Genomic DNA, 72,089 nt, shown 5'->3' with positions numbered 1-72,089 from the left:
ATTGAATAAGATCTATTCGTTTTATGTCAGGAGCTGATCAAAACTAAAAGACAACCAATAGCTTGTAGTGGGGAAAGTCGGCTTCATTGTTTTTTATTGAATTGGTTCGATGCTTCATTTTGTAGCCCCAAATGTCAACCAATCATCATTCTGCCCAATTAATAGCCAATGGGATGATAGGCAGATTGCTATGTTTGAGGCTCCACTTTCTGTAATATTATAATTATTGGGAATTCAATAAACCACAATGTTCTGTCAGAATATCGCATGCTAATACAATGCAGGTTACCCCACAGAGGTGTGACCAAAAATAATTAAAGTTTTCCCTCTCGTAAATGCCCACATAAATGCCTTTGAGTTTAAATTAATATCCCCTCACAATCAAATGCTAATGTTGAAATGCATTTGAATATTTGAGTCGGGCATTCTAGAGAAGAAAAATACTATTTAAATTAACTAAAAGGAGGCGCTCGTCTGAATTTGTCCCCCTGTCATCCAGTCTCATATTATTGTCCCACAATCTCAAATATTTAATGGTTAAAATTCATCTGACCGTCGTAGAGTAACAGCACGAGATTGCAGGAAAGTTAAGAAAATCATTAAGGGGCTAATTCAGAGTCACACACAAAGAGTTTGAGGGAATATGTTGTGTTGCCACAAAAGATATTGGGATCACATAAATGGGACTAAATTGCCAATATGGGGTCAGATCATGGAAGATGTTGTATTTTATCATAGAACTTTGATATAACATTTATTTAATTATTTTATTGGCTATATATAACCACATCCACATTAGACAAGCCACATCCGCATGGTTTATATAATGCCCATTTGTCTATAATTTGTCCACATTATAATATTGTCAACATGATTAGAATGTTGACAAAAAGTTCCTGTGATTTAGCGGTGACTAACCTGTTTTGTAGGGTCCAGGGGTGTCCTCCGGCGGTCAGCTGATGTTGACTTCTGGCTGATCCTGCAATGGTTGCAGCGGTGAGGATTGTTAGCATCATAGCCTTCCGATGCCACAGCCTAACTCTAACTCACCGCTACCGCAGCCTAACCCTAGCCCTCTGCTGCCGAAGCCTAACTCTAACCCTCTGCTGCTGCAGCCTAACCCTAACGCTTCGCTGCGATGCCCTAACCCTAACCCACCACTACCGCAGCCTAACCCTAGCCCTCCACTACCAAAGCCTAACCTTAACCCTGCCCTGATGCAACCTAACCCTAATCCTCCAGTCCATGCAGAATGTCGATATTTCATGTCAACATTGTGAACATGGCAACACTCTGCAGATGTTGACATGTTCAATGCCAACATGTCAACAATGTCGACAACATAAATGGCAACATTGTGTTGTCGCATTATGATTGTCGACATTGTAAATGTCGATATAATGACTGCAACCCCCCCATGGACATATTGTTACATATCTTTTGATGTGTTCAAGACCTTCTAAAAACTAATGTAACACAGACAGGACTGCTGATACATACTGGTGGTGTGGCTATTCACCTCCGCTAATCCCAGAACCCCAGTTGCCTAAGGACACCGGCACCTGGATGGCACCGCTTAGTCTAATGAAGAATGAGGTCTCTGAAAATACATATTTGTTTACAGTGAGCTGGCAGCAGGTCTGATCAGCTGCAGCTATCTGACATTGTGACCATCACTCCATTAGTGCCAGCAGGCCTCTGCGTGTGTGGCTGGCTGGGCTGTCAATAGTGGCGCCAAGAGAAGGGGAGGGGGCCCGGGCTTGTTGGAGGGGCCCAGGTCAGATGTTGAGGTGGACGTTGTCCCCCTTTGCAGCTCCTCTTTATAGCTAAAGCCTCATGCCTGACATTGTAATTATTGGATCACCTGATTAGCCAGTAAGAATGCAGTATACAAAGTCAACAATATTACAAATAATAGAAATTGTGAACAAGCACTGTTCCACTAGGATTCAAGCAGTCACAGCATCAAACTATGGGTTTCCACCAAGTCCCAAATAAGCATCAATAATCAAAAACAAAGTTCGTATGACACTTGCGGCACTACTAGTCTGTCATTTGTCCTTCTTTCATATAATTCATCCGATGCATCGATGTACACCCATTCCTACATGAGAGATGAGGGGTCGTATATTAAATGATATTCTGGGTTTTCCACCAAGAAATATACCAATGTGCATCCAAATTCTCATAAAACGATAAATAACAAGAGAACGACCATAATGTAATAGGTCAAGAAATCCTAACAATAAAGTGTACAGTAATAAATAAAAATTCCAATCGACTATTTCATAAAACTTTTATCATATAGTTGATTGGAATTTTTATTATTTATTTATTACTCTGCACTTTATTGTTTGGTCTTTTGTGTACCTAAAAATGACACTTTGAATTTTTGTTCATGAATAAATATGTATTTGTTATAAGGTATTGTAACTAAACTGTTGTGTGTCCCTGTGGTAGGCTACTTTGATAGTAAGCTTTACTATAGTAAAGAATAACGTGTCTGAATCACATTCTCTTATTGCATAGCATTGTGGAAAATGTCTGTATATAAGAGGTAATAATATTACATGGGAATGGGTATGAAGTCCCGGCGGCTAAATAGCTGCCGGTTCATATCCCAACGACTGCAGCCCGAAGAGAGAAGATCCTGAAAGGGTAGGTAAGTACCCTATCTCTACCCATCCCCCCTAAACCTCCCTTAGTGGTGCCTAACCCTAACCTCCGACTCACCGCACCCTATCCCTCCCGAGGGGGGAGGGGGAGGGGTGGTGCCTAACCCTAACCTCACCCCCAAAACCTAACCCTGCTATGCTCCATAAACCTAATCCTCCTCCCCCCTATGGCTAACGCTAAGGACGCCCCGGACTTACCTCATTCGGGCTGGCGTCTTTCGGCTTTCCGGCGATGGGATTAAGATAGTTGCTATTTCGACATATATCTTTAGTATCTTGTTGGGATTTCGATGTAAGTATTGAGACCGGCGGCATCGCGGCCGCCGATCGTATAACTACATCCCATTACATGATTATAGAAATATGCACACTATGCTATTACATATTACATAGCAAAGGTTCTATTTACTTTGCATTGGAACCATAGATGCATCTCTTACCTACAGAATACCTTAAGCTTTTATCTGTAACCTGCAGCCTGACGTATGTATACTATTTCCATTCTGTTGTAGTGTCGTTCTTCATTGGTACAATGTGTTTGATGGTTATTGGAATCCTAGAAACCATCTTTATCATTTACATTGGTGGTAAAGTCCATAAGCCACATGTGGCATGCAACGGGATATTCTCTTTATACCAAGGTAATGTAGCTGTATATTGTATGGAAATCCTGGCACTTGTACCAAAAGCAGTGTTAATGTACAAATAGTCTGCTTGAAATTGTGGGCAAATTTTATCAAGATATAAGATTATGGACCTCATTCAGAGCCACTCGCTGCTGGCGGGCGCTCGCTCTGAATGAGGGCGTTTTTTTTTTTTTTTCTCTGGCCGCTTGCAAAGCTGTGGGAGACCACCCACAGGATGTGCGAGCGGCCCAGAGACCGTCGCGATAGTCGCGACCATCGGGCTTGCAGTGAGACCCTGGGGTAGGGTCTAGCTGCCGCAAGCCCGAGTGAACTTCCTGCTCCAATAGAACAGGAAGTCCACTACTGACATCACTAGTGATGTCAGTAACCCCTCCTACGAATGCCTGCGTTTGTCTGGACACCCCCCCTCCTGCCCACAAAACAGGGCGAGCTGTCAATCAACATCGACAGCCGCCCCGTCTTATTGTGAGCCCTGTAGCGACTGAACTTCAGTGCGCAGTGGGCAACCATTGAGCCGCTTGCGAGCGGCTCTGAATCGGGCCCTATAACTGATGTTGATGAAAAATTGTACACTAAGCGTATAGAAAAAATGGGCAGAATCCGATACATATCCGTTGCAGTGTATTAATTTATTCTCCTGGTGGCGAGAGCTGGAGAAATTAGCATTCCTGGCAAAGGGTCAAATGAAATAATATGGGGCGGATTCTGAGTTGTGAGCAAACCCAACACAGACCCATCGCAGAGTGATTGACAGGAAGTGCCATTTGTGGGAGGTGGGCGTCCCTGTGTAGTGCTGCGGTGGCATAGCGATCGCAATGGGTTAGCATACTATCGCAGCTGAATTGGGTGCATAATCGCCATTGCATTCAAAGTTGCGATCTGCAGTGAATCAGGCCATACGGGCACGCCCCTAAGTATCATCATCTAGGGAGCGTGGTCTATGATAATCAGGCACTCCCCCTTTTCAGGCGCACAAGAGAGACGATTTCAATTATGACGGTTGCGGCAGCAGGTTAAAAACAATTGGAGGCACGGCTTTCCGCCTGCAGGCGCATGGATCCCCGCATTAGCCCTATGGATTCTCACATTATCATAAGGTAGTAAATATGGCTTCCACTGCTGCCCACAACTTCAACCATTCTGCCAATAAGATCTTAAATTTAGAGAATATTATGGGCTCGATCCAGTTAGGTGTGAAAGGGGCGAATTACCATTGCAACAGCATAAAAATGCCAGCCACGGCAATTTGCCCACCCTCGCAGCCCAATCTCACCCTGGACTCGCACATATTTTTTTAGCAGCCCTATGGAGCTGCAAGTCCAGGGGTACCATAAGTGCAGCAGTCAGCCGCACTTACTCTCAGATGTGAGTAATTCGCACCTAATTGGATCGAGCCCTATGAATAGACGTTTGTGAATTCCGCTCACAACATATTTTGCGTTCATCTCCTTTAAGAGCAGAGAGAGGAACAGTGAGTCGAGAGCTATATCACCAGGCTCCTAACCAAGTTTAGCTATAGGGCCTGTGATTCACTGCTCTGTCCCTGATAGTGGAATAGAATTGCACATAGTAAGAGTATGGCATGTGCGCAGACAGCCGCACCGGGCGTGGGTGAAGGGGGCATGGCCTAATCGCGGGAGGCGTGGCCACGCCCCCTTAGGGAAGGAACTTTTTTGCAGCGGCTGGGGAGGGGGGGTCTGTGAGCGTATAGCCAGTGGGGGGGCGCGATCAGTGTGATCGCTCCCCCACAGGTATAGGAGACCTGCTTAACAGCCGTGAACAGTCTCCCAGTGCAGCCCAGCACACAGCAGCGTGTGCCGGGCTGCTGTGATGCAAGAGGGAGGGGGGGCGGCGCCTGCCCAGGCCCAGGGAATTAGTACCCTTTCCAACCCACCTCTCGGCGCTCCTGGGCATGTGGTCTTAAAAGTATGGAAATTAACCAATTGTTCTGCATTTATTTTAGGACTTTTTCTAAAGTCTGGCTCCAAGGAAGTACAGTCAGTGGCTGAGCATCTGGTAACAGAGGACGGTTTAGCCTCCATGCTGGAAAAGATATGTAGAGACATGCAGCTGGTGAGAGAGCAGATATTATCACTACAGGACACTGAGACGTTGGAGAAAGAACGATCAGATGTGCAGGAGAGGGTGGAGAGGCTGCTGTTTTACAGCCATATTGTGCTTGTTACTGTTTTTTATACAACAATTTGCATCAATTGGATTTTGTAGCAATTCTACGGGATTAGCAATGGTTATTTCCACACATTTTCTTTTTCTTAATAATTTGTCTGTAAAGTGTGTCAGGTGGGAAATCCGTGGTTCACTATAGGTTATATTAATTAAAAGCAATACAGAAATAAACAAGCAAACAAACCTCAATGTCACTTGCATGCAAAGGAAGCTATTTTTGTTTACGTTTTGGGAAAGGCAAAAAGCACCCAATAAATTGTCTGGAATTAAGAAATAAGCTGCTCCCTGTGTCCTCACATAACTAATTTTAAGATGTGCTGTATAACAAAAAGCCCCAACAAACAAAAACACACAGCTAAATACCATATAATAACATTACTCATCCAAAAATGATTATGTCCAAAAACTATTGCCATTTTAGAAACAGTTCTGGCATTGTTGTTGAAGAACAAGATGTAATTGGCTGCCTCTCCGGGAGGGGACAGCCAGGTCGGGTTCCTCGTCACAGCAGAGGGGCATGACTTGGCAATAGGGGTGGGCATAGTGGCACGATCACATTATCGAAGTCCCGCCCCCCAATATATGGCATGCCAATATTACAGGCATTGTAAAGCGGGGGGCAGGCTACGATGCTTTGATTCAGCGCTAATCACGTAATCCCCCTGCCACCCTGTGGACTGCCCACTTTTGCTCAGTAAGTGGGCAGCCACTGGGAGTGCGGGCAGCCACTGGGGGGAAGAGGGTGTGGGAACATGCCAACCAGCTCCGGGAGACTTGCCTACTCATCCGGACGGCAAGCAGCGCCACCCAATTTTTAGGTGCCTCACACCATGAAAACTTGCACCAGCCCTATGGCAGGTGCAGTTTCTCCATCTAGCTATGGCCTTATATTGCTGCGGCTGTGCATCTGTCAATATTGACATGTCCGTGCCACCTCCATAACACTACCACTGAATGGACCATTTTTGCGAACATTTGTAACTACTTCCCAGATACCTCCTATCACTTTTCCACAATATTTCTGATGCCATCCGTCTCGATCGCCACAGCGTCTTTGTGCATACACCCTGTGTAATGCATGCGCCATATGAGTTTTTAGAAATTTTCACACAAACAGTTGCAGAAAATCACTCAACTACGTGAACATCAACATTGTGTGCAGATTGTGGGCCTGATTCAGTTATTTATGTAAATCCTATATTTACGTAAATCTCAGGATGTTTTAATGATCTGTGCATGTGCAGATCAGGCCCTGCGACACTGGTAGCAGTGCCCTAAAAGCAGCAGAAGGATTGACATGCTGTTGGCATTTAGGGGCGGCGACTGGGAGCGTTCCAGAAACGGGGGGGAGTCAGTTCTGTTTTCTGGGAGTGCCAAAGTCAGTGGCTGCGTCCTTGGATGCAGCTTTACTGGCACCGGCAGAGTAATTTTGCTGGACATCCTGAGTAACCAAAGGGTTACACAGATGTCCGATGTTCACGCAGTTGATTTGATGCTGCGTCATCGTTTGCAGCAGTGGACCACTGTAGCTGGCAGGATGCGTCTTTTTACTTAAGACGAGTACATAATTTCCCATAGCATCAATCAGTCTCTGTGTGCGGCTCTGAATAAGATCCTGAGGGTCTTATTTTATAGCCTGCCATCTGCAGGCACAGGCAAGATTCTGGCGAGCTAATCCGTATTTTTTATACCAACCTGGTTTTGCCTTTTAAATTATTGCTTCTTTAAAAAAATACAGGCTAACTCTCAGGAATCGTGCCCATGCCTGCAAATCACAAGCTAATACATAAAGGACCTAAGGACCTGATTCACTACCGATCACAATTGTGATTATCCACGCAATCGGCCGATTGTTGCATTCTGCACATGCATCGCAGTGCACGCGCACAAACTGGCCACTGTGATCAGGATTGCGATCGCAGTGACTATGCAGACCCATCACAGAGTGATTGACAGGAAGTGCCATCTGTGGGTGGTGACAGGGGGGGGGTGTTGGAGGATTGTAGTCGGAGAATCGCAGGCGTGCCAATACGTTTGAACACCATTGCATCGGCATGCATAATTATCCACTGCGATGCCTTAAGCAGCCTAAGTGCTCATAGCGTGCGATCAGGTTAGCAATTCCTGAGTAAGGTCAGACCTTGTGCAAGTGTGCGTGAGGCTGCGATGGTACTCGATTTTATCGATGGTTTCGCAGTCTTGCAAAACATTACAGATGTGTGTAAGGTAAAGTGGGCGTCCTTATGTTGTGCTGTGACGGCATAATGATCGCAATGGAGTAGCATACTATTGCAGTGAGACTGCATGTGTAATCGCTATTGCAATCGCTGTTGCGATCAGCAGTGAATCAGGCCCTAAGTTTTCCATCCTATTCATTATACAGCGATATGTAAATAGGGTGCGTGTTATAAAGAAAAAATGTGAGTTTAGCGTTAAACTCGCACATGTAATCGGGTACAAGAACATGCAAACTCACATGTTTCTCGCTTTCTCACAATGGCCAAACTCACATCCAGATGATTTCCCATGGAAAACATACAACTCAGCCAATGTAATAGAGTGCGAAATTTAAACTAGAAAAATAATAGACCTCCTTCAGGCTAGTGAGTTTAGCAACAGCAAGTTAGACAGAAGCCTTCATAGATCAGTGAAATCCATGAAGGCTTCTGTATGAAAAAGCTATTAAAGTGTTAAAATAAAAAAAAATGATGTGTTAAAGCACAACCAACACCGGGCTGTGAGCCAGTCCTGGTTGTGAAAATACGAGGGAAAAAATTACTTAGGGGTCCCCTGTATTTTCAACAACCAGCACCAGGCTCAGTGAGTCAAAGATGGTTGCGGAAATATGGGGGACAAAATGAGTAGGGATCCCCAGTATTGTTCACAACCAGCGCCTTTTTCTAGCGAGGGTGTAATATTACAGTCGTGGGACCTGCTTCACATGGTACCCTGGCCAAAACATTCCTCGCCTCACGCTAGTCAGCCCAATATCCCTGGGAAGGTGGGGACCCCCCAATAAATGAGTCCCCCCTCTCCAGATCAGCCCAGGCCTGGGCTGATGTGCCAGGGCTATCTCTGGCACCCCTGGGCAGTGTTTACAGAGTTGATAGTGTAAACAAAGTTAAAACAATATTTACAGGAGGTATATCTAGGAGGTACCAACAACCCTTCCCCGCAATGCTGGTACATAAAGAAGCAACAAGTACCAGCATGCAGGGCATTAAGGGCCCGCTGGTAACTCTAGTTCACCTGCTAAAGAAATAATAAATAGAGACAAGACACACACTGAAGGTTGTAATATTTTATTACACATACACTCACCTGCACTCACACTACATACTTACCTTGTTCCTTGTGCTGGTCTGTCCTTCTCCAGTAGAATCAATTGGTACCTATAAAAAAAAACAAAAAAACAAAACAAACAAACACTCTCCCTCCCTCCCCTCCCCCTCCTTGGTTCCGCTCCTCTTCGTTCCCTGTAGGCATCCCCAAGGAGCGCGGACCCATCGGACATAGAAGTAGTACTTCACGAATGACACTCCAGCAGCTGCATTTCCCATAAAAATGCATTGGCTGAACGATCATTGGCTGAGAAAGGTGAGCCTCCGCCTCGCGAGGTTACTAAAGAGCATTCTCACCATTGAAGTCAATGTGGGGAATAGCTCATTGGCTGAGAGGCGGAGGCTTGTCTCTCTCAGTCAATGAACGTTCAGCCAATGTATTTCTATGGGAAACTGCACCAGCTGTATGGCATTTTCAATGGTGCTACCGATGGTGGCGTATAAAGACGTTTAAGAGTAAGGAATTTGTATGCAATTTGCAAAAATTTGCAAATGGGCAACCGCCAATAGATGCTGCTTTGTGCACTTTTGTGTGCAACTCAGAATCAGCACCTATAGGTCACTATACAGGAGGCACATTTCAGTCAAAGATACATAATCTTTTTTTTTATTATTTTATTTTTATTGAGACATTGTGAAATATTTCCACAATATCTTGAATTTGTCTTTGCATATTAGTTTACACAAATAAACAATTTGGCAGTTAAACAAGTAGTCTGTCATCCTGGGAGCTCGGGAAATGAAACCCAGCTATATCTCCTCTCACCTCTTCCAGGTTTATTGGAGGATCCTGTGATGCTAACCTGCTAAGGTACCAGGTAGTATTTTTAAAACTGCTATGTATTTGCTTTCTGGTTCATAAGGGAAGAGTATCAATATAAACTTCCCAAAAGCTAAAAAACCGCTCCACCTTTTTGTCTTTATATAAAAGTGTCTCCACCCAGTCAATCTTAAAAATAAATTAAAACTTAGGCCCTGATTCAGACCCACTCGCGAGCGGCTGTCCGCTCGCAAGTGGGTCGATGTTCTGCACTGAGCATGCGCACGACGGAGGGAGCTCCGTCGTGCACATGCGCCAGACGCGACGAGCGAAGGAAAGTCCTTCGCTCGTTGTGTCTGATCAAAGGGGGCGTGCTGTCGATGTTGATTGACAGCACGCCCCCTTTGGTGGGCGTGCCTCCCTGACGGGGGCGTTCCCACGGGAACGCCTCCCGTCAGAAGCCGGCCCACTGACATCACTAGTGATGTCAGTGGGAGTGATTTTGGCTCTGATAGAGCCAAAATCACTCCGGGGCTTGCGGTTGAAAACCTCAACCGCAGGCTCGGCTCGCAGTTTCGATGGTCGCGATGGTCAAGACCATCGCGGCCATCAAACTACACGCTCATATAGGCTGTGGGTGGTGACCCACAGCTATACGAGCGTCCAGGAGGACGCTCCATTTTCATGGAGGGCGGCCCTCATTCAGAGCGTGCGCTCTGCTCAGAGCGTACGGCTCTGAATGAGGGCCTTAGTTTGAAATAACTGAAACTGAGGAGGTGAGCAGTCTAGCCAACTTTGTAATATTGTTTTTCTACCCAGCTGCGCTTACAGCCAACAGAATTTTTTTACTTCCTAAAAGTCATCCTCGTTTGGAAGTCAGAAGTCCCAAGATTGCCCATTCGGAAGTGAAAGGGACATTGTTAACCAATTTTTCTTGCGTATGTTTTCGAATTAAGTGGCAAAAATATTTGACAATAGGACAGGCCCAAAGGCAATGATAGTTATCTGCATATTGAATTTATAAAGGTTAGCAATGTTGCGTGGTAAAGTTATTCCTAAATAAGAGATTTGGTGTTTCGCCCACTGGAGGGAGAATTGAGAGGCCCATCCAGGACAGTGAGTTGAACCTGTGAAAGGCAACGCTGTTGATTTCTCCATATTGATTTTAAGGCTAGATATTAATCCAAATTGTTCAAATGTATTTAAAATTAAAGGGAGGGTTCGGGGTGGGTTCCTGATATAGAGAAGGATATCGTCTGCAAATGCTGATATCTATTTCTTGTCGACCTATTTTAATACCTTGGAAGGATTGCTCATTTTGGAGATATCTAATTAATGGATCCAGTGATATATTGAACAGTAGTAGGGATAAAGGGCATCCTTGATGGGTTCCCCTCTCTATGTGAAAATGAGGACTCACCATGTCATTTATAAGTAGAGAGCTGGAGGGATTTTGGTAAAAGTATCAAACCAAATTGATAAAACCCACCTCAAAGGCCCTCCGCTCCATAATGTGAAACAGATGCATCCACGAGACTGTGTCAAAGGCTCTATTAATGTCTATGCTTAGGAGAAGATTCTTGTCGTGAGACGTTCTACCAGACGCCACCACTGCCGCTATTGCTGTTCTTATGGCCTTTACCGCATGACGGCCTTGGACAAATCCTGTTTGATGTTCAGTGATTATATCTGGAAGTGTTTTTTGGAGTCTTAATGCCATAATTTTTGCTAAAAGTTTAAAATCTACATTTAGAAGACTAAATTGGTCTATATGAGGTTAGTAAATTCGGGTCCCTGTCAAGTTTAGGTATAAAGGTTGTGTAGGCTTCATTAAAAGCAGGATAAGATGCATCATTTTCACTTATGCCTCTGAAAAGTTCCAGCAATGTTGGAGTGATATGTGTTTGTAGCAGTGGTGGAACTCCCGGGGACAATGGACTCATTTGCTGCCGGGCTCCAGCCCTTAAGGGGGCACCTGGCTCCATTGTCTCCCGGGCCATTCCAGGCACTGCTATGGAGATGGAGCGCCGCTGATCGGCGCTCCACCTCCAGCGGCTTCAATACGGGGGGTGCGGTCGCACCCCCTATTTGCCGGGCGCCCGCTGAGCATGTTACCAGTGGGCACCCGGCTCCTTCCTTCCCCCCGGCGGTAGGATGGAGCTCACTCCTGAGCTCCGCTTCCGGGTCCCGCAATGCACTATGGAAGTGACGTAAATCCCATAGTTCCGAGGAGCGGGCGCCGGAGACGGAAGGCAGTAGCACTGGAGCGGGGTTTCTGGTAAGTATTGTTTGTTTTGTATGTGTGTGCGCTCTCGGGGGGCATTATTGGTGGCTCACTACAGGAGGCATTACTGGGAGCACTACAGGGGGCATTACTGGGAGCACTACAGGGGGCATTACTGGGGGCTTTCTACAGGGGGCATTACGGGAGGCATTACTGGGGGGCACTACAGGGGCCCTTACTACTGGGGCACTGCAAAGAGGGACCACTTCTGGAGGTACTGCATAGGGGGACCATTACTGGGGGGCACTACATAGGCAACATTGCATAGGAGGACCACTACAGAGGGCACTGCACAGGTGGATCACTACTGAGGGAACTGCATAGGGGGGCGGCAGCTGGGGCTGGCATAGGTGCTGGGGGGTGGTACATTTTAATTTGGGGGGGGGGGCACAAACATTTATATTGCCTCCGGGCACCTAGGATGAAGTTACACCACTGGTTTGTAGCATACGATAATATACAACCCATTCGGACTTGGTACTTGCCGTGAGGAAGTAATGAAATAACTAGGTATTTCCGCTGCAGTGATGTCGCCAATGCCTTTTAGGTTAGTTGAGGTAATACCTCATCTGTCAAAAGGTCATTTTGAATCGTTCTATTTATAGGAGAGGATTGAAATAGATCTTCAAAATGTTTTTGAAATTGACGAACCATTTCCCGGGAGTCAGTTATTATTTGACCTGTACGGGGATGTTTTAATGATGTAATTATGTGTCTTTTTTGGGGGGGTTTTGATAATGTTGCCAAGAGTTTTCCCGCTTTATTCCCCCAACGATAAAATTTATTCTTTGCCAATTCTAGTGAATGTTGGGCTTGGGTTAATAAATATGACTAGCATCTGACGTGCTTGTTTGTAGGAATGTATATGTTCCTCTGAAGGGCTGTTAGTGTAGATTTGAAAGGCATCTAACATTATTGAATTCTACGAATTGTATTCCTCCCTCATTGCTCGCTTTTTTTGAGAGACGTAGCTAATTATATGTCCCCTCATTACCGATTTAGAAGTACTCCAGAAAAGGATTGGTTGATCCCAGTGAGTGAGATTGTCATCTACATAGTTCGTCCAGTGCAGGGCTTGACAAATTTTTCTAAAATCTAGGAGCCAGGATATAAGTGTAGGAGCCAGACCACCGTCCCCCCAAAAAATTTTTACAGGAGGAGCACAGCTGTGTGTGTTATGCAACTTTTATACTCACTATACTAGTCCACAAAATGGTCACAGTTGAATGGATACAGTAAAATGGAGGTCCCCTCACTGCTCTGCACAGCTCCTCTGCTCCACCCCCCACCCTCCAGTAATAACGGACCACATTTCACATAAAAAAACTGCCAGAAAGTACAACAAAACACCCCTCCCCTCGTGGTCACACCACTATCCCTCTAAATCCGGTCCGCAATCCCTGGCCATGCGTAGACCCTACTACCAGAGAGCTCTATGCAGCCGGAGATAGGAGACAGTAGACAGCCAGGAGGAGCAGCGTAGACTTGGACAGACAGGCCAGGATGAAGTCGTCAGTGCAGGCCGGGACGGACAGAGGCAGAGCAGTCATCGCAGGCAACACTGAGCACATGCACTCCTGTGCATGATATGAACACCACAATACTATAGGCACGAATCTCCGCCAGAGCTGATGAGGATCTGCTTCCTTCCTCACTGCAAAATCTAGTAGACAGACAGCAAAATCTGGTAGCCATGGTGACCTGGCCCCCGGGATTTGTCGAGCCCTGGTCCAATGGTTAATTAAATATAACTTAAAAAGTCTTCTGACTGTGCCCAGTAAGAGTGGAAATGCCATATACGGTCAGTGGAATGCATCTGTGGGTGCGTTAGAGCCAATGAGATCGGTGAATGATCCGATATCAATATATCGTGAATATCTACTCGGGACACATAAGATATTAATCTCTGATGCCTTGATAACTAATCAATCCTTGAAAGAGATCCATGGATCATAGATAAGAATGTATGAGTTTTATCTGTTGGGTTCATTAATCGCCATGGGTCTGATATTCAATTGATGTCTAAAAGCAGTGAGAGATTGGTGTTGGAAAAGTGTTGTTCGAGGTAATGGGGGTGATTTATCCAGTAATGGATCTTCAACCATATTAAAATCACCCCCTACAATTAAAGAGTAATTAGTTCGTCCCTGAAGGGTGTGTCCTAAATCTTGTATGTAGTGATGAGTGTTCACATTTGGTGTATATACATTCACAAGTGTGTAATTGGTTTGGTAAAGTGTTATATCTAAAATGATATCCCATTTGGATCAACAATTTGAGAGAGGACAGTTACTGGCAAGTCTTTACGGAAGAGAATGGCTACTCCACATACTGTTCTCCTCTGAAGAAAGCCGGCGTGTTTCCTGTAAAAATATCACGTCAGGACGGAAACGTTTCAAGTGAGTGAGAACTCTTTCTCTTTATAGGTGAGTTCAAACCTCCCACGTTCCAGGATACTATTTGTAACGGTATCGGAGGGACAATTGTTGTAGGATTAGTTATTAATTATGGCATGGCTACTCACCTCCCCCTTGGGAGCAGGATCAAAACTGGATAGATCTGAACAATAAAATAATGTTTCTCTGGTCCCCCGACTCCCAGGTTTCGACAGACAGACATCATTGATGTAACAATACCTTGAATATAGAAATCAACAGCAATCAGTTTCATTACTAATAATTGCCACAGAGTTTTCTTTTTAAATATTCCTAAATTCACCATGTCTCAAAACTCCATTTTTAAACTTGTTCTTAATTTCCAAAACTGCAGTTGGCACTATCCATTCCTAGAGGTGCACACCTAGTTATAATATTTACTGTATTCTATTGTTATTGTAATAATAGAACGAAACCCCTTATAAGGGGACTGCTAGAAAAAGAAAAAGATAACTCCTCGTCCAGAAGAGATAACCTCAAATTTTTATATTAGATGTGATTATTCAAGTAAAATCATTCTCAAGGGGATCTAGGCGGAGATCCTGGGGATATAAAGTGAGATTTTGCTTTATCAGGGTCGATAAAGTAGAGTGGAGTACCATTCTCTACCACACTTAATTTATCTGGATGAAGTAGGGGGAATCGTATATTCTTATTATATAGATAGGTACAGATTTCCGAGAATGCCTTTTGTTTTTGGGTCACTGTAACCGAGAAATCTTGAAAGATCAAGATTTTATTGCCATCAATTAGTAATGCTTTCATTTTATGATGAGGCCAAAATCTTTTCTTTGGCCCTAAAGTCTAGGTATTTGGCCAGTACAAGGCGAGAGCACCGCCTAGCTCCTTTCAGTTCTATTCTAGCTCTATGTGCTCTCTCTATGTGAGGAACTTCAAGTTCATCCATGATTCCTAAAGCATGAAGAAGGTCAGTAGTCAGAAAAGTTAACAAGCTAAAATACCAGTGATTGACTCCGGGATCCCCACGAAATGTAAATTGTTCCGGCTGGACCTATTTTCCAAACCGTAAATTTTTTCTTGTAATTGCTGTATTTGTCTATCAACCTCTGTTTGGCAACCTTGCATGTGATCCTCTACATTGCTAGCTCTGGTTTCCAGAGCTACTAGACAGGAGGCATGCGAGTCAATTCTGGTTCATCCAGATTCCAGACGCATCTGGAGATCCTCAAATATTTTATCCATCAGGGGCATCATACAATCTGAGATCTCTTTGGCCGTGAGAAAGCAGTCTTGTCGTTTGGCAAGTCTACTGACCCTGTGTTAGAAGGTGATGGTGATGAGGGACCCGATTTTTGAGAAGAACCCCTAACTTTACTAGATTTTTGTGATGAATTAGAATGTTTGGGAGGCATAGCTCGGTCTACAAATCTATCCATGCCCTAAGAACAGAGATTGTGAGAAATACAATTTGTTAATCACCTAGATGATGTTACTTATGGATAAAAGTACCTGGATGGGAGTAATATAATGTCACAAGTCTCGGACGGATTGCGGATGCGGCCTGTATTAGGGAATTGGCTAGACCCAAGCCTGAGGCACGGAGTCTAATGTGCCGGCGGTATTCACCAGGGACCCTCGCAAGAAGGTATGGACTTGGCTGCGTCCGACAGACAGGTCGCGGCCCTCGGGTTAGGTTCCCCTATACAGGTGCTGGTGAACACTGGATGAAGTACAGGAGAATAAACGTAGTCAACAGGCCGGATCATTACCAACAGACGAGACAGTACCAAGGAGCAGACGTAAGATGATCACAGGGAGTAGCTGAGGTCATAACCAGATATCAGATGCAGTACAGAAGGGTCAGATGAATTCGGAGTCACAAGCAAGCCAAGGTCAAGATCAGGATAATAGGTAACGACAGGAACGCTGGAGTATGATATGGAGCCTATACTCTGGCACATGTGTGCTGCCAGAGACTCCCTCTTATAGGGAGGACTTGAAATCCTGCGGCAAACGCAATTAGCGTTTGGCACACCTGCCCCTTTAAATCTAGAACAGGATGGCACACGCGCTCCTAGGAGAGCCGCGGCCGCCTGTCACAGCAGCTGGAGGGAGCCGTAAGCATCGGCAGCGGGCGCCCTGAACTCCTCACCCGCTGCCTGACAGTCCAGAGTCTCCGGACCCGGTAACTGCACCCCTGAGTCCGGCGCACTGTGACATATATTGTACTTTACAGAATGGTCCTCTTACGCAACGTCCTGCTAATTGAAAAATACTTACATTTCTATTTCCCTTAATATGAGATGATAATTGAGTATGAAGGTATTAGTCAAATTCAAGTAATTATACCTGCATTTAAGAGGAATCTCTAAGTATTGCAAAATCTGTAATAGAGATTCTCAGTAAGTCTAAGGTAATATGTTGAAACAAACTCAATCGGTTAATAAAATCTGAGGGTTGATAGTTGTGAGAGTCACAAGGTAACGTTAATTTTATCAGTTCAAAATGTACAAGCTAGTTTACATAGATTCAGTATCTGTTGTGTACTCATTTGCTTACAAAATAAGCTGTCTCAAACTGAGAAAGAGAAGAGTTTCCCAATATTCCAAAATTACCACAGGACGGCAGCAAATGACCACAGCATATAACAAAGCCAGGTATTTGGTCGTTATAACACCATCTTGCTATCTGAGTGTTGTATTACATCAAGTAAACAGAAATATATGGCTGATTCTATATTTATCAATATTCCTTTGGAGTATCAGGTGATTTATATAACTAAAACTTGTACATGGAAAATATAATCACAATTTTACCAGCAGAGTACAAACTACACAGAGATAACTTTTGTCTGCAGACACTTCATACAAGTTGTGACTGGGTATATGCAGAAACTCAAGACAAACATAAATAGGAATGGTCTCTGTGGACTGTCACTTTGACTTCTAAGGTGTCCTCACAAACTGGAAGGGTAACAGCTATCTTGTATTGATGTAACCCTTTCCTGTCATTAGCAGCTCAGTCACCGCAGATTAATAGTATCCCCGTCAGAGCGCATATAGGGCTTTGTTCTCCTTAGAAATCCTCTCCACCGGTATCCCCGGGAGGTCCAGGCACCAAGTCAGTGTCGTCTGTCTTCCAACTCCTCAAGTAAGATGACCGAGTCGCACTCGTTTTACATCCAGGGCAGAGTGTTAATCCACATGTGTGGTAAGGTAACGAGGCAATGTGCCCTCTGTCAGCAGCACAGCTTCTCCTCTGGAGTCTCGACGTCTTTTGTGCTGGGCTGCTTCCTTAGTATGCCAGCAGCTCTGGGGTTAATGCCGAGGTGTCTCGGGCGCTCCACCACTTTTCCAAGCACAGGAGCGCCGTTCAGGTCACCGCCAACCACCCCGGGAACAACCGAAAGAGTCAGCTTTTTTACCCCGCCATCAGACAGACACTCCCCGCTGTCTTTCTGGCAGCGCCACCAGGTAAGGAACACTGCCCAGTATTCCGGTTATCGAGGCCGCAATGTTGTTTTGGGTGGGCAGAAGAGAAGCCCTATGATCCCCACAGCAACTCCGGCATCCACGCCGGTTTTCGCACCCTGATGACAGGCGGTCATACAGGCCAGCAAATCCACTGGCCGGACTCCGGTGGTAAAGAAATGTCCCTCAGAGGAAATTTGTATATAAAATGAATCCTCTCCATGCTGGATGCCCGCCCACCGAAAGTCATAATCTCTCTTTCTAATCTTGCCCATGGCTCTTGGACTACATTCTTTTTTGAATTTTAATGATATAACACACCCCTTAATATGTGCTAGAAAGAAAAGAAAGAAAACCAGTTTCATGTAGATGAACAAGAGCTGAGCTGCTCATCCCACCCTTCCAACTAAATTGGAAGATGTGGTACCCAGGTATGGTAAGGGCGTGAGTGGAGTGGTCTGGAAAATGTCAGTTACCTTTAGCAGCAGCTCTTCACTTTACCACATCACAGCAGAGAGGCAAGGATTCCCCAGAGAGACTCACACACAAATAAATGCAGTGAGGACGGTGCGTGAAAGAATGGTTGTATTTATTGTGCAACCTGAAATGATTTTGGTAGTGTGAGCAAGAACGCATTAAGATCATTTCAGCAATTAGGACCTGATTTATAGACGGTTGCTATGGCGCGATCACTCGCTGCCAGGCGATTGTTGCTCAGTGCGCATGCGTATAATTCCGCGATGGGGAATCGTGCGCTCTAGTACACAGACTTCCCGCTACTTTGAGTGACAGACAGTGCCGTTTGTGTGTGGTAACAGGGGAAAGTGCTTATGAACGGGGGAGTGGTGGAGCGAACGCAGGCGTGTCTGACCGTCAAAACTGAGTTTTATGGGTGTCCATATTTAAAAGGCAGCGTCATTGTACATGTCAGTTCACATCTATTTCGATTGAAGTACTCGCAGTGCTTGCGGGAGCCGAGGATCTACCACAAGCACTGCATGAGCAGTCGATGGTTCTTTACGCTGCCGATGTTTGCAGTCAGATAATAGAGTGGCAGGTGCTACTCACTGCATTGTAATTGCTAAGTAGATGCTTTATTTAGCATATTTTTTTTCAGGTTACTCTTTTGGCTTGCGATTATGTTTTTACAGATACAAATCCCAAAAACCTTTTACTTCCCTAACAATTGCACCTATATTTTTTAATAATCAAATACATGATAAATAGTTTTTGGAGTATTTAAAGTGTAATAGGGTAAACTCTGTTTTCTTTTGTACTCCCTTCAAGCTGGTGTGGAACTGCACATCCCAGCATGCCATTCCAAAGTAAATACATGCCTTAATAGCAATACTGTGCCAGGCTAGGCTTGTATTTGTAGCTAAATTGTTTTTTGTTTTGTATTTTTAGAAGGTTAAAAATCAATTTTAATAAGTCAAAATGGCTGACTTTGTTGTGCATTTTCAAATTATTTATTGAATTCACAATCCAAACATTTTTGGCATCAAATAATTAATCCCTGTCCCTGTGTGATAAGCATTACCCTACTGCCTATTATAATAATAACCCCGATAGGAAATCTAAGGATTTTGCAATCCTATTCTTACACAAACTCCCCATATTTGACGTACACATACACAGATTGATTCCAGGTAGACTCCTCCTGCTTACAAGCCGCATATATAACCAAGACTTCACATTCATTAATATATACTCCCCTAACCAAGCCCAGTATAATTTTCTTCGATCTGCCCTGGATATGCTTGATTCCTTAATTAAAGGCATTACACTTTTGGGCAGAGATCTCAAATGGAAGATAGTCCCCCTACTAGATACATCTAATGGTGCACCTAGATACCCTCCCATTATATACTAACAGGTCAAGACATTGTTTCATAATTACCAGTTGGCAGACTCGTGGAGGACTTTGTACCCCACAGGCCACAGCTATTCCTTCTACTCCCATCCACACAACACTTACTCACATTTAGACTATATTTTTCTCAGTCATAGACATCTCCACATGCTCGCTGAAACTGACATTGGCCCAATAACATGGTCGAACCATGCCCCTGTCTCCCTGACTGATTCTTCCGCATTTTACCTCTAAGCAATGGACATGGCGACTTAGTGAGTCCCTTCTGCAAGACGACTACTGTAAAGACGAACTTGATACAGCCTTATCTGACTACATTGCCCATAATGTGACCACGGAAGTTTCTCCAATTTCAATTTCGGAGGCGCACAAATGCGTTATCAGCGGCAAGCTTATTCAATTAGACTCATATATTAAAAAACAAAAATCTGCACAGATTGCAGTCCTTTTACAACAGATCAAGTCGCTGGAGGAGTCTCATAAGCTGACCATGTCCAAAGACGACTACCATAAGCTTCGCGCAGCAATGCTCTTAGTAAAATACTTGCGGGAAACATCCTATATTCCTTTAAAAAGTGTAGAAGCTGCTTCTACCAGTGGGGGAACATACCGGGAAGACTTTTGGCTAGAGCGCTAAGAGCCCAGGGAGCATCTGGATTCATACATACACTTAAAAGATAGCCAGGAAGTATCCCATGTCGAGACCTCCAAACTTGCTTCTTGTTTCCAACACTACTACTCTACCCTCTATAACCCGCCTGACCTTAATCCTGTCTCATCTAGCCCACTCACATCACAAGTTATTCTAGATTCTCTCTCTTCTATTTCCTTCCCTACCATCTCCCCTTCAGATAAACTCGACTTGGAACATCCGTTTTCTATGCAAGAAGTAGAGCTAGCTATATCCTCTTCGCCTGCGGCCAAAAGCCCCGGACCTGATGGCCTAACAATAGCTTACAAGATTTTTCAAGACAAATTGACCCCTATGGTAAACGCCTTTAACAATGTATCCGCTGAATCACGATTCTCTAAACAGTTTTTAGAAGCACACATTTCAGTAATTCACAAAGCAGGTACGGACCCCCCCCCCCCCCCCTGTGCCCAAGCTACAGACCCATTTCGCTATTAAATGTGGACCTTAAACTATACGCCAAATTAATAGCCAATAGGCTAAATCCACTCCTTCCTCAGTTGATCCATGATGACCAAGTTGGATTCGTCAAGGGTCGTGAGGCACGCGATAATATGAGATATGGTAAGAACTTACCCTTGTTATCTCTATTTCTACGAAGTCCATAGGGTTCCACAGGATACCTTGGGGTATAGGTGTGACGTCAGTCGCAGGGCACCAAAGAGTTAAGCTTTCAGCCTCCCAGGATGCACTAGGTCCCCCTCCTATACCCCGCCCCCGAGCCAAGGCACCTCAGTTAGTTACCAAGCCATAGGCCGGAGGAGGAGAAGGAAGAGAGAGAACAAAGATCTGGACACATACAAGAATCACATTCTCACCAGAGGGAGACGGAAAACCGGTGACCAGATCAAAGCCCATCTGCAGCACAGGTGCGACAGGGCGGGAGTCCTGTGGAACCCTATAGAAATAGAGATAACAAGGGTAAGTTCTTACCATATCTCAAATTTTCTACTTCGGGGTCCATAGGGTATCCACAGGATACCTTGGGGATGTCCCAAAGCAGTATCCTTTAAGGGTGGGGACACTCCTGTGCTGTAAGGAGAATCCGCCGCCCGAAGGAAGCATCCTGAGAGGCGAAGGTGTCAAACCTGTAATACCTCACGAAGGTATGGACAGAGGACTACGTAGCAGCCTTGCAGATCTGGACTGCAGAGGCACCACGTCGAGCTGCCCATGAAGGACCCACAGACCTAGTGGAGCCTTCAGAGAAGGAGGAACCGGTAGGCCTTCATGAAGATAAGCTTCAGAAATACCCTTACGGATCCAGGCTGCCAAAGTTTGCTTTGAAGCAGGCCAACCCTTTTTACGGAAGCCATAGAGGACAAACAAAGTGTCCGACTTCCTAAACGAAGAAGTGCGGTCAACATAAGTCCTTAAGGCCCGCACAACATCCAAAGAGGCCTCACCCATGAAACTGGGAAACAACTTTGGGAAGAAACTCGGGCCGAGTGCGGAGTACTGCCCTGTTCCCATGAAAAACCAAGAAAGGGGGTCTACAAGAAAGAGCCCCTAACTCAGAAACACGTCTAGCCGAAGCAATAGCCAGAAGGAAAACAGTCTTAGCTGTTAGCCATTTAAGATCCACTGATCCCAGTGGTTCAAACGGCGGTCCTTGGAGAGCCCTCAAGATCACAGCCAAATCCCAAGGCGCCACAGGTGGAACAAAGGGCGGCTGAATGCAGACAACACCTTGCATAAAGGTGCGCACATCCGGGATTGTAGCAATCCTACGGTGAAACCAGACAGATAGGGCCGAAACCTGTACCTTCAAAGAAGCAAGGCGAAGCCCATGATCTAGTCCCGCTTGCAGGAAGGCGAGAATCCGAGACAGACGAAACTCCCGCGGTGCATAACCTCTCGGTCGACACCACTGGAAGAACGTATGCCACACGCGATGGTATATCCTCGCGGAAGACGGTTTCCGAGCTCTTAACATGGTACGCACTACAGAGCTGGAAAACCCCCTGGACCTTAACATGGCTGTCTCAACAGCCACGCCGTCAACGACAGCAGAGTCAGGTCCGGGTGAAGACAAGGACCCTGCGACAGAAGGTCCGGTCGTAGCGGCAACCGCAGAGGACTGTCCACAGACAGACCCTGAAGGTCTGAGAACCAGTGCCATCTGGGCCACGCGGGAGCTATAAACAGGAGCGTCCCTCCTTCCTGTTTGAATTTCCGGATTACCCGTGGAAAAAGGGAAACTGGAGGAAACAGGTAAGCGAACCGGAACGTCCACCGAACGGACAGAGCATCCACCAGAGGCGCCCCTTCGTCTCTTGTGCGAGACCCGTACACCGGCAACTTGTTGTTGTGCCGGGACGCCATGAGGTCGATCTCTGGAAGACCCCATCTGTCTACCAGTAGTTGAAAAACGTCCGGGTGCAGGGACCATTCCCCCGGATGAATGTCCTGGCGACTTAGAAAGTCCGCCTCCCAATTGAGCACTCCCGGGATGAAGACCGCTGATATGGCCGGAAGATTGCGCTCCGCCCAAACCAGGATCCGAGACACCTCTACGAGAGCCGCCTGGCTTCGGGTTCCTCCTTGCCTGTTTATGTAGGCCACGGTGGTAGCGTTGTCCGACTGGACCTGTACCGGGTGACCCTGGAGAAACCGATGTGCCTGCTGGAGAGCATTGAAGACCGCACGGAGTTCCAAGATATTGATTGGAAGCTCCGCTTCTGTCGGCGTCCACCTGCCCGTGAACAGATGTGGACCCGAAACTGCTCCCCAGCCCCGAAGACTGGCGTCCGTTGTCAACAGGACCCAATTTGGAACCCAGAACGGACGTCCCTCGCTGAGATGGGTCGTCTGTAACCACCAAGCAAGGGACAGGCGAACCTCCGGGGTGAACACAATCGTCTGGGACTTCAGAGACTGAGGCAGCCCGTTCCACTTTGACAGGATCAGGTGCTGCAGAGGTCTGGAGTGAAACTGGGCATATTCCACCATGTCGAACACCGACACCATGGAGCCCAGTAACCTCATCGCCGAGTGTAGAGACACCCGGCGGCTGTGCAGACAACTGCGCACCCTTGACTGTAAAGCAGAGATCTTTTCCTCCGTCACGAAGATCTTTTGCTGTCCAGAGTCCAATAAGGCTCCAAGATGCAGAATCCTCCGAGACGGGATTAGAGTGGACTTCTGCCAGTTGATTAGCCAGCTGTGCCGTTGCAGCAGGGCAATGGTCAGGTCCAAGTGGCGTAACAGGAGCTCTGGAGATCCCGGCACCAATAACAGGTCGTCCAAGTACGGCAACATGCGGACTCCCTGCAGCCGAAGAGAAGCCGCCATGACCGCCATCACCTTGGTGAAAACACGTGGTGCTGTCGCCAGGCCAAAAGGTAACGCCCGAAACTGGAAGTGGTCGCTGCGGATTGCTGGTAGGACACAGCGCTGCATACACAGACCTGACCACAGCGGAGGAGAGGTATGCGGGGGGACCCAGACCACGATGCTTCCAATGCAGGCTTCCAGCAGCGTTCACCATGCTTCTGAAAAGATGGCCGCCGAGGAGCAGAGAGAAGGCTGGCCTGGGGGAGGAGCGCTGACACAGGGCCAGTCAGCACAGTGCAGAGGGCTGTGTGCAGCGGGGGAGGCGCCGGCTGTGAGACAGGGAAGGTGCGCTCCCCTGGCATGCATTTAACCCCTGGGACGCCGCAGCGCTACCGCTCTGCTGCGGTCCGCTGTCCCAGGGGGTAGTGGAAGCGCAGGTTGGTCACCTGGCTCCACGCTGCAGCCAGTCCCCAGGGAGCCCCCTGCCTGGGGACTTAGGACCATGTGATCAGCGGGGACCCACCGCGGGACCCCGCTGCTTACCTCTGTCCCCCTTGAATCCGGCCATGGTCCGGAACATCTGGGGTCACCGCTAGCTGTGACCCCAGATGCCCACCAGCATCCCCGGATCAGTACCAGCGTTCTGGTACCGGCGGGGTGTAGGGAAGACAGCATGGACGTCAGGACTGACTGTCCATGCTGTTCATCCAGATGTGCAGCCACAGCTGCATGAAGAAAAAGCTTCAGGGGCTCTTCTAGCCCCCACTCCAACAGGTGCACCCGACTCCGGCCGGGCACCAAACTAAACTGAGGTGCCTTGGCTCGGGGGCGGGGTATAGGAGGGGGACCTAGTGCATCCTGGGAGGCTGAAAGCTTAACTCTTTGGTGCCCTGCGACTGACGTCACACCTATACCCCAAGGTATCCTGTGGATACCCTATGGACCCTGAAGTAGAAAACACCACGAAGGTCCTTAGCCTGGTACATTTTGCTACCTCTCAGGCGAAGACCCCAATTATCCTCCTCTCGACCGACGCAGAAAAAGCATTTGATAGAATCAATTGGTCTTTTATGAGGTCTGGGCTTGTTTATATGGGATTGGGTCCTCTTGCCCTTCACAGGATTTTGACCATTCATGTCCTTCGGCGTGGCTGAGAGTCAATGGCGAATTATCTGGATCCTTTTCCATAAACAATGGCACGCGACAGGGTTGCCCTTTGTCGACGTTGATTTTCATCCTTTGCATGAACACATTAGCAAGAGCTATACGAGCAGTATGCAATCGGGAAGCCGACTGCCTAAATACCGGCAGCCGGCTTCCCGACTGTCATATCCCGGCAAGGTTGAAATGCCGGGCATCTAGATGTAAATGCCCGGCATTTCCCCGACGCCGGGAGACCGGCATTCCGATCATAGTGATGCCGGGCGCCGTGAGCGGACAGCCTCGGGGGGGGGGGGGGGGGGATTTTGGAAGGGTTAGGTTTAGGGCTCCCGGGGGAGACTTAGGGTTAGGCACCCCCCCCCGGGAGGGTTAGGCTAGGGGGAGGGTTAGGCACCCCCAGGGGGGACTTAGGTTTAGGCAGCGGGGAAAGGGGTGGTTAGGCACTTAGAGGGGGGGATTAGGGTTAGGCACCCCCGAAGGAGGGTTAGGGGGGTAAGGTTAGTAGATACTCACCTATCCACGATCAGGATTTCCAGCGCTGTCGGCCTTCCGCTGCTCAGAACTCTGCTGATGTCGGGCTGCCGGGAATCGAACCGCCATGCGGCCGGCGGTATTTCATACCAATTCCATACGAGCCAACCCTCATATTTCTGGGATCCTAGCAGGTGACAGAGAACACAAACTGGCCCTTTTCGCCGATGACCTACTAGCTATTGTTGCCCACCCAGTGACATCTCTGCCTCATTCATTACAACTGTCCAATTTCAAGATTAATTTTTCAAAATCTTGGGCCTTGAACCTGTTCGCTAAATCCTCCGTGATTTCAGGACTACAGTCCACGTTCCCTTTCCCTTGGCTTCCCTCCCATATCACTTACTTAGGGGTCAAAATCACTAAAAACTTGTCACAACTTTTTGACACCAATTTCTCTCCCCTTCTCTCATCTATTCGAACAGATTATTCCCATTGGCATTAAAACATCTTTTGTGGCTGGGGAGAATTAATGTAGTGAAAATACATACCCTTCCCAAATTGCTTTACCTGTTTCAATCTCTACCCATTCAGATTCCAGACTCTTGGTTTCGTTTGCTGAATTTTTTAATCCAGCAATTTATCTGGGCCAGAAAAACCCCGGATTAGACGTGATCTTTTAGTACGGCCAAAACAGTTGGGTGGCCTCCAACTTCCTGATATCAAATCATACTATCATGCTATACATCTTAATAGAGTCCTTGAGTGGACTAGGTATAAAGAGGTCAAGAAATGGGTAGCACTGGAAGGTCGCTTCATGAAACCCCCCCCCCCAAAATCACACTTTGGCTTCCATCAATTACTAAATTAGACATGGCTCATCCAACAATTTCTCCCTCTCTATTTGGAAGTCCTTAAGACAACTGTCCCACATTTCCTCACGCTTTGACCCCCTTACTTAATTTCTGGCTAACCCTGATTTCCACCCCAGTATTAATCTTTCACATTTCCCTAATTGGGTACGAGAAGGCCTTTTTAGAGTTGGCCAGGTGGTAAACAAGTCAGGTGTTAAATCCTTTTTACTGAACTCCCGGAAAATTGGTCAATCCCACACTCTGACTTCTGGAAATATTTACAGGTTCGCCACTTTCTGACCTTCGCAGATAGATTAACAGCTTCTAATAGAGACCTAACTCCATTTGAGAAATGGTGTATATCAACTTCTCCTTTCCACACAATTTCTGCCATATATCAGCTACTTTTATACAATCCTTCCTCTCCTATTCCTCCATGGGCTAAAAAATGGGAACTAGATTTGGGTATATCCCTAACAGCTCAAGAATGGCAAATTATATTTCTTAAAACTCGCTGTAGCTCAGTTTGTACAACAGTAAAGGAAACTCAATGTAAGATTTAAAGAGATGGTATAGACACCCTACTCTACTACATGCCATGTTCCAGCGAAATCCGGCTCTTGCTGGAGGTCTTAAAGCCCCTGGATCCCTGCGACATATATGGTGGAAAGGCCCCCAGTTATCTAAATTTGGTCAGAAGTTATCTCTATGTCGAGACAAATTCTAGGCACCCCAACGGACCCAGCATTCTGGCTACTTAAATATTCACATACCCCATTGGTAAATTACAAGAAATCTCTATTGCGCCACCTCAGTAATGCAGCAAGGGCTGTTATGCCAATTTTATGGAATTCCTGCAATTCCCCTACCCGTAAAGAATGGTTCCAGAGAATTGATTATTATCTCTCTATGGAAGACCTCTTAACCTATTCTACCATCAAGCCCTCTATTTTCACTAACATTTGGTCTCCATGGTTAGAGTATAAAACTTCTGTGGAATTTAAAAACAATATGTCTTCAACCTACCCAACCACGTAACATGATCTGGATTACTTTCATTTAGCTATAATTAATTTTCTAATATAAGACGACCACCTTCCCTCCCTCCTCTCCCCCCTTCTGACAATCCTTCTGTTCTTTTTTTGTTCCTTTATTTTTTCCTCCCTGTATTAATCAATATAACTTGTGTTATTCATATACATTTGTAAAATTGGATTCCAATATATATATATATATATTTTTTTTTTTTTTTTTGATATGGATATGTTGGTGTTATTTGTGCCTTTATACATCTGTACCTTCTCTTTTTGGAACCTTGAATAAAAACATTGCACAAAAAAAACAAATTACCCCTGAGACCAGAAATTGTATTACTTATCCAATTGCCCTCAAGCCACCCATGACAAGTTCTACGAACAGCTGAAGCAGTGGAGAGATCTGGTGTCACAACCTGTGATGCAATAATAGACTTGATGTAGCTAAAGCAGTTTTGATGCTGTTGCACCCTGGTGATTATAGAATGGTTGCTAGACTGGGAATTCAGCTGCCTCATTAATGGACAAGTATGTGGCATCTTGGCCACAATGGAAAAGCTCCCGGCCAATAGCCACCTCCAATTGACTGTGCAAATAGGAGGACAGTCCTCTTTTGCTCAACTAAATGCAAGTAACAGCTCCGTCCTCTCCCTGTGAATTATCAGACATTTAATGGGGAGAAAGTCTTATGGCAGATGGAAAAGCTGACACATGAATATGTACTGTTAAACAGCCCAAGTACCTTAGACTTCCCAATATCCAATGGAGTACAGCATGCTTTATTAAGACATGGAGATGAGTCCAAAGAGCCTGAGTCCATTAATAAAATAATGGAGACTGGCAAGAAACAAACATATACAGCCAGTCCAAGAGGGACCATTGCAGGGAGAAGGACTGATGGTACTTACACAGATTTGTTGTCAGATATGAACGATAACGATTTTAAAAATAGTTAAATTCTGAAAAGAAAATCTGACATGTGGACCTGCAATGATGAACGATGCCCGTTCCCGCATGTCAGATAACGATATCTGACAGTCTGTGGTTGCAGTCAGATTTTGACGATTTAATTTTAATACGGTCTGAAATTGTTAAAATAGTTTGTAAAATCGTTGATCTGACCATGTGTATGCACCATTACAGATCCCTTGATCGCAGTAGTTAGCCCCATCTTGTTAATTCTGCAACAGTACTGCAGGTTTGCATTGTCGAAGCTACCAAGATTAATGCACACAGTTTTGTTCAAATCCACTCAAGTCATGAAACATTCCTTGGAATGATTCACTTTAATTAAATACATCCTCAAAAATAAGAGTGTAAATAATATGAGATATGGTAAGAACTTACCTTTGTTATCTCTATTTCTACGAAGTCCATGGGGGTCCACAGGATACCTTGGGGTATAGGTGTGACATCAGTCATCGGGCACCATAGAGTTAAGCTTTCAGCCTCCCAGGATGCACTAGGGTCCCCCTCCTATACCCCACCCCCGAGCCAAGGCATCTCAGTTTTGTACCAAGCCATAGGCCGTAGGAGGAGAAGGAAGAGAGAGAAAAAAGATCTGGATACACACAAGAATCACATTCTCACCAGAGGGAGACGGAAAAACCGGTGACCAGAGCAAAGCCCATCTGCAGCACAGGTGCGACAGGGTGGGAATCCTGTGGAACCCTATGGACTTCGTAGAAAGAGAGATAACAAAGGTAAGTTCTTACCATATCTCATATTTTCTACTTCAGGGTCCATAGGGTATCCACAGGATACCTTGGGGATGTCCCAAAGCAGTATCTTTTAAGGGTGGGGACACTCCTGTGCTGAAAGGAGAATCCGCCGCCCGAAGGAAGCATCCTGAGAGGCGAAGGTGTCAAACCTGTAATACCTCACGAAGGTATGGACAGAGGACCACGTAGCAGCCTTGCAGATCTGGACTGCAGAGGCACCACGTCGAGCTGCCCACGAAGGACCCACAGACCTAGTGGAATGAGCCTTCACAGAAAGAGGAACCGGCAGGCCTTCATGAAGATAAGCTTCAGAAATAGCCATACGGATCCAGGCTGCCAAAGTTTGCTTTGAAGCAGGCCAACCCTTTTTACGGAAGCCATAGAGGACAAACAAAGCGTCAGACTTCCTAAACGAAGAAGTGCGGTCAACATAAGTCCTCAAGGCCCGCACAACATCCAAAGTGGCCTCACCCACTGAAAGGCCAGGTGAGTTAAAAGCCGGAACAACGATTTCCTCGTTAACATGAGACTGGGAAACAACTTTGGGAAGAAATTCAGGACGAGTGCGTAACACTGCCCTGTTCCCATGAAAAATCAAGAAAGGGGGTCTACAAGAAAGAGCCCCTAAATCAGAAACACGTCTGGCCGAAGCTATGGCCAGAAGGAAAACAGTCTTAGCTGTTAGCCATTTAAGATCCACTGAACCCAGTGGTTCAAACGGCGGTCCTTGGAGAGCCCTCAGGACCACAGTCAAGTCCCAAGGCGCAACAGGTGGAACAAAAGGCGGCTGAATTCGCAGAACGCCCTGCATAAAGGTGCGCACATCAGGGATTGTAGCAATCCTACGGTGAAACCAGAGACAGGGCCGAAACCTGTACCTTCAAAGAAGCAAGGCGAAGCACATGGTCTAGTCCCGCTTGTAGGAAGGAGAGTATCCGAGACAGACGAAACTCCCGCGGTGCATAACCTCTCGGTCGACACCACTGGAAGAACGTATGCCACACGCGATGGTATATCCTCGCGGAAGACGGTTTCCGAGCTCTTAACATGGTACGCACTACAGAGCTGGAAAACCCCCTGGACCTTAACATGGCTGTCTCAACAGCCACGCCGTCAAAGACAGCAGAGTCAGGTCCGGGTGAAGACAAGGACCCTGCGACAGAAGGTCCGGTCGTAGCGGCAACCGCAGAGGACTGTCCACAGACAGACCCTGAAGGTCTGAGAACCAGTGCCGTCTGGGCCACGCGGGAGCTATAAACAGGAGCATCCCTCCTTCCTGTTTGAATTTCCGGATTACCCGTGGAAAAAGGGAAACCGGAGGAAACAGGTAAGCGAACCGGAACGTCCACCGGACGGACAGAGCATCCACCAGAGACGCCCCTTCGTCTCTTGTGCGAGACCCGTACACCGGCAACTTGTTGTTGTGCCGGGACGCCATGAGGTCGATCTCTGGAAGACCCCACTTGTCCACCAGCAGTTGAAAAACGTCCGGGTGCAGGGACCATCCCCCGGATGAACGTCCTGGCGAATGAGAAAGTCCGCCTCCCAATTTAGCACTCCCGGGATGAAGACCGCTAATCTGGCCAGAAGATTGCGCTCCGCCCATACCAGGATCCGAGACACCTCTACGAGAGCTGCCAGACTTCGGGTTCCTCCTTGCCGGTTTATGTAGGCCACGGTGGTAGCGTTGTCCGACGGACCTGCACTGGGCGACCCTGGAGAACCCGATGTGCCTGTTGGAGAACATTGAAAACCGCTCGGAGTTCCAAGATGTTTATTGGAAGCTCTGCTTCTGTCGGAGTCCACCTGCCCTGGAACAAGTGTGGACCCGAAACTGCTCCCCAGCCCCGAAGACTGGCGTCCGTTGTCAACAGGACCCAATTCGGTACCCAGAACGGACGTCCCTTGTTGAGATGGGTCGTCTGCAACCACCAGTCGAACCTCCGGGGTGAGCACTATCGTCTGGGATTTTAGAGATTGTGGCAGTCCGTTCCATTTGGACAGGATCAGGTGCTGCAGGGGTCTGGAGTGAAACTGGGCATATTCCACCATGTCGAACACCGACACCATGGAGCCCAGTAACCTCATTGCCGAGTGTAGAGACACTCGGCGGCTGTGCAGACAACTGCGCACCCTCGACTGTAAAGCAGGAGATCTTTTCCCCCGTCACAAAGATCCTTTGCTGTCCCGAGTCCAATAAGGCTCCGAGGTGCAGAATCCGCCGAGACGGGATCAGGGTGGACTTCTGCCAGTTTATTAACCAGCCGTGCCGTTGCAGTAGCGCAATGGTCAGGTCCAAGTGGCGCAGAAGGAGCTCCGGAGATCCTGCCACTAATAGAAGGTCGTCCAAGTACGGCAACATGCGGACCCCCTGCAGCCGCAGGGAAGCCGCCATGACCGCCATCACCTTGGTGAAAACCCGTGGTGCTGTCGCCAGGCCAAAAGGTAACACCCGGAACTGAAAGTGGTCGCTGCGGATTGCAAATCTGAGGAACCGCTGATGGCGCAAAAGAATAGGGACATGCAGGTAAGCGTCCTGTATGTCCAATGACACCATGTAGTCCCCAGGTTCCAGCGCCAGAATGATGGACCGTAAGGTCTCCATCCGAAACTTCGGCACCCGCAAAGACTTGTTGAGAGCCTTGAGGTTGAGAATCGGATGATACGACCCATTGGGTTTCTGCACCAAAAAGAGATTGGAATAGAAACCCTGGCCCCTCTGGGAGAATGGAACAGGCACTATAACTCCAGCCTGGAGCATAGTGTGCAAGACCTTCCGCAGCTCCGTGGCCTTGTTCCGGTCTGATGGTAGACCCGTGGTGAAGAATCGAGCCGGGGGTCTGTGCCGGAAGGAGAGGGCATACCCGTGGGAGACCACCTCGAGAACCCAAGTGTCTGTTGTGGTGACCGACCAACACCGGGCGAACTGCAGCAGGCAGCCTCCCACTTTGGGATCCCCCAAAGGGAGGACCGGACCGTCAGGCCGCAGGCTTGTCATCTGGCTTAGGGCCCGGACGTCTGGTACTCCAGGCCCGCTTCCGGGGCTTGGCCGATATCTTGGGGCCAGCCTGTCGGGGAAAAGACTGTGGTTTGGGCCTGCCCTGGGCCCTATAAGACCGAAAGGACGATGGTCCTGAACCAGAAGGGACAGCGGCCGACATGCCGATTTGGCTGCCGCCAGTGTGGTTACAATCTTGTCCAGATCTGGACCGAAGAGAACTTCTCCATTAAAAGGCAACGCCTCCAAACCCTTTTTGGAATCAGCGTCCGCCTTCCAGGATCGCAACCACAAGGTGCGACGAGTAGCCACCGCAGCTGAAGAAATTCGAGACGCCAGGGTACTAATGTCTAAGGCCGCCTCGTTGATATAAGTGGCCGAATCACGGAGATTACCAATCAACTCCGCCTGCTCAGCCGGAATCGAAGGACGCCTCCAACGTATCCGCCGAGCACTCCATAGCTCTGGCAACCCAGCAAATGGCCATAGCCAGCCGCGCTGCCCCCCCCCCCCCCGCAAGGGAATAAGCGGACTTCAGGCAGATCTCTACCTTGCGGTCTGTAGCATCCTTAAGGGAGGACATGGATGGCATTGGTAATGTGGCACTACGGACAAGACGTGTCACATGAGAATCCACCTGTGGAGGGGATTCCCACTTAGCAAAATAATTATCCGCGAACGGATAAGCCACCGCCAGACGCCTCTGCGGCTGGTATGGCTTGCCAGGCTGTTTCCACGCCTCCTCTAAATGGTCTACCAACTGACCCGAAAGAGGAAAGACTGTGGCGTCACCCTTCACATCCTTAAAGGCATACTTGGATTTAGCCGCTGGGGGAACTTCGTCCTCAATCACCAAGGCTGTGCGGACTGCCCGAATAAGTCCAGGAATATACACCTTGGCCCTAGCATTCGCTTTCTTTGTACGGAGAGGTTCCTGATCGGAAAGATCCAGAATCTCCCCATCAGACGTCCGTTCGTCATCCTCATAAGGAGCCGACAGACGCCACCGGCCGTATGTGGCCGCATCACAGACTCCCCTTGCAACACATCCGACAAGTGCTGTACAGAACTCGTCAGGGAGTTAACCCACGCCGGCTCCTGAGAAACCGGGAGAGGGGAAATAGGGAGACTGCGGGGTACCACCAATTGTCGTGGGAAACCCTGCATGGGTGACGACACCACTGATTAATGGGACAAACCCATCTGCGTAAACGCGGGCTGCGGAGCTAACTGGCCCACTAAGGTTGTAAGCGCCTGAACGAAACAAGCCCAGGGCGGCTCCTGTACCGGTACTGTAACCGTAATAGGCCGCACCAACGACAAACACTGCCGGCATAGGCCCTCCGCACTACCCTCCCCTAAAGGTACTTTACACGTAGTACACTGCAGCCGGAGAGGAAAGTCACTTTCAGACATGATGGTAGAAAGTATGTGACCCCTCTCACCAATTATTTAAAATGGCAAGAGACCACCCTTCAGCACCGCACCGCAAAAGGGCTTTAGCAGAAAGAACAGGGACAGTAATAAGGCTGACAGTCAGAAAGGAAAGTACAGGCAGCAGCGCTAGCACAGTCACATACAATTCAAAGAAACTCAATTCCTGCACTAACAGCGCTGATAAATCAACTACACAGACACAGAGTCTGGTAGGACACAGCGCTGCATACACTGACCTGACCACAGCGGAGGAGAGGTATGCGGGGGCACCCAGACCACGATGCCTCCGTCCAGACTTCCAGCAGCGTTCACCATGCGTTCTAAAGATGGCTGCCGAGGAGCAGAGAGGAGGCTGGCCTGGGGGAAGAGCGCTGCCACAGGGCCAGTCGGCGTGTTGCAGAGGGCTGTGTGCAGCGGGGGAGGCGCCGGCTGTGAGACAGGGAAGGTGCCGGCTGTGAGACAGGGAAGGTGCGCTCCCCTGGCATGCATTTAACCCCTGGGACGCCGCAACGCTACCGCGGTCCTGCTGTCCCAGGGGGGTATTGGAAGCGCAGGTTAGTACCTGGCTCCACGCTGCAGCCAGTCCCCAGGGAGCCCCCTGCCTGGGGACTTCTGGACCATGTATCAGCGGGGACCCACCGCGGGACCCCGTTGCCCCCCTTGAGTCCGGCCATGGTCCTAAACATCTGGGGTCACCGCTAGCTGTGACCCCAGATGCTTACCAGCATCCCCGGATCGGTACCGGCGGGGGTGTAGGGAAGACAGCATGGACGTCAAAATTGACTGTCCATGCTGTACTTCCAGATGTGCAGCCACACCTGCACAACGAAAACTTCAGGGGCTCGTCATGGCCCCCCTCTAACAGGTGCCTCCGACTCCGGCCGTGCACCGAACTAAACTGAGATGCCTTGGCTCGGGGGCGGGGTATAGGAGGGGGACCCTAGTGCATCCTGGGAGGCTGAAAGCTTAACTCTATGGTGCCCGATGACTGACGTCACACCTATACCCCAAGGTATCCTGTGGATACCCTATGGACCCTTAAGTAGAAATAAACTTTTTGTTATAATAAAGTACAATCTGTGTCACCCCAGTCTACCACCCAACCCCCAACCCCACCCCCTAGCCTGTAAGCTCTCAAGAGCAGGGCCCTCTTCCTTCACTTATACAACCATATCCTCCCCACTGCTTACAATGGCACCCAAACTTTGGGTTCTGCCCCCTTGCTGCTTGATTATTATGCTGCTGATTCAGCAAAGTTTATATACCATGTCCATGTTCTGCAATGTTCTGTACTGCATGTCCCTTTTGTTCACACTATTTCTGTACTTTGCAAGGTGCTGCGGACCCTTTATGCACCATATAAAAAGGTTAAATAATAACGGTTGGGAAAAAAGCAGTAATAAAATAGCACATTCCAAAGTAATGTAACTGTGATTTGGAGCAGGGCATGATTGTGGCTGAGATACGCAGATCTTGCGCAGAGCAGTGGGGTCGGCAGGTAGTTATTTTGAGATAAACAAAGATAATAAGAGTTATGGTATAACAGACCTCCTCCCTATATACCCCCATCCCAGCCAGTTTGTAAACAATCATAACGGTAAAAGAGACAGAAAGTGGAGAAGGAGCTACAAATGTACACAAAAATAAAGAGGGAATCAGTGACGCAAAAAGAAAGGAACAAATCCCAACTGAGGCCAGGTGCGTCAGGGTGGATGCCCTGTGGACCCTATGAACCTTGAAAAAAAATAAAAATAAATAAATAGTTAACAAAAAGTGTTATAAGATAACTCTTATTTTTATTCTTCGGGTTTCATAGGGTCCACAGGGATACCATGGGGATGTCCTAAAGCAGTTCCCTTAAGGGTATGGACGCTCCTGAGCAGAGAGGAGAATCCACCGCCCAAAGGAAGGATCCTGGGAGGCAAAAGTATCAAATGCATATAATTTGGACCGAAGACCAAGTTGCCGCCTTGCACAAACTGTTCTGCAAAGGCACCATGTCTAAATGCCCACGATGACCGAGTAGAATGTGCTGTCATAGGGTTCGGCACAGGGAGATCAGCCCAAGTATACACATGAGAAATATCATACGCAGCCACCAAGCCAGTCTGCTTGTTAGCTAGCCAGCCTCGCTTATGAAAGCCATGTAACAAAAAAATGCATCTGATTTTCTGATGAGTTGGTACAATCCACATAGATACAAAGAGCTTGAACCACATCCAGTGAAGCTTCACCTAGAGAAAGGACAAAAGACAAAAGGCTGGGACTGCAATTTCTTCATTCATATGAAAACGGCATGCAACCCTTGAAAAGGTAACCAGCCCTTGTATGGAGAACAGCTCTATTCTGGAGGAAAAATTAAAAATGGAGAGCGACATGAAAGTGCTGCCAAATCGGAAACTGCGAGCTGAGGAGATAGCGAGAAAAAAAAAAAAAAAGAGTATCAATCATTTGAGATCCACTGTGTCCAAGGGTTCAAAGGGGAACCAAGGATAAATCCCACGGTGCCACTGGAGGGACAAACGGAGGTTGCAGACTGAGAACACCGTGAAAAAATGATCTAACATCTGGCAGAGTGGCAATTCTGCGCTGGAACCAAACTGACAATGTAGAAACCTGAACTCTCAAGGTAGCCAGACGAAGACCCAAGTCTAGTCCAGTCTGAAGAAAAGCAAGAACTTTGGAGACCCTGAAAACCTTAGGGTCATAATTTCTGTGGGAACACCAATGAAAAAATGAATGCCAAATCCTGTGATGCGGGCCGAAGCAGGCTTCCTTGCCCTAAGCATCATCTGGATCACGGAAGTAGAAAAACCTTTGGCCTTTAAGACGGAAGACTGAAGAGCCATGCCGTCAAAGTCAGCAGAGGTAGATCTGGATGTAGGCAGGGACCCTGCACTAGCAAATTCCGCTGTAGAGGAAATGGAAGTGGGCTGTCTATGGATAGACATGTCAGATCGGTGAACCAATGTCTCCTGTGCCAGGCATGAGCTATTAGTATTATCCTGCAGCCTTCTGGCTTGAATTTTCTGATGACTCTTGGGAGGAGAGATTGGAGGAAACAGGGATGCCGACCTGAAGTCCCATCTCACTGCCAGAGCATCCATGAAGGCGGTGAGGAGCCATACCTGTAGACCTTGTGGTTGCAACGTGATGCCATGATGTCTACGTCCATTAGTCCCCACTTGTCCACCAGGAGCTGAAAGACATCCGGATGAAGAGCCCATTCTCCAGCGTGTAGGTCCTGACAGCTTAGAAAGTCCGCTTCACAATTGAGGACTGCTGTGATGAATATTGCAGATTGCTGGAAGATGGCGTTCTGCCCAAACCAGAATGTTCACCACTTCCCTCATGCTGCCGGACTTTGTGTGCCTCCCTGATGGTTGCCTGAGCTGTCCATCTTCCCTGAAAGGTGTGACCTGTCACCGCACCCGTCCTCGCAGACCTGCATCCGTGGTGAGTAGTACCCAATCTTGGATCCATAAAGGGTGACCCTTGTTTAAATGAGTCGTCTGCAGCCCCCATGCGAGGGAGAGCCGAACCTCTGACGAAATGCGGATCGTTTGAGACCTTATCCGATGAGAATGACCATCCCAATGAGACAGAATCCATCATTGCAGGGACCTGGAATGGAACTGACCATATGCCACCATGTCAAAGGTGGATACCATGGCCTTCAGGACCTGTATTGTTTAGTGAACTGACTCTTCGATTGTGGAGCAATTTGCTAGTCCAGCCAGCTCTTGTCGACAGGCAATGGTCAGTTGGAGACGACCCAATATCAGGAAGTCGTCTAAGTATGGCAGTATCCTGACTCCTTGTCATCTGAGAAGAGCAGTCATTATCTTGGTAAACACCGAGGGGCTGTAGACAGGCCAAAAGGGCAATGGTAATGTTGCTGACTAACAGCAAAAAGTCAGAAACCCCTGGTGGACTAGCACAATATAGGTACATACAGATATGCATCCTGTATATCCCGGAACCCTGAAATCCCCAGGTTCTATTGCCTGCATATTTGACTGCAGGGTCTCCATACTGAACTTGGGCACATGGATGAACCTGTTGAGAGATTGCCGATTCAGAATAGAGCGATGAGACCCATTTAGTTTCTGAATCAAAAAGTAATCTGAGTAATAACTTCTTCCCCCGATAGCCAAGGGAACAGGGATTATCCCCCCTGAACTGAGCAGGGCATGAATGGTCTACTAGAGGGCAAAGCCACAGATAGAACCTGATGAGGGAGTTGTGCCAACAACCTTCTGTGGATGCGGGAGAGGGTAAAAAGACATTACTTCATCTTGGAATCTGGAAGAGTTTATCTGGAGTGTGCCATGCTTCCCTCAAACTCAGTGAGCCATTTAGAATGAGGTAATCCATCCTAAATCACCTTCAGGGGTCTGTACACCAGGTTTATTAGGCTTTAGGAGCCGGTACTTCATCTTCTATAAAGAGGATTGAATTTACCGCCCCAGCTAGAGAGGAACACTCACTGATGAATTACGCTCCTCAACAGAGATAGGCCCAGAGGGAGAAAACCTGTGTATCCTCTGCCTCCTTAGATGACATCAGAACCTGTAAGCAGGATGGACTGAGAGGATAGTGCAGTCCATTTATATGTTTAAACGGCTGATGTTTTATTCGCATGTAACCTATACAGATGGGTAGATGCTAAAAAGCCAGATTCTGAACTGAACATAATTCTCCAACCAGGAAGGATGTATGGGAAGAGGAAACATAACAGGCTGTAATCACTGTGGGAAAACCAAAGTGGGAGGCAGTTGTGGGGGCTGATATGCGGTCTAACTGCATCATAACCTAAGGCCAGGAGGAGTTTCAAGGTAACCCCTTTACAGGTGCTGGCGAGATGGTCTGCTGTGGTGTCCATCCTGTATAAAAACCTGAGACCTACTGTACAGGATTTACATGAAACCAGCACAGGGACAACAATCTCCTGTTTACCTTTGTCCTGAGACATGGGAAATCTTTGCAAATAACCTACAACAAGTGTAGGGTTAACTATGCAATGTGACCACTTTCATAGAAAAAAATAAAATGTGAAGTACTCTCTAACCTCTATACACAAGGTAGTTTGGGGTTTATAAAAAAAAAAAAAAAAAATTAAAAATAAGAAAGAAAGAAAAAAAAAAAGAAAGCTCAGACCTCACTCCATGTGAGACTTTTTGGTTGTGGAGTCGGGAACTCCAAATTGTGCAGACCCAAAAAGCAGTGGTGGAGGGTTTCGGATGTTGAGAAGTTAGCGATTTTAGCGCCTGGAGCATAAGGGCAATGTGTTGGCAGGGCTCACTGACCAGTACACAGTTGGGGTTCTACTTGTTCTCTTTTTCCTAGCACTTCTTTAAATAAGCACTAAATGCAGTGCTAATCCCAAGATAGCTGGGGAGCGCACATGGATTGCCAGTTTAAATAGGGGATGGGTATGGGGTCCGGGACCCCGGTGGTCAGAATACAGATGCAGACATCCCGACAGGGTTAGGATACAGACACCCATAGGCAGGTATCCTAACCCTACCCCTAAACCTCCCCCTAGTGCCTAACCTTACTACTTACTGCGTGTTGGGATTCCAGCGCTGGCATTCTGACAGCCAGGATTTAAACTACATTCCTTAAATAGATGTCCCCTTTTGCACTGTATGACAAGTTTGTTTGCTTTTTGGTTGGTGTTTAGGCACTCTCCTATACAGTCAAAAGCTCTTCTGATGTGCTGCATACATATATTTGGGAATCATTAATAAATTTGTAGATTGCAAAAAAAATATTAAAAAAATAGTAGGGTTCTCCAGTTATCTAAAGATTAAATTTACATCCCCCTAACCTCTTTATGACCACTCCATAACATCTCATCAATAACACACAAACAAATTATATATTACATGTTTTATTGAGTTCTAATATGTTAGTATGGTGATATTTATAATTCACTGATGGGCTTATGTGGCCAGTAAATGTACTTCTCTTTGTCCAGCTTGGTCTCAGGGAAAGCTTCATTTAGGTCATCAATGGTCATCTGATCAAATGGAATCATGTTCTTAAACTTTGACAGCTATAAGGCAGAAAAAAGTCAGACCAAAGATAAACAAGTCCCCAAAGACAAAGAAAACCACAGGAAAATAGATATGACCAGTCACTGAATCACACATCTGTTCAATTTCCCCCATACCAAATAATCGCTTTGAGCTGCTCTCAAAAAGTTTAAGCAATTGTGGAATGTTTAGTGGGCAGATGTGAGGGATAAATCAGAAGCCAAAAGTAAGACCATTTTAAGACTGCAGAAATTGTAATTTTATGGACACTCACGTCTTTCTCAAGCTGTGCCACCCTAACTTTGGACTCCTCGATGTAGGTTATAGCCGATTTACTCTTTAAAACAAAAACAAAAATGAATCATAGAAAATAGAGACAATGCCTAAATACATTCTGTAAACTGCAATAGCAAGACATTTTTTTTTTTATATATATATATATATATATATATATATACATACACACACTATTCTCTTCACCTTCCACAAAGTATATGGTGGTATAGAAGCATTTTTGTCAACAACAAAGTAGAAAAAAAAAATTATTGTTAAAACTGAATATTTGTAACTACATTCATTCAATTAGATAACCAAACTTTGGCCATGCTCCTTAGTTGGTAGATCGATTCAAAATACTTATGAAGTTGATTCACGCCCTTCTCAAAAGGAGAAAATATATAGCCAGCGCTAGACAGGCAGGAGGATCAAGCATTAATGCAGCAGTAAAGGGAAGAGGCGATTGTCAACCTCACTTGCAAAAACAGAACAATGAAATACTGCGCTTGGGACATTAGTAAACAGTGATTTATAAGCATGAAAAGTATTTAATAAACAAAAATAGACAAATCATACATAAATTAAATATTACAAAATGGACAAATATAATAGTATATTCACATATAAAAAAACTAGCCAATTGTGCAATATGAATACATATTCCCTTTAAATGCAAAGAGAATATTAGTAACCAACAATAATAATAAAAAAAATAAAAAAAGTTGGTCAGACTGTAAATATTGTAAAATAGGAATAATAAGTCACGTGTAAAACAGCTATAACTTGGCTAAATGTAGCTGTTAGCAGTAGATAATTCCGGATTGCAATTTAGTTGTATCCATATAGCTGATATTATTGCAATTAACTCAGTAATATTTCCCTAGAGAATAGCCCGTCACAGTGAAAAAAATCCCAACATAAGTATTAAGGTGCCCACATAGCGATATTTTACACGATCTGGCCGATTCCGACACATTGGAACGACAGATCGTGTAAAATATGGCCAAATCGTGAGGAAATCGTGAGTCCCCACTCACGATCACGATGCACGTCCCCGCTGGTCGCACATCGCATCTTCAGATCTGCCGTGCAGTAGGGCAGATCTGACAATCTAGGACGCGATGCACTGTAAAAAGTCTGACTGCAGGAGAGATCGTTTTAAGATTGGACACCAAATTGTGTGCAGATCGTGTGGAGATTGTGTGCAGAGCTGCCGGGGAGAGTTTCAAGGGAAATCGTACACATCGGCTGATCGTGGGCAGATCGGTATGTTTGTGGGCACCTTTAGAGCACAGTATTTCATTGTTCTGATTTCACATCCTTCTCAGTTGGCTAAAGTTCTCCTCTCATATCAACCAGAGTTATATAACCACTTAACTGACAAATTGTTTTTCCAAAAACCGCTCAGAAATTGTCGGGTTTTTTTTTAGGACTGAATTAGGTCAAGAACATCATCTCTTTTTAAAACGTATCCAACACAATTTTATTTTAAAAAAAAAATTTTTAAACACCATATACCATAAAAACTGCAATTTTGGCCGATGTGTTAAACTATCTATAGAAACCATTGATTGCTTGAGGCCACAGCCACCAACGTTTCCTTAACAACAGTTTGCACCATCGATTGCCCCACACCCCTGCTGGACCCCTTTGCACCCTGCCATGGATGCCGCTGAACCCCCTGCAACGCAAGCGGGATCCCAACGTATTGTAAATACTGACAAAAATCCCATATCTGAAATGTTCCTGGTCCCGAGCATTTTGGATATGGAAACTAAACATGTATGTATGTATGTATGTATGTATGTATGCATGTATGTATGTACGCATGTAGCAAACAGTACGTGTGTGTGTAATATTTATATTTATTTATATTGCCCGATCACTGTGGCCAGCAGTGATCGCGACACATGGGGAGGAGGAGCTGAGGCCGGGAGGAGTGGGTGGGGGCGCAGCTAGGGTGCCAGGGTACTTAGCAGCAGCTGCGGCTACCAGAGCTGCGGATGCTGCTTCTTCTACACAGTGATCACTGTTGTTCCGGAAGCCGCAGCGGCAGGATGTCCCGCTGGCGGCCCGGATACATAGCAGCAGCAGCTACCAGAGCCGCGGCTGCTGCTGCTTCTTACTGAAGGGGGTGAGGCCGGCTGCGCGATCACTGCTGGCTAGCAGTGATCGGGACACAAAGGTGAGGGAGCCGCAGGTGTAGAGGAACCAGCCGATCCCTCTGAGATGGGCGGCTGCTGGAAGTTAACTTCCAGGAGGCCGCCTACTGGGCGTTTCTGACTGGTCGTATCAGATACGACCATGTCGGGAAAAGCCCTGTCTGGTATGGTCTTATCCGATACGACCGTGCCAGGCAAGTGAGTAAGTCTTCCTTACTGAGCACCATTTACCTGTCATTACATATGAAAGGCCTACTCTCATTTTGGGGTGAAGCATATAAAAGGACTTGAGGGTGAGGGGGCAAACAATCTCATCTGCATTCCTAGCATTAGTCTCCAGCTTGGTGGACTGGAAAACAGAGGCTTTGGCTCAGAAATTTGTCTTCCTGACAACAGTATTGAACAAAGCCACAAATGCCTCCTGCCATAAAGCTATGCCCAGGAACAAAATAACAAAACAAAAACGAATAAGTGTGCAAACAGAAATGGGCGGTAATTGCTGCCTTGGCCCACACAGTTTGATTGCAGGTCTGTAACTGAACAGCACCTAACACATTATATAGGGCAGAAGTCACCCAGCAGGTGCACAGGTGTAGTCATTACTCACTGTCACATTTTAAAAGTTCCACTAGTGGAGCCAATTATCTCACTTGCGATTCTGTGGGGAGACCTGGAAAACATGCACTGTTTGGGGTCCTGAGGACAGAGTTTGAGAACCTATGCCATAGGGGAACAGATCATGCGACTAAACCTGCGGTTACCTAAATCTGGCCCTAAGAAAGAAAGGGGTGGAAATGACATGCAGTGTAACGAAGCCATATGACCTCTATGTCCAAATTGCAGAATTTTATTTTTATAGAGGGTTCAAGATAGTAAAATTCTATGATTGAAATGTAACCCTTTCTTCAGAATAATTGCTCAAAGCATTCAGGTTGACCTTTATAAAAAAAATAATAATAATTTACAAGTGTGGAAACGTTCCATAGCAACCAGACATTTATTTATATAGTATAAATCTGGCCATATTACTGCACGATCAGTGCAGACAACCTGGCGGATGGTGAGGAGTTTAGGTCCATGGACAACAATTGTCAAACAGTCTTTTGGTCAGCTTTGGTGTACCAAATTAAAGTTTTTTTGGGTGCCTTAACCAATTGCCACCCAATAGAGCAATACAATTATTGCTCCAATCAGGGGTGAGAGACACGGGCGCCGACATTTCTGCTCGCAGCCTCCTGAGGTAGCGAGCAGAATTGTGTGAAAGGTACATGGTTTTGCTGCCCTAACCAGGACTTTAGACTGGTTTAACCATGTAAAGCAGCTAAACCCAGTACTTTTGGGTACCCTAAATAATTTAATTGCTCCATTGGGCACCCATTATCCAAAAAAACAATTGAATTTCCCCCAAATGACAGTTTGGTTACTATGGGAAAACCCACTACATCTAGTTATATTGCCATTTTCTGATTGTCCTTGCTACAGAGTATGAATCCACCAGTCTGTAGCATACATTGAGCAAAACGGTTACCTCGGAAATTAGCTTCTCGCTTAAAAACTCTGGCTTCCCCCTGCTTTAGGATGATGTAAGATAGGGGCCCATTAGCCTCTTAAGTAAAGGCCACATTCTCTGAAGGATGGACAACTAAACTTAATTTACCCTGCATGCGAAGTATTAACACAACAGTTGTTTTATGTACGGTAATGAAATATTGTTTAACTTGTTCTTGAAAATCGTGTATATTACAGTTAGTTCTTTGCAGCTACAAAATTTTCCCATTAATATGGCGTGGATAACTCACAAATTCCTGCTCTTGTGCATTTATCTTCTGTGTCTGGTTATCAACAGGCTCTGGGACAGTAATGGCGTTGAACTGAAAGTATAAAATCAATGTAACCATTATGTAAATCATCTTTTACTGAACTCATTTTAATTACAAATTGCTCAAATTCCTGCAAATCAAGAGAGTAGAATATCATACTTGCCTTTTTCTCAAACTCATCCACAAGGCCTGCCTTGGCAACCGTAGCACGGTAATAAGTCCAGTCAATGGTTGGGGGCTTGGCTGGGAGAGATGTCAACCTGTTGAAAGAAACTGTAGTGGTTATGGTGGTCCTCTGGTATCTATAGTCTACAGAGTAGATCATACAGCTGGATCCTAGACAATCCGGGTTAGAAGTTAAGGGTCCTGTTTATTAAATGGTAATTTTCACCATATTTTCTCAATTTATCACTCCTTGCAAGATGTGATGTTATTGCCGTCGTGGCCTTCACAGGGGATATCATGTGACATCTATCACTTGCAAAGCATGGGAAAGTTAGTGAATACATATTTTAGAAAGACAGCAGCTATACTTGTGGAGTTTATTGTACTCGTATGCTATAACCATATTGGAGGTGGCAATACAACAGATGCAGTACATAGCAAAAATGCTTTATTATTTAAATAAAGCATTTTTCTTCTTAAATCTATTCAGAACCGGCTTTATGTGCAGTATGCATGTGTGACCCAGCAATGCCAGATCACAAATGCTCAGGAGGGACTCTGACTGGTAAGGTGTGAGTCAAATCTATGCTTACTGCTGCTGGCCATTAACATTGTTCATCAAATTAATGGCTTGGCCTTTAAGTAAATTACTGCACAGGAAAACCTGGGTCTAGTAAATCTTCCTTTAAACATGCTTAATTACTGGAGTCTGGTCTAGCCTTTAAATGTATTTTTGCCTTTTTCCTCTTGCCGTTTTTCCTATTAGTTTTTGCCGATTCCCCCCTGCCCCTCTTTTTTTGTATACCGTTTACTTCCCCATCTTCTTATTTTCATCCCAGTGCATGATTAATTGTTTTTACCTACCCCAGATTTTATATCAACTGCAAGTTGCAACCATTTCACAATTTTTGAACTGTCTAAGCTGATCCCCCCACTGCAAATGGAGACCAATGGCATGTGAAGATGCAAGCAGTTTGTGATCAGCACAAATAATCATTGCAGTAGGTTTGAAATCCATAAAAACACAAGTTTTCAACAACAAAAAAAACAAAAACAAAAAAAAACAAGGGCTTTTTCACCTCCAAGTCAGTAGCAGTCCTCAGTACAATTGAGCACTGAAGGCTTGCTGCATTTTGCTGTAAGTGGTGCTACTCGAGTGAAAAAGTACATCTTTCATACTGACAATTCTCATTAAAGCATTTAAAACATTCCATAAGGGTTTGCACGATTACTGTGTGTAAGAAGAAAAATAATAAAACTTAGAACACTGTTCCATCAAATAAAAAAGTGGCAACATAAACCACTACAACACTAAGTATATAGCATTATAAGACAAATAGTTAATCTTGATGTGGCATAGTTTAAGTGTCACTAAAGAATAAAATATTAGCACATTAATAAATGTATAATATAATATTTATGTTGCCAGGTAAATATCCTTAAAGCTGTAAAATCCTCACTTTGCAGCCACAGAGTCACTACGTGTCTTCAGTGAATTGAAAAAGACTTTCTGATTTGGCGGAACCCTCTCTGCAAAAGCTACCCAGTCCACAGCCTTGATTGCAGCTCTGCGACTCGCCATGACTACAGTCTATAAAGCAAAATGATACATGAGAAACATGTGCTAAAGTAAATAGAAGGTTGTACAAGAAACATGTAGTTATAACTCCCCAAACATAATAAACTATTAGATTTATTGATCCAGAGCTTTCATAGTGAAATGCACTTTATTCACCATAATATGCGGTTAATGATACTCCGAAAATTCATAATGGCAGTAAAGAAAAGAAAAAAAAAAAAAAAAGTTAAAGATTTCAACCAGCTAGTAATGTGAAACCATTAGAAACAGCTTGCGCAACTTGCAATCCAAGTATATTAGCCTGGAACAAGCCAGTCTTGATAACTAAACTACTTGAAAGAAGGGCTTTAATTCAATATTTTAAAAAGGTACGCTTCCCAATCATTTTTATGCTCCCTAAACTAGAATAAATAAGCTCCCCTTCCTCTAGATCAGGGGTGGGGAACCTTTTTTCTACAGAGGGCCATTTGGATATTTATAGCATAATTCGCAGGCCACGACCCCACCGCATGATATCACATGGAAGGGGCGGGGCCACAATCACCAGTTCTGACAGCAGTGCCCGAAGCCTCCTAATGAGCTGTAAGGGCAGCAGTGTGACCGTCTGAAGCTTTCTAAGGACACTCCAGGAGGTACTGCTGCATAGATCTTGGCTGCAGGTTGCCTTTCTAGGCACCCCGCTAGCCAAATGAGGCTAGCAGAAAAAAAAAGCTCCTAAATTTATTGGATTTCAAATCCCACCTGCGGTTGCCTTGGCAGGGCCAGACCAAATGATTTTGCGGGCCTTATACGGCCCGTGTGCCGGACGTTCCCCTCCCCTGCTCTAGATGCTGCATGTGGCTGTAACAAAATCCAGAACATTCCAGAAATAGTAAATTAAAACCATATACAGCCAAAAAGTTAAATATTTTATGCACTTGTCTAAACTTGACTGCAGCCTGAACTAAATCAAACATGTGTAAGGTGCTAAATACTCATCAGAACAGTAAGCGCTACAATCCATACAAATCTAAGTTATTCATAAAGATATAGAAATTACAAACAAGGTAAACAAAAGGAGGTGCAGGCATGAGACAGAAGGTAGAGAGGGCACTGTGAGCGAGCACTTACATTGTAGAGCAGGCATGTTAAAAAGGCCTCCTGCAACACTTTTTAGTGCTGCACACCACACCATTATGCCACCTTCCCCTATACAGTTTCCCCTGTGTGTACACAAAAAGGGGACCTGTGACCTGAGCATTAGAATATCCCAGTTTGTCTGTACACAGTATCAGATGATGAGGTGAGGTGCTGCACTACTGGGGGTTCTGCGTTCTCTGGCCATTGTAGAGGTGGGAAACTGATAAGATGGAGGCTGTAGGATGGTTCTTTGTACATCAGACACTTCGTTCACTGTGCCACTCATTATGCCAATTATGATTAGTGCAAGGCAATCGCCTATTCCTCCAGGGACACTACATTCTGCCAAATAGTCAGAGTAACCTGTGGGAGATAGCTAGGGGATATATTGAAAAGTATTCCAAGTGACCTACATTAGATGTGACACCACAAAACATGTTCCAGACACAGAAGTTAGTAAACAGAGAACACATGCACACATTCTTATCTTTGGGTTCTGTAAGTGCTATGAGGGTTGTTCAAAAAGTAATGCATAAATGCCCATAACTGAAATAATACGCAACATTTATTTGAAGCTTTGTCAGTTTGTAGTTTAATATGTCTTCTAACTATATATGTAGTTTTGTTTAGGTGGCCCAAGAAATACCATGGAATCCAAGATGAAACAAAGAGTCGTCATTGTAATTCTGAAAAAAGAAGGCTGCAGTGCTACAGAAATCCACAGAAGACTGAAAAAAAGTGTATGGTGAGCGTACAAATGACTATAGTAATGTCAGAAGGTGGATGAATCGTTTTCAATCGGGAGAATCGTCCGTGTGCGACAAACCTCGTGGTGGCAGACCATCAACTGCAGTGACAGCAGAGAACAGACACAGTCGATGCCATGATTCATAAAGACCGTCGTGTGACCATCAGAGATATCAGTGATGAACTGGAATGTAACCATGGCACTGTAGAAACACTAATCAATGATTTGGGATATTGTAAAGTGTGTGCTAAATGGGTTCCAAAGCAATTAACCAGGGATCAGAAGGCCCAAAGGGTGGAAGTGTGCAATGACCTTTTAACCAACTTTGAAGCCAACTCTGAGATGTTTTTTGGAAAATGTCATTACAGGAGATGAGACCTGGGTGTTCCTTTATGACCCAGAAACAAAGGCCCAATCAAAGCAATGGAAACACCCAAGTTCAGCTAGGCCTGTGTAAACGGCACTACTACAGTTGGCACAACTACTGGGAACATTGCACAGGGGGACTGTATAAGGGGCACCACTACTGTGGACACTGCATAAGGGGCACTACCAGAACTGGGGCACCCCTACTGTCAGCACTGTGTATAAGGGGCACTACTGTGTGTCATAACATGAATAAGGGACACTACTATGTTGTGTAATGTGAATCAGGGGCACAATGTGCGGTCTAATGTGGATAAGATTGTGCCACTGTGTAGCATAATTTGAACTAGTATTGTCTGACCACACACTGTCCCTTTATTTAAAAAAAGAAAAAGAAAGAAAGAAAGAAAGATTTTCCACCACTTCTCTAGGGCCATTTTAAGCACTGATGTATACAATTAAAATCTCTATTTGTGAAGGTTAAAGGAGGCTTCATCATAACTTTACATCGGCAGTGATTACATGGTGCATTGATAAATCCTGCGGCCTTATCCTTGTTTTGCTGAAAATATTTATAGTATTTGTATATTTGTGGCCCCCTAAACTTTTTATGATCCGTAAAATACCCCCGGGGATGCCATTACTATTTTAGCACCATAAATAAATAACAGTAGGTCTCACACAGATGGCAAGATACGTCTCCTATTCATCCTAAACTTTCCTACTATTCAACTTTTAAAAGCCTTTACCATTTGAGATACTGAAACATTGAGAATTTACTGAGCGAACACTTTAAAGATTTCTACTGGTGAACTATATACAAGCCAGATATGCAGAACCGATGTTATGCAAGGAAAAAAAAAAAAAAAAAAAAGGCACAAATATAAGTACAATAGCACCAGCGAACGAGTGGTCAATCCAATTCCTTGCGATGATCTCGGCAGTGGCCTCACTTAATGGCAGCCTGGATTTGCCAAATTTTGCTTGCAGCCCCAGCAAAATTTGGCAAATTCAGGGTCGAGTCAGGCAGCGAAGGGTGCGATGTGCTGATACATTGCCGACATTTTAACACCATTGCAACGGCACATCGCACCCTTTACACGGAATATGATTGACCCCATAGAGTCAGACAGATGATTGAATGGGCTCAGTCATATATAAACAAAATACAGATTTAAGTAAAATCTGTTTTATTCATTTGGATGTAATGTGTGACTGGCACAACTCCCTGAAGTGTAGATAAAGTTAAAGTATGCATATGCAATCATCAAAACATATGCAAGTTGTACAATAGACACATTTAATATAATTACACGTTTTCTGCATGTGGGGGGAGATTACACTGAGAATACGAGGGTCCAGGAGCACCTAGGAAGGAAAGCAGGTCTCCCCGCACTACATGGGAGGGTTAGGAAGTCACTGTCCCACTTCTAATCGTAGCATCAGCTGTGAAACAGAGCACAGCACCGCTAATACTGACAAAAGCCCTCCTGTCAGTCAGTATTCAGGGCAGCGGGGTTGACAACCTCCAAGCCTCAATATCAGAAACAACGCACACAAGGAATACGTTACACCGGTTTGGCGAACTAGGCCCGGGGATGAGTGCGGACCGGCTATCTCTCACCTCTCCGCGCTTCGACCTCCAATCACACTGCCGCCAGGACACTGCAATGGCCACCAGCGTAAGTAACGTTAAACCAGCACCTACTTTAACAAATCACAGAGCGCGACAGAAAACAGCCTGAGCCAATCACTGGACGACTGACAAACCAACGGTGAGCTGGGAGAGGTTTCTGCGCGGCACGTGACCTGATGCCGGCTATAGGTATCCGGGTTACCCGCGTCATCATGACCTTGGGCAATGACGTCATTACATCACGCAGCAGCAGCAGCAGCAGCAGCGAAGTGTCTCACTCAGAGAATCAGTCAGCGCTGCAGTGATAATCCTGTGACTATGTGAGTGCGCAGCCGCCCGGCCTGCCGCTTGCTTAGGGTGTAGTAAGATGAGCGCGGGGTGACTGTGGCCTCGGAAGTGACGGCACATCTCCCCGGAAGCCTCGCCCGCTCCCTGTCTCGGTGTTATGGCTCCGCTGCTCTCCCTGTTCTGTCCGGTTTGATTCATTATGGCAGAACTACAGCGGGAATCCGCGGAGTCTGTCGGAGTGCGGGTAGTGCCCTATACACTGACCATACCTTGTCCCCGGAGCGGGCCCCCGAGCCCCGGCCTCTCCTGCGCCGCTTCCCGCAGCCCCAGGCAGCAGGACCCCGCTGGCAGGACGGGGGGGAAGTGGGTCCGACTCAATGTGGGCGGCACGTATTTCCTAAGCACCAAGCAGACTTTGTGCCGGGAGCCGAAGTCCTTCTTATACCGACTGTGCCAGGAGGACCCGGACCTGGACTCTGACAAGGTGTAAAGAGAGAGCAACCTACCTACATCTGCACACAGTGCTCTGCTATATATATTATATATACACACACATACCTACGTACATACACACACATTACATATATATATGTATGTGTGTGTGTATATATATATTATATATATATATATATATATATATACACACACGCAGTGCACTGCTATAATATATATATACCAACATATATAGAGTGCCCTGCTGTACAGAGACCTACCTAAACACAGTGCCCTGCTATACATATACCTACCTATACACAGTGCCCTGCTATATTTATATATAGTGTCCTGCAATACATATACCTACCTATACTGATATATACCTGGATATATAAAGTGGGCTGCTATACATATACCTATCTACATATATACACAGTGCCATATTTATTTATTAACAGTTTCTTATATAGCGCAGCATATTCCATTGTGCTTTACAATTGTAAACATTAATAGACCTACATACATCTATACAGAGTGCCATGTTATACATATAGCTACCTAAATTTATACAACATGCTCTGCTATACATATACCTACCTATATCTATACTCTGTGCCCTGGTATACGTAGACCTCCCCACAATAGTGCCCACATGTACAAGTTTAATTTTGTTTTGCTGCACAAAATTTTTAAATAACGTTAAAAGCTCAGAGGATGTATTTATAAGGTATTCTGCATAGCCTCTTTCTCCCTGCATTCATATATAAACAAAACACAGGTTTAGCCCAACTCTATGCTTTTTTTTTAAATATGCATTTAATATGTGTTAAGGTTCCCACACACTGGACGACTCGCAAAAGATGCAATGTCGTCAACGATTTCCCTTGAACTCCTTGGGTAACTCACCGGCACTCCTGGACAGATATCTTGCTAAACTATGCAATGTGACTAACGACCTATCGTGCGTCCTTAATGATTTCCAGTGCATCGTTAAGGAGATTGGCAGATATAACCTGCAGTAGGTAAGATCTGAAGATAAACGACAAACTACCTGCGGGACTGTGCATCAGATTGTTATCGTTCCTGGAAGCTGCACGATTTGCACGTTTTTAAACGATGTATCGTTCCGACGCGACGTTTTCGTGCAAATCATGCCTAAAATCATCCAGTGTGTGGGCACCTTTACTGGCACAATTTGCAGATATAAGCTAATGTGGGCATGTTTACCAATCATAACATATACAAGTTTTACAACACAAACATTTAAAATAAATAAGCTTGACTCACAGATGTGGGACAACTTTTTTACCACCAAGGCATTATATGATGTGAGAGGAAGCATTTATATGTGTACAAATGCTCATTTAATAAAAACTATACTATACACAAAACTGAACATACCTAAGACAGCCCTGATGTGCGCAGCTCTCATGAATGATTTAAATAAGCCTGAGACCAGCAGCATTTAAGGTTGCAAGTTTAATGCTGTAGTAGGCAGGATTTGAAGTGATAATTTTGGGATGCAGTTAAAATGCAGACGAAGGGGATTCCGCCATTCAGAATGCAAGCGCCGGAATCCCGACAACCTGTCAGAATCCTGGCGCTGGCATCCTGACCACGGGAAACCCGTAGGCAAGTAGCTGAGTTAGGCACGAAGGAGACTGACAAAGTGTTGGGATTCTGACCTCCAGTATCCCGTATCCAGCTCATATTTTTAGTCTTGTCACCATTTACATTTTAAGCCAATCTTTCAAACATAGGTGGATGGTGGTATGGGGTAGATTTTACTGGACCTATTAGTGCACAGGTTCTCAAACTCAGACCCCAAACAGTGCAGATTTTCCTTGTGTACTCATAGAAGCACAAGTGAAATAATTATCTCCATCTGTGGATCTTTTAAAATGTGTCAGTTAGTAATGAATACACCTTTGCAGCTACTGGGTGATTAGAAAAATGTGAACTGTGGACCGAGTTTGAGAACCACTTCATTAGTGTGACCAGTAGATGACAGCTCAAATAGGCTGATGGGTAATCTTCCGTCTAGATTTACGGGTATGCGCAATAATGATTACCATCAGATTTTATCCAAAATTTATACTACCGCAGATTTTCCGTCCACACGTGCCAGTGACCAGCTTTAGCAGTACTACTCTTCCTTAGTTGGGCTGTCATGTTTCACCATGCTAAGAATAATAGGTAGCTAGAATGTGTGCAAATCACCAGACAGTGTTGTCTATCAGGCAAAAATTAGACCTCTGCTTTGATATCGAACACCTGAAAATGTGAACCATTGAGCGTCTTGGCTATTCATTTTTTGATGACGTATATTCATAATTTTCTGCCTAGGTTGGAATTTTTTGAGACTCTTATTGTGTTCATTTCATAGGATGAGACAGGAGCCTATCTCATTGATCGGGACCCAACCTACTTTGGACCCATACTGAATTACCTACGACATGGGAAGCTAATCCTCAACAAAGAGCTAGCAGAAGAAGGTGATGACATACATTTAGGAGTGCTCCTCATACTCAGGCAGTTTTCTCTGCATAGCTAGCATTGTACCAATTACTCAAATGTGTTTAGAAGACATGTAAATAGCACAAATCTGAAAGACATATCAAGCAGATATGGTCTTTCATTATGTGCAGTACATGTATCTAAAATGCTATTGATTGCTACAGGATATTTCATAGTGCTTGTTTACAGTTTAATTAGCTGTATTGAAATGCATTTACTGTAACCTGTGGCTTATTTTCATTTATGTAGCAGGATACTAGTCCTGTGAAATAATCGCCATTGTCTCTTGCATGGGCTGAATGATTAAAGTCACATTCTATTGGGTGAGAAGAAGTAAAAGTGGTTCTGTTAAACCAACTGTAATGAAAAATAATGAAGCCCAGTCTTTTATAATTTCAGTATGGTCTACTCCTGTGTAAAGCTATTCTTTACGCGTTTTACTGTTAAACTGTGCATAACTGTGGTATTGTGTTGATGTGCACAGAAGATATTTATGATGCTGCCCACAGTCATTTAGTGCTTTTTATTTTGCTTTGTTCTTTTTGAAATGTTGCCAGTATTAAATGCAATGTTTCATAAAATACACCAGTAAGATACAGAGAGCAAAGAATGCTACACACAAGCCTTAAGGTGGCCACACACATAGTGACATTTTACACAATTTGGCCGATTTCGACGAATCGTGACGATGAATCGGGTAAAAAAAGTACAAATCGTGAGTTTATACTCACGAGCACGATGCCGACGCTCGTTGTATATCGCATCTTCTGATCTGCCGTGCTGTAGGGCAGATTAGCCAATCTGGGATACAATGCATTGGCTGCAAGATAGATCTTTAGTCAGATTGGACATTTTTAACTCCAAATCGTGATCACGACGGCAAGGGAGCTCCCGTGAAAGTTCATGAGGAAATTGGCCATAAAATCGTTACGTGAGGACATCGGTATGTGTGTGGGCACCTTTAGTCACTAGGTGGTGCAATGGAGCAGTTACTATGCAGACCAAGATTTTCAATGCAGTTTGAATGTCAGAACCAAAACAACTGCCTATAATATGCTAAGAATTCAATAGATTTTCATACACTATGGCCAGAATATGAATTACACACTTTTCTTCTTCAGGGTCCATAAGGGGTCCACAGGGTTGACCTTGGGGGTATAGGTTGGGAACCAAATCCGGGCACCACGCAGTTAAAGCTTTTAGCTTCCAGGATGCACTGGGTCCACTCTCCCTATAACCCCGCCCCCAAGCCGGAGGCACATCAGTTTAAGTTGGTGCCCAGCCGGAGTCGGGTCACCGTTATCGCAGGTGGGCTGATTAGCAGCCCCTAAACTTTATTTTATTAGTGAAAGGTGTTTTTATTTACTTTTAGACTCTTCAGAGTGGCAGCGTTGGACTGTCCATAGGACGTCCAAGCTGCCGCTCCTCCTCCACCCCACCGGCGCCGAGACGCCAATACAGATCTGGGGATCTCGGCGGGACCCCAGTGTCTGTACTAGCCGGACTCTGCGGGCGCCCAGGACTGCTGCCAGATCGACGGGGACAGGTAAGGTTGCGGGTCACCGCTTGCGGCAGACCTAATCCCGACAGCCGGCTTCCCGACTGCTTTATCAGGGCGAGAGTTAAATGACGGGGGGGTTTAGGCGGCAGGGAAGGGGGTGTTAGGTTTAGGCACTTAGAGGGGGGATTAGGGTTAGGCACTGGGGGGGGGGGGGAGTTTAGGGTTAGGCACCCCTAAGGAGGGTTAGGGGAGGGAATTAGGTTAGTGAATACTTACTTTAGGGACGATCAGGATTTTCACCCATGTCGGGCAGCCGCTGTTGGGATTCCAACCGGTAAATCATACCAAATTCCTGGGGACATACCAGAGGCAGTGGCGGCGGGCCCCCCCCATACCCCGCTTGTCCACTAGACCACTAGGGACTTCAAGATTGGCAGCGGGAGCCGGCGTCACGGGGGTTAATAGCTGGCCAGGGGAGGCAGCCTTCCCTGTTGTAGCGGCTCCTCCCCTCAGCTCAGCGCACCTTTCCAGAAGCAAGGTCTGACGTCCCTGAGCTGCTTCCTCTGAGGTCTCCAGGCGGCAATTTTATTTCTATGGTGCAACACAGAGCTCCTAGGACAGCAGTTGGTCCAGTCCCCCTGCGTACCTCACCATTAGGTCAGTGTACTCAGCGCTATAGCCTTCCCTGACACTGAATCTGGGCAGTTGAATGTAGCGACATTTGCAGTATATTATATGTAATGTTTATGTACAGTATATATATTTCTGCATGTATGTGACTTATGCTAGTGCTGACTGTCTGTGCTTTTTCTCTCACCTGTCAGTGTATATCTATCCCTTTTCTTTACAATCTGCCCTAATACAGGTGTACTTAAGGTGGTTCTGAGAACTCACATATATATACTTGTCAATATTTGTGAGGTTTGGTACATACAGTTGCGTGCTGCACGTTGCCATATTATAGGTAGAACTGTGTGTTGCATACGCTGACAATGGGTCCCTGCAGCTAATCTTAGCGTCAGTCAGGACCAGTATAGCACTGCTTAATATATCCGTGAGGATGGTAGGTCAGATAGCTGACCAGGAGAGAGAGCACGATACTGCACCCATTTTTGCTATACTGCAAGTCATGGACTGTAGGTATCGGTATGGAGGATTTGACTCAGAAAGAGTTTTGTACAGGTGCCGGGCACCTTACACGACCCCCTTGGGCAGTTTGTTTCTCAGGATCCTGGCCTCCATTGCGGATCGCCTGGCGGCCCCCATTGTTGTAACTCACCTGGGGTTACTTCAACATACTACCCTTTCATTTCGGGGTATCTTGCAGTTTCTTGCAGTTTACTCCTGTGACACAGACTATCGCTCCCTACTGGGGGTTTTCACAGTACATGCAATTCCTTCAGGTACCACAACAGTCTGTCATTCCCCTTGCAGGGATTACCACGACAGCCATCCTGGGTGGATGTAGTTTCTACGAAACACAGAATGGCGTAATAAACGCCCTGTGGTTACTTTCCAGTTTACTCTGCCGTCATACGGTGAACTGGATGATGTATCGGGCTCCTTTCCCTCTCTCACGAGGGGGAGCCTAAATCAAGTATTATTATCCCTGCTTTGGTGCTGGCGGTCAGGTCCATCCTAGTTATAGAGGATGTCGAACCTGCACCTAAATCAATCACCCTCATTTTAATCATTAAAGTGTCTTCGGCTGTGTTCCCCGTCTCTGACCAGCGGATGGATCACATGGCGGGAGTCTGGCTATCGCCAGATAAGAGGTATCACAAAAGCGTTTGGCCTCATGTTTCCCATTCCCTGAGGGTCATCACAAGTAATAGGAATCACCTCCTGGGGTGGATTTTCATGTTACTCATCTGATTACGAGCGTTACTACTCCTCCCATTCCTGCCCGGATGGATTCTATGGATCCATAGGTGGTAACTTTGCCTGAAATCAATATACTCGCTTTCAGGGGCTGTTGTCCGTCCAACCATGGCTATCGCATGGTTGGCTAATGCTATTGCATACTGGGCTGATGCATTTGTAAAGCTTTTTCCCTCCAACACTTCTGGGGATCAAATGTCTTTTGTCGCTCACATAAAATATGTAGTTTTCATTTGTGGGAGTAACTACATTGGATGCCAGTCTCCTTACCTTCAGGGTTTCAGTTGCGACTGTATCCACCGCCATACCCTATGGCTGCGCTCATAGAAAACAGAGGTGGAGATACCATATATTGAGGAGATCTTGTTTGGTCCTGACCATGACAAGATTGTAGCAACATTGGCAGTATCACTAATGGCAAGATTGCCGCCTTCAGCTACTCCCACTACAAGGCCTCAGACTAAATCTGTTTAGTCTTTTTGTCCTCAGGGTCAGCCTAATGGCCTGTTTTTTCCTAGGCTGTCGGCATCCACAAGGGCCGCCATACCCGGTACCGAGCACACCTGGTCATCCAGACGCCCTGCTTTCACAGGAAAGGATGGCCGGCCGATAAACAGACATTGGCTAGATGGCTTCGTATGTCTATCTCAGGGGCCTCACACGCATAGGAAGGCCTTTCTGTTGATGCTTATTCTACTCGAGCTGTGGGTGGCTCGCTGTGGCGCCTCGGCTGTTCTGCCTTGCAAGGTGACCACATGGTCTTCTGTCCACACCTTTCTAAGGATCTATGCATTGGATTCCTTTGCCTCTCAGGATGCCTTCTTTGGGCGACGGATTCTCCTCTCAGCACAGGAGCGTCCCCACCCGTATAAGGACTGCTTTGGGACAACCCCAAGGTCAACCCTGTGGACCCTGAAGAAGAAAATGAGAGATATGGTAAGAGCTTACCCTTGTTATCTCTTTCTTCGAAGTCCACAGGGCACCCACCCTGACGCACCTGGCTTCATTTGGGCTGTGTTACTGGTCACCGATTTCCCGTCTCCTTCTCTGTGAGTATGGTTCTTGAGTGTTCCAGTCTTCTTTCTCTTTCTTTCCTCCTCCGGCCTTTGGCTACTTACAAACTGAGGTGCCTCTGGCTTGGGGGGGCGGGGTTATAGGGAGAGTGGACCCAAGCATTAACTTCAAATTAATAGTATTTCCTTCTGTCAGAGATCCTTCTCCTAGGAGCTAGGTTTAAAGCAAAAGGCCACATTTAGTAGAGCTGTCACTAATTAAAAATATCCCACTATGTACAGAAAAAAGTATATCCCCTGAGAGCTGGCTCGCACCGTTGGTCTTTGTGCTGGAAGACTAAAATCCTTCCTTACATTAAATTTCTTTGGTGGTAGTTCCATAGAGCGCCAGTGAGAGCTGTGAATTACTTTTAAGTCTGCAAAGCACAATTGTTATCGAGCTCTATGTTTCAGGCAAAGAAAAAATCAGCAGCTCCCAGAAGATGGTTCCCCCCCCGCGCATTTGCTGTATATGAGTGTCATGTTTTATTAATGAACTTCACTTAAGGGAAGAGTTCTTTTTTAACATCCAGACTGAATAGGCAATGTACAGATACCCTTGTGCAGCCTTTATGTAAAATACGTAGAGTGCCACACTGTAGTCAGAATAATTATGGTTCTGTTTTTGTAAGAGGAAGTTTACAGGCAGGTGAGATAACGATGAGATTGAAGACAACAACATTAAATGATCTAAATCAGGGTTTCTCAATACCCCCTATTGTGTATTAATTTATTCAAAGTAATATCTAATGTGTACATTTATTACAAAATCCTCTGAATGCTTAGGAATGTGTACCAAGCTAAAAAAAAAGCATGTTTTATTCATTAGTTGTATATTAAACTGTTATTTTTCATTTAATTTAACTCCTTTAATTTGACTGATGAACTCTTGGGGGTTCCAGTAGCACCAGATAATAAATGTGTCCATATGCCATGTCCTAAAAATAGGACCACAGTCCACAAACCTACCATTGTGACCTCACAACATCATGTGCTGCCTGTAATTTATAACCTCCAGTGTATCTGAGCAGTATAATCCACCACAGTGTTTTCTTCTAACAATCATGTCTTATGTACCAGTGTGACAGTGTATTTTAGCTTTCTTTCACTTCTGCACTGTACAAGCAAATCTGTAGAGTTGGTGATGTCTTAAACAAAGTTGACTTATAACAGTTCTTTGTGTTTTATGATTCTGCTAAATGATTTCAAGTAATTGAAATACAGTATGTGACTTCTGAAGGTAACTGGTTGTACCAAAACTTTTGAGGGGCTACATAGCAAAGGGGGTGATTACATATGCACATGCCAATTTTCAGAATTTTATTTATAATGATTCTTTTTTATATATATTTTTCTCATCTCACTTCACCAATTTACACTATTTTGTGCAGATCCATCACATAAAATTCAGATTAAAAAAAATAATAAATTACAGGTTGTAATGTAAAAAAACCAAGGGGGGTGAATACATTTGCAAGGCACTGTATATGTATAATATCAGTTGTCATCAGATAGTTACTGTAACTCTTTGTATCCTTTCTACACAGGAGTTTTGGAAGAAGCTGAGTTTTATAATATTGCCTCCCTAGTCCGTCTAGTGAAGGAGCGTATTAGAGACAATGAAAACAGAACTTCACAGGTAAGTTTCTTCACTATTCAAAAGCAAGTTTAACACCACAATTACACTGTTTACGACAGGGGATTGGCAACATTGACCGCTCAATCTAATGTCTGTGGTCCATTACCACAGCTAGCAATACAAATCCTAACTTGCACTGTTATCACACACAGTCATTTAGTAGTCCTTTTTTTGGTGCATGTTTGCTCTTTTTTAGGGGGCTGGGATGCTGGAGGCCAAATTCAAGAGGCAGCTAAGGAGAGGAGGAGCTGACAACTATGTTTACATTTGTTTACATTAATTACCAGATTATACAAGTATGAGCCTACTTCAGGGGAAATTGAGTTAAAATCTCTTAGGGTAAAAAAAAAAGAAACGTTTTATGTGATGCCTTCAGTCACCATTAGTCACCAAAAGTTGTTTTGTCTGGTTAATAATGTAGCCACATTTTTTTAATTTGAGAGTGCAATAGGAAAGCAGCTGCTGTTGGTAACCCATGTACATTTATAGATAGTACTCAGTAACAGGATACAGGTTGACAGAGTTTGGGCTGTTGTGGAGACCCCCAATGTGTTCATACGCCCACCACTATTCTGCTTTCTGAAAGCTTGATGTCAGGGGAGAACTCGCTGCCTGTTTGGTAAAATACCACGGGGGTGGGTATCCAATTAGCCGCTGTATTTTACTGCGGCTAATTAGCTCGCCCGGGGCTATCCAATTACCCCCGAAGTCGGCCCGACACTTTTATCTGGGTTTTTTTTTCGGGACCAGATGTGTCCCAAATAATAATCCACGATAAGTACCGTTTTTCACCAAAAAAAGGCAAAAACACATAGGTCCGTGAGCTTATCGTGGCTCCTATGTGTTTTCGGGAGAACTATCCTATTATTTCGACCAAAATAATAGGGTAGGGTGAAATAAAGCATCGGCGATAGTCAGCGAAAAATCCCCGTTTTTCGACGATCTTGGGGACCAATGTTCTTTATTCAGATAATACATTCCTGTGCACCACTATTGTTTATGGTTTCACAATGCTTCTGCCATCAGGGTCCAGTAAAACATGTCTACAGAGTATTACAGTGTCAAGAAGAGGAGCTCACGCAGATGGTGTCCACCATGTCCGATGGTTGGAAATTTGAGCAGGTGAGTGACCACACTGGGCAATCATGCAAAGTGGCAGTACCAGCTCATATGTTTTCTGATACTGAATAAGAAAGCTATTCATAAACTGACTCTTCGCAAACCCTGACATTTTGTGAGGTCACCCATTTATTTTGCCCCTTTGTGACCTAACCAATTTTTACTAGTTGGCTTCACTGAGAATAATATTCCTATTTGTTTTAGTCTATCCTAGCAAATTTTATATTGTATTTTTTTGTGACACATGAGTTTTATTTGGTAGCCTATTTATGTAGAGCAGAGTTTCCTATTCTTCGCCATTACTGCCAGGTATTAGGGATATCCATTTTTGAGCACAGGTGACATAATTAGAACCTCAGTCAACTTGATTTAACCATATGGACTTGAGCATGAATATCCTTAAAGCCTGCACTGTAGTGGCGGAGTTTGGGAAATTCTAAATTTATAGAGAAAATATAAAATTTCCATGAATTTTCCTAAAACAACTATCATATAATTAGTGCGACGCCAGAAATTTACCATGGATATTCAAGCAGCTAGTTCTTGTGAGTACAGGGATAGCAATTGTGTATTTTCTACAAGGTCTGACTGGCCCCACAGACACGGGTAAATATAATGAGCGGCTGGAAACAAATTTGGATGATGGTGTCTACTTTATGATGTGTATATCGTGTGACATTCATGCATAACTTAGTGTGTGTGTGTGTGTGAGACTTTCATGAAAAAAATGCATCCATGTTGCAGAGAATGGGTGGCATTATTTGGGTAGGGAGGGAGGTGTGTAGGACTTTTCAGAACAAAACAAATAAGTACATTTGACTGTATTTTTTGTTGTTTTGGGGTGAGTGGGGTCATGCAACAGCAAGCAATGAATGTCTTCAAATAGTTACAAAGTCCTTTCAGTTGTTTATTACAGGTTGAGTCTCCCGTATCAAAAATGCTTGGGACCAGGGGTGTTTTGGATATCGGAATATTCCGTATTTTGGAATATTTGCATACTATAATGAGATTTCTTGGGAAAAGGAACTAAATCTAAACACAAAATTCATTTATGTTTCATATACACATCGCCTGCAGGTAGTTTTATACAATAGTTTCAAAAATTTTGTGGCTCAAACTAAATTTGTGTACATACACAAATTAATTTTGTTTCATATACACATGTATAACACAGCCTGAAGGTAATTTTATACAATATTTTTAATAATTGTGTGCCTTAAATAAAGTTTGTGTACTTTGAACAAATCAAAAAGCAAAGGCTTCACTATCTCAGTCATGCTAAAAAAAATCTGTATTTCTGAATTTTCCGTATTTCGGAATATTTGGATAAGGGAGACTCAACCTGTTACTAACAATCTATGCCATGTACCATTTAGCCGCCATGAAACATACAAACAGAATTAGATGACTAAAAGAACTAGCTAGTCTGTCTTGTCTACCCATACTGATTTTAGTGTCTGCATTTGTTTGTTTCAGCTCATCAGTATTGGATCTTCCTATAACTATGGAAGTGAAGATCAGGCAGAGTTTCTATGTGTTGTGTCCAGAGAGCTGAACAACTCCACTAATGGATTGGTCATTGAACCCAGTGAGAAGGCTAAGGTGAGTGTGACTGACGCCATTTCTGTTTTGCTAACGTTAGGAAGAAAATTTTTGTGTGACGCAGACATCAATAATTTCCCTTAAATGATCTTGACCATGGAGGGTATATAAACAAAATCAGAATACAGAGGAAAAGAAAAGCCTCATGCAATTGTGACTTGGTGTATGTAAATGATGACTATACACTTTCCATGCTGTGTTTCATGAAACCATGTGCACATTATTTACACAGCAGTATTGTATCCATAGCGATCAGGCAATGATTTCATATATTTAAGACATGATGTGGTGCAATCTAACTTTTTTTTATCATTTAAGCCCAATTGTCGTTCTTTAAAACAAATGTACTTCACTCCTAAGTCGGTGTTCTCTTATAGGATTTAAGATGTATAAACATGATGCCAGATGTAGTGAGATTATTTCAGTCTACACATTAGTGTAGTTGGGTTTTTTGTTTTTCTAACTCATTGATTCTTATGTTTCAGATTCTGCAGGAGCGTGGATCCCGGATGTGAGGAAAAAGTATGACTGGGATCTGTTACAGAGCTCCACTCTGGCTCTAACCAAAGCCCTCACTGCCTGCGGAGCTCATGCGCTGTATTACTGATGTATCCCCTCAGCAGGCCTTAACACCCCCATGTTAAAGAGGTGCAACGTGAGCATAGTAAAGCAGACAATATTATGTTTGCCATCTCCACTTACAGACGTGTACTTTGTGCTGTCAGGTTATGTAGGAATGATGTCAATTATTGTGGGGTGCAAGGGTTAGAGGGGGCAAACCCTGCTTATTTGGGGCTAATTGTGTATTTTTGTGCGTGTCCTCTATCTGTGGCCTGTTTTTAGAGGAGTCAGTATTTTCTGCTGTGCCCCTTAGATTTGCAGGAACAAGAAATGGACACTATGCCTTTCTGCTGGAGGAATGGAAACTGGACTTCCCTTGAATTATATTTTTTTTATTACAGTTGCCAAAAGTCATGCTCTGTTTCCTGTTTCGAGTCCTGTTTACTGTGCAGTTTTGTCTCTAGTTGTGCAACTATGAGGGAACCAATGCCTGGAGTTTCGTGGATGAAGTGCAGAACTCTGCGATATCCACAAAATCTCAAGAAGCAGAAGGAATCTAGAAAACTTCTTATCGGACTGTGGTCACTGTTCCAGCACTTAATGCTGCTGAGGGCATTCCCATGTATCTGCAATGCATGCATACCTATACCACGCAAAATTGTGTTCCACTTTTTTTTGGGGGGGGAAGGGGATGTTATCTGGGTTGAGCTGCCTGTCTGTGTTGCAGTCTATTTCACAGAGCACAAACATTTTTAGGAGACTTATTATACAGGGGAGAGAAGAGGTGGAGCCAAGCAATTTATCCTGTGTGTGTGTGTGTGGGTGTATAAATCTCTCACCAAGAACTGTCTTCATTGCCAAAGCTAGTGTGTGGATTTATACTGCTCTCCAGCAGTGGCTGCCAATATAACCTGTTTGCAGTGTGCCTGCGGAATAGTCTAATATATAACGTGCAAAGAACACCGTTATGAGAATAGTGACTGTACACTGAATTGAAATTGCATTCTAAATAAATATAAATTACTTACACATTTTAATAATATAATATTGCATAAATATAAGTATATTGAAAAGAAAAAAAACAATGACATTGTGCAAGGTGTGATGCCTTCTGACCGCCAGTAGATGCTACTATACCTATGCACAGTGTTAGGCTGGCAGAAAACTCTCTTAATAAACAGACTGAACACAACAGCATTATAAACTCCTAAACCTAAAGCCTGTGTTTCTTTTTGTTTGCTTGTTTTTTAATGGAAACCTATAAAAAGTTTTATTTTCACTTTTTCAACATGTGACAAAATCATCACTTGATAAGTTTTATTATGGAAGATTAAATGTATTTGAACTTTGCTGTTTATATAGGATACATTTTTATTTAGTGTCTAAGAGTTATAAACCTGCAAATGCCGCTGTTCTTACTGCTGTACATGAGGGTTTAATCTTCCACCTAAAGTGCATCCCTAGCCTATACACTGTGGGGACTGCCGTTTTGTAAGCTGAACTAATACTCAGGAAAAATGCCATTTATCAATTCACTAGGAATTAGTGCCTTATCAAAGGGAGCAAAGGCCTCATGAATATTTGTAAAACCTTATTACTGATTCCAAATGAATTAATAGGCTGCACTGTAATGAGTATTGCTTCTGTTACTTACGCTGTAGGTGACTAGGGATCTGAAATGTATTTATATCCTAGATAAAGTGGAGACAGCAACTTTGTGAACTGAACTGATAATAAAAGGCAGCCATCACTTCGGTTCACTAGAGACTAGTGATATCACAAAGTCATCTTTCCATCAACAACACACTAAATACAAAGAACAGCAGAACAAATAACTGTATTTATTCCATTAATGTGAAATAAAAAAATCCAAGGATATTTCACTGTATAAAATTATTTTACATTGTATCCTAATAGTGGTTTTTGTTCACATTCTTACCTTGCTACTTCCCCATGTGTAAAGACAATTATTTAAATTTTCATACTTCTCTTCACTTGTTAATAAAGATATTTTACAAAAGTGCAAAGAAAAGAAAAGAATCAGGTGTACAGAGAATGTCTATTTTCTTGCTCTTCGTACCCCTAGGAGCATGCCCACATTCTGGTTTTGGGACCTGCCCTCAGAAAATCATTCTGCTACTACTTTTGCAAGATTGCACAGTTTTCTTATTACCACTTTAGGACACTATATTTTTTTCTCCTAAAGTGCTCAGTTTAGCCTCATTTTTGACGTCTTAAAGCAATAATGAGCGCAAGAGGATGCTACATTTTGTCCCTTTGTCGATGCCACCATCTCCGCCCGCAAATCCATGCAGTTTCCCATAACAATATGTACGTTTGCTCAAATACCATGAGTACTAAGGGAGACATACGTTTTGCACTTTTGTATATGACTTTTTTTATTCTGAATTATTACTTATGCAGTGCAATTTTATGCATCGTTCCATAAAAGTTATTTCCTGTAAACTGAACTTTACTGTCTGGTAACTGATAAGGAGATGCCAAGGAAACAAGTAAAGCAGGCTTTTATGATGTAGAGGAGACTAAAAATAGGGTTACAGTTAGCCTGGCCTGTTCCTGTACATTCTGTAGGTGTATTGTTGATTTTCTAATTAATTCATGATCCATGCTGTAATTCATCACCAATCATTTTATTTCTCAAATGTGTTGCAAGTAATGACTGATATCCAGGAAACTGATGGAAGATGCATGTAAATTTATTTTTCCAAGTTTGTGGGTTGTAGATTCGTACCCCTATTTATAAGGAATGGACAGAATTAGTTATGAGAGACACAAATGAAATGGGAAGTATACCTTATTAAAATGTGCTACAAACCTAAAGTTTATTCATTGGATTCATGATTTTGCAAAACTTCACCTTAAGACTAGAATTGCTATTTACCATGAGCAGTCCTAGTTGGAGTGTTAAGCATAGAAGCAATGAGCTACAACTATTGTCAGATTATCAGGTTTCTCTGCTTAATGTCATTTTTGCTTTTCAGGTGGTTTCTACAGACCCTCAAAATGGAAAAATACAACTCAATAGAAGCACAAAACATTGCTGTAATGTCAGTGAGTATTCACACTGATAAAAAAACATCATTTTACGCAATTGCCCAAAGGGGATTATGTAGCACACATCCTAATAAGAAGCATTAGCATTTTGGAGGAATCTCCCAACATCCACAACAGTATAAGACAGAAATTTATGATCATTATAACATTTGTTAAATAGTATTGCCATGAGAGAATGTTTGCTGGAATTTTTTTTCCTAATAATTCATGTAACAAGTGAGAACATACAAAGTTTAACCGGCCTACACCCATTATCAACCTTTCTTAAATTCAAGTACTTCAGACTGTTAAATAGTTAACTAAAAATTAGAATACTATCATAGCAGAGGTTCCCAAACTCTGTTCTCAAGGCTCCCTAACAGTCCAAGGTTTAACGATATCTATGCTTGACTACAGGTGACTTAATTAGTACCTTAGTCAATTTGATTTAACCACCTGTGCTCAACCATGGATATCGTTAAAAACCTGAACTGTTGTGGCTTGAGGACCATGTTTGGTAACCTCTGTGTTATAGTGTTCCCGCTAGCCAGCGAACAGGGCATGTAGTATCTGCATGTGCCAAAGACGCGTGCTCTTCAGAAAGGGGGCATGGCCTTATGACACACCTCCAATTCGTTACACTTGGGGCCGTGCCCAGCACTTACGGAAGTGCTAGGTTTCGACCAAGCTCTTCCCTCACGGTGAAAAGATGCCATGTGCACCCACAGGTGATTGGTCTTGGCAGCTTGTTCCACCCGTGGGACACTGCGGCGTGAGGGGGGGAAAGGCAGAAGGCAGGCTGTTTTAGCGGGGTGCTGCTAAAAGCACAGGGCTCATTTTGCCCCTTTAAAACTTCGCAGGGTGGTGTACCCCACTAAAACAGCCTAGCAGGAACACTACTATTATAGTAATCCACTGTTTTGCGCTGGTAATACATCCTTTAAAACTTAAGCACCAAATTTATTTGCCATAGGAATTAAATTAAATCAAATGAATTAGATTGCAAAGTCCAAGAAACTTTCAAAATGCAGCAGAAAGTGATAAAACACAAAACTATATAGTTGTTGACAGTATGAATTATTGAACATATATTAAACCTATTTAATAGCTGTATATAATGTACTTACAATAAATCTAAAAACTAGAAGTCCTAGGACTTTAATTGCTACAAAATTTTTGTTTTGGCAAAACCACTCTCAAATGTTATGGCAAAACCACCATCAAGTGTTTTGGTTCTTTTCTGTTTCGGTGTTGGTTTTGGACTTTTTTTAAAAATTGATAAAAACTGCTAAAATCATGTAGTTTGGACCTGTTTACATGACATCCACAACCCAAGATTCGTTTTTTAAATCTGAGTTCTGAACTTACAGCAGACCCAAGCCGGGACCCCCAAAAGTGATCTCAGCCGGGACTCGATTTGACTCAGAACTCCAAAGTTCGAGTGTGTTCAGTTATCAGTAAAACTGAACTGCACATCTCTACTTAGGACTACTGTTGTTTCCTTAGGTTGACCTTGTCATTATAACAGGTTAGCAGAATTTTTGTAGGTGTTAAAAAAGTGTATCTGGATACAGATGAAAAAGGCACAGATCAATGGGAGCCAAATACATTCTAAGAGACCTATAAAAATCTAGCTAAGTATGCTCTGACACCTTTTTCTCTTCAAGGAGCACCTTGTAGCAAGGTTCTCGGTTTATGTTACAAGCTGCCATATAACGGTGTTCTGTTTTGAGGTCATGCTTTATTATGCTAGCAATGCATCACGAAATTTGAAATCTTGTCATTGTTTGCTGTTATCTGCATTGGTTTGTTTTCTTCTTAATATTTGAGTGCTTGCTGCTGTTCCAAGTCTATGGAATCTTCGTCTCATTTTGGGATCCTAGCACATCTGTTGTATCAATTGTCTCTTATTAATTGAAGTCTAGTTCCCTGCCAAGATTAACAATGTTTTGATGACTTTTTGTACAATGTTATCAACTCCTTCACAGTCAGAGTTATCACAGACACAGGCACAACTTTTGCTATGCACCATTCATAGTCTTGGCTATAATGTCATCTCAGAACCTGCCAATGTTTTTAATCACATTTTTGATGTTGAAATCTTTCCAGAACTGTGTGTGTTGGAGCCTTCTCGCCAGGAGTCTTCTTGATTGCCTGATCAAAGGTCATGCGTGGATAATAAGCTTTGAAATTTGCAATAACAACTTGATTCATGAATCAATGTGGTGTTTGTATTCAGGTATATAAATTTCACAAGTTTATCAAGTTCAGGGTTGTGGTATGCCATGGAGCAGTGGTTCTCAAACTAAGCCATAAAGTTGTCCAAACGGGTCATGTTTTAAGGCAGAGTTTCCCAAACGCGGTCCTCTAGGCTCCCCAACAGTTCAGGTTTTAGAGACATCCATGGTTGAGCACAGGTGGCTAAATCAAATTGGTTGAGGTACTAATGAAGTCACCTGTGCTCAATCATGGATATCTCTAAAACCTGACCTCTTGGGGATCGCATTTGGGAACCTCTGTTTTAAGGGATTTCTGTCTGTGGAAGCAGGTGGTATAATTACTGACCCAGCAAAATAGATCAAGTCACCTGTGCATGATTAAAGAAATCCATTTGGTATTTAGGACTGAAGTTGAGAACCCCTGCTCCAGAGCATTGTTGACAAGCAACAGTGCATTGTGTGCAGTTATTTTTTGCACATAAATCCTTAACAATATTTAAGTTTCTCACATTAAGGGCTACTTTGAATTTTTTGACACACATTGGGTGTACTTAGTAAAAATGGCATCATATTGGACTGTATGTTTAAAAAATACATAATTAGCACCCTCTCCATCCTTGCTTGTCTCTCTAAAACAGACGTGTCAAACTCGCGGCCCCAAACACATATTTTTGTGGCCCCACATTTACTATTGTAAAACAAGTGGAATGAGGCCCGCCGGGAAGCCAGGAGATTTCTTGCTGGGCCGGCACACTCACACTGCTACGGGGGCGGCTGGCGCGAATGGAGCTCAGCTCCGATCTGGCAGCATTCACCTTTCTGCCTGCGGAGGAAGATTCTGCGCAGAAGCTATTATGTAGGGACGGTAAAATGTCTGCGGGGGAGCTGCTGCGTCTGCGCATGCCCGGCTGCATCGGCTACTACCATGGGCATTTGCAGTTCCGACTTCACAAAACTGCCACCCACTGCAGCCAGCCTGCTCAGGAGCATTGATGACGTCACGCTGTCCGCGCCCTCAGTGTGTGCCCGGCTGCCCGCGAAGAGCAGGAGGACTCATCTGCATTGTGCAAGGAAGAGGAGCAGACGGCTGTCAGAGAAGAAGGTCAATTGGAGGGTGCTGGCACGGGTTGGAAGCTGAATAGACGAGGACAGTTGGCACAAAGAGCTTTGGCTGGAGGGGACACTGGGCATGTGGCTGGAGGGACAGAGGTGGCTGGAAGGGACACAAGTTCCATATTAGAGAGAAACCACCATATAGGTAAGCCTTACCTAATATGGTGGTTTCTCTCTAATGTGGAACATATGTCCCTTCAGCCACATGTCCCCTGCGTCCCTTCTACCTGAGATTGGAAAATTGGTGACTACAGAAAGATGTCAAATATCGGGAAGAAAACATTAGTTAATGTTTTCTTCACGATACTTGACATCTCTTTGCTTAAACTTTATTGTTGCTTTTCCTTAATAATAAACCTTTCAAAATTGCATTTAAGACTTTTTTCTTTCTTGCGGCCCACACACTTTTAGCGCCTGATTCAGCTTTGGGAATACAGTAAGATATAGCAAGTAACTGAACCAGGATAACCATTTTACAATGCAAGGGGTGCAAATACATACATTTGGCCCTAGCTCAAATGTTTTGGTAAGCAAGTATATTTTTTGTCGCCCCCCCCCTATGCAGTGCCCCTTGTGCCCAGAGTAGTAGTCCTCCTATGTAGTGCCCCCAGTAGTAGTCCCCCTATGCAGTGCCCCCAGTAGTGGTCCCCGCTGTGCAGTGCCTCTTGTGTCCAGAGTAGTAGTCCTATGTACTGCCCCCAGTAGTAGTCCCCCCTGTACAGTGCCCATTGTGCCCCAGTAGTAGTCCCCCCCCATGCAGTGCCCCCAATAGTGGTACCCCTTATGCAGTGCCCTTTAAACAGTGGCCCCAGTTGTAGTTCCCTTCCCTATGCAGTACCCCCAATATTGCCCTTTATATAGTGCCCCCCCTTGTAGTGCCCCTAGTAGTAGTCCCCCCAGTAGTAGCCCACCCTTGTAGTGCCCCCAGTAGTAGTCCCCTTGTAGTGCCCCCCGTAGTAGTCCACCCTTGTAGTGCCCCCAGTAGTAGTCCCCCCCCCACCAGTAGAGAGACACGTAATAAAAATAAAAAAAAACACTTACCTGAAACCTCGCTCCTGCTCCCGCCGCCACTATCAGCTCCTCCGTCCGTCCTCCTGGGCCGCTTTGCATCATGGGAGAGACGTCATAACGTCTCTCCCATTACCCACTGCGGGAGCCAGAAGATGGCTCCGGCAGTGGGCGCAGCAGCCGATGAGAGTCTGACAGACTCTCATTGGCTACTAATTACAACAAACACACAGCTGCCGGCGGCTGTGTGTTTGGCACTTGATAGTGCTGACCGAACTCCGTCTGGTCAGCGTTACACACGCGGTGCAGCTGTGTCACAGAGACACAGTCTGCCCGCGTCCTGCATGGTACGCAGCTGAGGCGCTCTCCACTATGTGGCACCCTACTCAGCTGCGTACCATGCGTAACGGTAGAACCGGCCCTGGTTATGTGCTATATCTTACAACAATTCCCAAAGCTAAATCTTAAATACTTAGCCCGGTTGGGGTTTTGAGTTTGACATGCCTTCATTAAGCCTTAATTGTCTAGATTTTATAAGGACCCTTTAGACTCTAGTGTATACCGGTGAGTGTTTGTATGGTATGTGACCTGACTGTGCCACTGAAGCTAAGACCTCACCTTCCAGTGGGTGGTCCTGATGGAATTTAACTACCTCTTCTGTACCCTTTCATGATCTAGCCCATTCAGAGAAGCCCCACTGCTGGCATCCTCAGTCTATATCGACAGGAACACCCCTTGCTCCTCAGTAGGGACTTTCAAGTTTCCTGTTGTCACAGCCTACGCAACTGAAGAAAACTGCGGCTTTCATATACCAAGGTTGGTACCTATAGGATATAGAACTTGACTTTAAGACCTTATATGGATGCTATGCTTTAAGGTACCAATTATATCAACATGCTGTACAATTGCTGCAAGCTTTCCCAATAATAGGCCTCTGGTCTATTATTACCACATTACCCTACGAAAACCCTTTACCCATCAGGGGGACCTCAGGCTCTTCGCCCCCTGTGCTTTTTTTCTGCCCCTAAGTTCAACTACATGCAGTTAGATTGACAAAATCTACTTCCACTCTCCGGAGTTATACTGTATTTTTGGTGCCTGACTAAATTTATTTATTTCTGCTACTTTGGTGACACCATGCAAAAAATATGTCGAAGTCCAAGAAGGTCTTGACTTCAGGAGTCCAAGAAAGGCTCCCTTTCAGGAGTTCAACAATATTTTACTTGTCAGGAAATGCCGTCTGCTCAATCACCCCTTTCCACATCCTCCGCTCTGTTTGCAGACTCTGAATTGGAGCTTCAGTGAGATTTGCGACCAAATCTGATATTGAATGAATGATAACCAACCTAAGATAGCTGATTAATGCGGATTTGTCACAAAGGACAACTATCACGGAATCAAAGACAGAAACTAATTTCAGAATGCTTCACGATGCCATGTAGAAAAATGATTACCTACGCCACAAGAATTAGTTCCTAAAAGATAAAGTGGAAGATCTTAAAATTGGGAGAGGAGAAATAATCTGAGATCATAACATCCCTGAATCAGTCAACCCTGTTAACTTAGATGAGACTTTTTTTTTTTTTTCATTTCCTGGTCCCTACACTGTCAGAGTCTTCCATCCAGATTGAAAGAGCTCACGGGGCTCTATCCAAACCCAGCAGACTCTGATCGCCCCAGGGATGTCATCTTGAAGTTTTTATATTTTAAGACAAAGGAAAGTATAATTAATGCTTGCAGGAACTCTCCCTATGTTTTTTTTAATAACTAAAATCTAAGTATATCAGGATTTAGCCCCATCAACTATAACGAAATGCTGGGATTTGCACGGCATTACAAAGACCCTCCGTGATCATGGCTACTGCGACTGGTGGGGCTTTCCTTTTCACTTAATCGTAAATGCTGGAGGTAAGCAATTCTATCTGTGAGGATAGGGTAAAGACCTACTGAAGAGGGTAGAGACAAACTGAAGAAACTGGATCTCAATCCTCAGCCTCTTGATTGACCACCTTCCCAAGCGACTAGTAGACCCGTTTGAATGTTTATTTGCTTTATAAAACTTAATGGACATATTGGTACTCCCTGTTTCCTAAGTATTTTCCTATAGAGCTAGTTATGTTGGTTTACAGCGGCTGAATCTTGAGTACACTCCCCTTTTCAAAGTTTGCCGCATTATCTAAGTTCATTGAATCAATTTATTTTTCTTACCTTCATACTTTATTTTTAGCTAAAGATTGATATACTGATTTTCTCTTATAGATTGACTTTTCAAATATAAATGTCACTTCTACAATTGCTATGTGCTATGCTATGTTGTCTACATATTTTTGTAGCCTTTTTTTTTTAATTACTGACCCTGACATGCCTATATTTTTTGTGTTCGTATGATTACCACATGGGCACCTAAGTTTTTTCCCCCTTTTTTTTTCTGTTCTCACTATCTCTTAACACACTCCGGGTGAGTGGACACTGCTGTGTCCTAATTCCAGCAAGGGGCTTATTACATACAGTCAGGATAGATAGAGCCCTGTGAGCTCTTTCAACCTGGGTGGAAGACTGACAGTGTAGGGACCAGGAAATGAAAAAAAAAAAAAAAAAAGTTTCATCTAAGTTAACAGGGTTGACTGATTCAGGGATGTTATGATCTCAGATTATTTCTCCTCTCCCAATTTTAAGATCTTCCACTTTGGCCCTCATTCAGAGCCGTACGCTGTGAGCAGAGCGCACGCTCTGAATGAGGGCCGGGCTCCATGAAAATGGAGCGTCCTCCTGGACGCTCGTATAGCTGTGGGTCACCACCCACAGGCTATACGAGCGTGCATTGTGATGGCCGCGATGGTCGTGACCATCGCGACCATCGAAATTGCGAGCCGGAGCCTGCGGTTGAGGTTTTCAACCGCAAGCTCCGGAGT

General features: G+C 44.8%; 3 protein-coding genes across 5 annotated transcripts in view; 2 read left to right on the top strand and 1 right to left on the bottom strand.

Annotated features, from left to right (window-relative positions):
* Positions 1 to 5,548, top strand: part of LOC148511833 (5-hydroxytryptamine receptor 3A-like) — a 37,784-nt gene extending 32,236 nt beyond the window's left edge. The window contains exons 8-9 of the mRNA XM_088482697.1: positions 3,188 to 3,316; positions 5,286 to 5,548. Of these exons, the coding sequence (XP_088338823.1) occupies positions 3,188 to 3,316; positions 5,286 to 5,548 (392 nt within the window). The remainder of the gene's footprint in view (positions 1 to 3,187; positions 3,317 to 5,285) is intronic.
* Positions 5,549 to 39,156: 33,608 nt separating this feature from the next.
* ATP5PD (ATP synthase peripheral stalk subunit d) lies at positions 39,157 to 49,284 on the bottom strand. Of its 3 annotated transcripts, none has more exons than XM_088482588.1 (6): positions 49,177 to 49,284; positions 45,201 to 45,331; positions 43,739 to 43,835; positions 43,555 to 43,626; positions 39,592 to 39,654; positions 39,157 to 39,337 (listed from the first exon to the last, which is right to left on the bottom strand). In XM_088482588.1, exons 2-6 carry the CDS (start codon positions 45,320 to 45,322, stop codon positions 39,206 to 39,208), a joined length of 486 nt encoding a protein of 161 aa, XP_088338714.1. In that variant the 5' UTR covers positions 45,323 to 45,331; positions 49,177 to 49,284; the 3' UTR covers positions 39,157 to 39,205. The 3 variants fall into 3 exon arrangements, with proteins under 3 accessions (XP_088338714.1, XP_088338716.1, XP_088338715.1); XM_088482590.1 differs by having other exon boundaries at positions 49,125 to 49,217; XM_088482589.1 differs by having other exon boundaries at positions 49,109 to 49,189.
* A 230-nt stretch (positions 49,285 to 49,514) lies between these two features.
* On the top strand, positions 49,515 to 63,659 carry KCTD2 (potassium channel tetramerization domain containing 2). Its single transcript, XM_088482586.1, has 6 exons — positions 49,515 to 49,960; positions 52,298 to 52,406; positions 58,410 to 58,501; positions 59,528 to 59,623; positions 61,097 to 61,222; positions 61,708 to 63,659. The coding sequence occupies exons 1-6, from the start codon at positions 49,676 to 49,678 to the stop codon at positions 61,735 to 61,737; spliced, it is 738 nt and encodes a 245-aa protein (XP_088338712.1). The 5' UTR covers positions 49,515 to 49,675; the 3' UTR covers positions 61,738 to 63,659.
* Positions 63,660 to 72,089: the final 8,430 nt, after the last annotated feature.

The sequence above is a fragment of the Taudactylus pleione genome, unplaced genomic scaffold (assembly GCF_031769625.1).
Source record: "Taudactylus pleione unplaced genomic scaffold, aTauple2 ptg000290l, whole genome shotgun sequence".
NCBI lineage: Eukaryota > Metazoa > Chordata > Amphibia > Anura > Myobatrachidae > Taudactylus > Taudactylus pleione.
Note: the sequence above shows the minus strand (reverse complement) of the source record. Positions and strands in the feature narration are given on the sequence as shown.

Bases quoted from the DNA above. Each gene is read 5' to 3' on its own strand.
- KCTD2 (XM_088482586.1), top strand. From the start codon at position 49,676: ATGGCAGAACTACAGCGGGAATCCGCGGAGTCTGTCGGAGTGCGGGTA. The intron at 52,407-58,409 runs GTGATGACATAC...CTTTCTACACAG, and splicing joins CAAAGAGCTAGCAGAAGAAG to GAGTTTTGGAAGAAGCTGAG. The intron at 61,223-61,707 runs GTGAGTGTGACT...CTTATGTTTCAG, and splicing joins AACCCAGTGAGAAGGCTAAG to ATTCTGCAGGAGCGTGGATC.
- ATP5PD (XM_088482588.1), bottom strand. From the start codon at position 45,322: ATGGCGAGTCGCAGAGCTGCAATCAAGGCTGTGGACTGGGTAGCTTTT. The intron at 43,836-45,200 runs GTGAGGATTTTA...TTCTTTCAACAG, and splicing joins AGTGACTCTGTGGCTGCAAA to GTTGACATCTCTCCCAGCCA. The intron at 39,338-39,591 runs GTGAGTGTCCAT...TCTGCCTTATAG, and splicing joins TGGCACAGCTTGAGAAAGAC to CTGTCAAAGTTTAAGAACAT.